This window comes from Dromiciops gliroides, chromosome 5 (genome assembly GCF_019393635.1).
Source record: "Dromiciops gliroides isolate mDroGli1 chromosome 5, mDroGli1.pri, whole genome shotgun sequence".
Taxonomy (NCBI): Eukaryota; Metazoa; Chordata; class Mammalia; order Microbiotheria; family Microbiotheriidae; genus Dromiciops; species Dromiciops gliroides.
In genome coordinates, this window is record NC_057865.1 from 43,332,996 (window position 1) to 43,405,084 (window position 72,089).

The following is a 72,089-nucleotide window of genomic DNA, read 5'->3' on the forward strand; positions in this document are numbered from 1 at the left end:
AAAAGTGGCATGACTTTTGGAGCAGAGTTCTGCATGGCCTGGAGGATCATGGCTTCTAGCTCACCTAGTCTAACCCCTTCACTTTATTTTGCCTTCCCCCCATAGTAACCCCTTCATTTTAGGGGCTACCTTCCTTGAGGTGGAGATGAAGAAGAGGAAGAGATGAAGTAGCTTATCCCAAGTCACATGTGGCAGAGGCAGGCTGTGCCCTGGGCCATGCTGTCTACTTTCGTTAGGGGACAGTCTGGTCCTCCATGGATGCTTACAGTATTGTGTCATCTGTCGGCGAATCAAGAGGAAGTGGGGAGGAGGAAGAAGCGAGAAGATTGGGATGGGGGTGGGGGAAGGGAGCATCTGAACAACAAAAAAGCCTTCTATTTTCCTCCCAGGTAATTACTTTTTGCTTTATGACACTGCTAAAATTGGCCCATTAAAATCCTTTCAGGAACAAAGGTTGCTATGTTACTAGGAGGTGGAGGCTGCTCCTGAAAGTGGATATGGCAAGAGTCTCTGTAGGTCCCAGGTACTCAAGACCAGAGCCTGGCTTGCCAACCTTTGTTTCTTTGAAACCCTATCTATAACTCCCTTTGGCCAGGACAGCGTAGATAGTCAGCGCTGGGGTTCAGATGTGACTTGGTTGGCTGGTCCCAGGCTCAGGAGCCCCATTTGGTGATCAAGGAATATGACTTGTGTTTGGAGAAGTAGCCAGAGAGACCCTTCAGCCTTGGCTCCTGTGCCCCCCCCCTCCCCCGGACTCTCCCTCCAGCCAGCAAAGGAATGGGGGGGGGCGGGGAACAAAGCACCAGCCAAGTTGCTCATTTCACTCCCAACTCAACTCACTCTCCATCTCCTACCAGCTGCTTTTACCCTGCATCCTCTCTCCTTCCCTTTGTTTTGTCTTCCCTTATTAGAATGTAAGTAAGATCCTTTGGAGGTGGGACTAATCTTGTTTTGTAATTTTTTATCCCAAGCACTTAGCACAGTCCCTGTTTCTTAGAAAGCACTTAATAAATGCTATCTACCTATCTATCTATCTATCTATCTATCTATCTATCTATCTATCTATCTATCTATCTATCTATCTATCTATCCATCCATCATCTATCCATTTATCTGTCATGTATCTACCTATCCATCTGTCCATCTATCATCTATCGACCTATCCATCTATTCATCCATCTGTCTGTCACCTGTCTATTAATCTATCATCTATCTACTTATCTGTCCATCTAACTATCCATCTATCTATATGTCCATCTATCCAAGGCCATCCAGCTCAACCCCCTTACTTTATAGATGTGGAAACTGAGGACTAAAGAGGATTGTAGATTTGCAGATGGAGATGATCTCTGAGGCCAGCTAGGCCAATCCTCTCCTTTTATTGGAAACTGAGGTCTCACAGATACTAAGCAAGCATGCAAGATCCTTGGAGGCAAGAACTGTCTCCCTTTTATGCTTGATCTCCAGCGTCAAGCGCTGTGCTCGGCACATAGTAAGGTGCTTAATAAGCTTGATGAGCAATTTATCATTTCATTGACTATGTCCCATTGGCTAGTGCTGATGAGGGGGTGGGATAGCCCTAATGCTGAGCTATGGGATGGGATGGCCACACTGCAGGTAGTTCAGACCTTTTGAGACAGAGCCTGTCTTAGCTGCCCGTCAATGTCTTTCCCATCAAACTCCTTCTCTGTTATCTTCTTCCCCAGACGAATTGGCTGCTGCCAGTTCTGGGCATAAAGAAAGGACTTAGAGGGAAGCATTTAGCAGCCTGACAGGTAAGCACACAACTTTTGATTGGCCAGCTCTACTTGGCTAGGATTCACTCCTCAAAGGCCTGGCAATTAAATTCTGGAAGTGGCAGATGGGTCCACACCAAGAGATACTGGCAAGGGGAGCCACACCCCACTGCCCACTTAATCCATGGCACATATGCATCACTGACCTGAACCTAGGCCAGCCATGGACTCTTCTCATTGGAGCAGGTCTGCTCAATCAGATCAGTGGATCAAGCAGGCAGCCCTTGATTTCCAAAGCAGATGAAGATAGTGGGCAGCATTAATTAATTACCACTGGACCATTTCCTCTGTCCTGTCTACCATCCCAGGAAGCAGGGAGGCGGTTATAGCACCTTTTCCTATAGATGTAGAAGAAGGAATGGGCAGGGGTGGGGGTGGGGGTGTGGAAATCGAGGCCCAGAGAAGCAAGCCGAGTTCCCCAAGGTTTCAGGCTGCGTCAGAGGTAGACCTAAGAATAGCAGCTGGAGTGATCAGACCATTTGTCCTTTTGTCAGAAGGGAGAGGACCACATGTGACAAGATCGGTCTCATAGCAACTGACCACACGCTGTGGTCTGGGATTCTTTTTTTTGATTCCAGCTACAGATATGTTTATTATTTTTTCTAACATTCTTCTGTCATTTCATATTGTTTCCCCCTTTTCTGATCCTCACCCAAAGATAATGACGATGGTGATGAAATGGTGCCCTTTGAATCCAGGGGAAGCAAAACCACATTCAGTCCTCCAAAGGTTACAATGGAGGGACAAACACAGTGCTTCAAAGAACCACTCGTTGAATAATATTTTTCAAGGGCTAGGGCTATTTTTTGTTTTTGTTTCCCCAGGGCTCACCCCCTAGCCCTTGGCACAGGGGAGGCTTGGTCGATGCTTGTTGAACTGTCAAACTGAAGTCTTAGCTCTGCCCTTCATTGGAGTTCAAATCTGGCAACACAGACTAGCTGTGTGACCCTGGGTAAGTCACTTAAGCCTATGTCTGCTTTGATTTCCTCAACTATAAAATGGGGATAATGATAGCACCTACCACACAGGGCTGTTGTGAGCACCAAAGGAAGTAATATTTGTAAAGTGTTTAGCACAGTGGCTAGTATGTAGAAGGTGCTTAATAAATACTTTCTTCCTCCTTAAGCTACAAGGTGGAGATAAAAAGATAATTACTAATAATCAGCATTTATATAGCACGCCCTCTGTGCCAAGCACTGTGCTAAGAATTTTACAAGTATCTTATTTGAGTCTCATAGCCCCCCTAAGAGGTGAGTGCTATAATTTTACAGTTGAGGGAACTGAGGGAACTAAGGTAAATGGTGGTTAAGTGACATGCACCCAGGGCCATGCCTCTAATAAATATCAGAGGCTGCATTTGAACTCAGGTTTCTCCTGACTCCAGGCCCATTGCTCTATCCATTGGGCCACCCAGCTGCCTCAGGCAGATAAAGGCAGATATAGTGTCCCTGACTCATATCCTAATTGGGGAGACAAACAAGTAGATACCCACAGGCTTTATATAAAGTCATCTCAGAGCCAGGGCACTGGCAGGGAGTAGGGAGAAAGATTAGGGGAAGGAGAGACTGGGAAATGCCTTATCAGATTAGCTAATGCACTTCAGAAAAGGCAGAGCAGAGAGCTCTGGTAAGTTCTGATGAGGGTGAGGGACAAAAGAATGGTTGTGATCTTGGCAATCGCTGACAGCTGAAGTGAGGAACTGGTTTTTGAGCAGAGGGAAGGGCACAAAGTCAATCAGGTCTGGGGAGTGGGGCGGGTGGGGAGGTGACATAGCTGTTGAAAGGGGTACACAGAGTGTGGCAGAGACAAACTTCATCATTTTGCCACAATTCCTAGAGGCAACTCGCTAGGCAAGGAGTCAAGAATAACTCAGTTCAGAGGCAGCTAGGTGGTGCAGTGGATAGAGCACCGGCCCTGGATTCAGGAGGACATGAGTTCAAATCAGGCCTCAGAGACTTAACAATTACTAGCTGTATGACTCCAGGCAAGTCACTTAACCCTCATTGCCCTGCCAAAAAAAAAAAAAAAAAAGAATAACTCAGTTCAAATCTGGCCTCAGGCACTTCCTAGCTGTGTGACCCTGGGCAAGTCATTTAACCCCAGTTTGCCTCAGTTTCCTCATCTGTAAAATGGAATTATACTAGCACCTACCTTGCAGGGGTCTTGGGAAGATCAAATGAGATAATATGTGTAAAGTGCTTGGCACAGTGCCTAGCCCATCATCAATGTTGGCTGTTTTTTTCTATTCATCTGTAAAATGAGGAAGTTGAGTGAGATGATTTCGATGATTTCGATGATTTCTTTTGACTCTCAGTCTATGATTCTGGGTATTGGAAGGCAAGCCAGCATCATAGCATCTCAGGACTGAAAGGGACCTTAGAACTCATGTATCGCAGCCCTCTCCATACAGAGAAGCAAACTGAGAGCCGGGGAATGGACAATGACTTGCCTAATGTCATACCTCCAGTCAGTGTTCAAGACAACACTAAAGAAGAGCCAGGTCTATGATCTCACGGTCTAGTTCTTCCACCCTCCTTTTCAGTTCCCAAGTATCCCTGGTTCATAAGGTCATCAGTCCTTAAGAGGTCACCCAGCCCAAACCCTCATTTTAGAGAGAAGGAAATGGAGTCTCATAGATGTGAAGTGCTTTGTCCTGGGTCACACTGGAAATAAATGGCGGAGACTGGGTTTTAATTCGGGCCCTTTGCCGCTTAAGCTCAATCAATGCTCTTTCCATCATTCCTCATTAGCCCAGTCTCCAGGCAGGAAGGAGCAAGCCTTGAAACACCCACCCAGTTGAGAAGCTCTCATGTCTTCAATGATTTGCCAGAGGGGAAGATTCTACAATCTTCCCTCTGCTGCCAGGAAACTCTTTCTCAGACCCAGTCTCTGAGCCAAGCTGCTTTTTCAGACTTCCTGTCTTCTGGGGAGATGGAGGACATCTGCTGCTGTACTTCCATACTAATGACCCTTCAGACACTCGAAAGCCAGCGTGATGCTCTCTCCTCTCCTCACCCTCGCTGCTGAGAGCCCCTGTGGCTCATGGTGTGGGAAGAGAACTCTAGATGTCTGTTGAGTTGGCTTGGTGGAGGCGGCCTTGGTTCCACTTAGAAATCTCCCGGCCTTGAGAAACTCAAGCTGCAAAAATACAAGGGAACCTCCTAGAGGCAAATGGAACCCAAACACACCAAGCCCAGTGAGCCTGTTTGCCTTTCTACCACACCAGCCCACAGTGGAACAAATCTGTCACAGTTTTTTTTAAAGCAAGAGATGTGCAATGTCACCACCAAGAGATACACTATTCAGTTGAACACTATATATACTCTTTGCAGTGAATTAATTTTAAAATAGTTAAAATAGGTGGCGCAGTAGATAGAGCACTGGCCCTGGATTCAGGATGACCTGAGTTCAAATCCAGCCTCAGACACTTGACACTTAATAGCTGTGTGACCCTGGGCAAGTCACTTAACCCCAATTGCTCTGCAAAAAAAAAAAAAAAAAAAAAAAAAAAGGTTAAAAGGAAAGTTTTAAAAACCTGGCTTTCTGGAAACCCTCCAAGAATGAAGGATGGTAATCACAAGAAGTCTTCTGAGTTTGGCGGGGCAGGGGGTACAAATCTTTGGGATTTGCTGTTTTCAGTCCAGTTGTCCTACTGGGGGCATGGGTCCTTGGGAAGTCTCTTGTCCAACTGCCCCTGGTCAGCAGTATGGTTGAGATGTCTTAGGATTAATTTTATAAACAGAAAATAAAATCATCACAGGACAGCAGACTGCACCTAGTTTCCTGTATCTGTCATGATTTATTTTAACCTCTTCATACTAAGGTTGCCTATAATTTTGACACATGAAAGCCCAGTCAATGATAAGGAGACAGAATAAAGTCATTTCATTTAGCATAGTGCCTGGTGTAGAATAAGTGCTTAACAAATCTCTGCTTATCTCTTTTATTTACTTTGTCTATCCATCTATCCATCTATCTACCCACCTATCCATCTATCCATCCATCCATCCATCCATCCATCCATCCATCCATCCATCCATCCATCCATCCATCCATCCATCTATCCAAATAATATCTAACACTTATATAGTGCTTACTATATGACAGGCATTGTGCTAAATGCTTTACAAACATTACTTCATTTGATCCTCACAACAGCTGTAGGATGTAGGTCTATCATTCCCATTTTACAGATGAGGAAAATGAGGTAGACCAAGGTTAAGTGACTTGCCCAGGGTCACACAGCTAAAGTTAGATTTAAAATCTGGTCTTGACTCCAGGCCTGGTACCCTGTCCACTGTGCCATGAAGCTGCTTCTCTCTCTCTCTCTTGTCCGTCTGTCCATCTATCTGTCAACCAACAGGAAGGTTAGAAAAGGGGCAGTTATCTGCATCTGGGGAAGGAAGCATCCATAGAGATGAAATCACCAATATTTCAAAGTATCAAAAGTAGGTGTGTATGTTTTGACTGAAGAGGTAATTTGAACTAATGTCTATACACAGGGAACAACTATTAGCTAGTTCATTAATTTTGTCTCTTGTTTTTCTAAACTGAAATCTCCTACTGCCATTTATTAAGAGACAGGGTGTTTTAATTTCATAAACAGGTGTGGACTGCTTGCTCTAGTAGGTTCTAGAAAGAATCTACCATCTGTCATGATTTCTGTGAATGACAGTTCTCCTGGCATGGCGCAGAAAGGCCTTATTTGCATCAGGAAGGTCGCTGCCTTTCCTAAAGGACAACCCGGGTCCTTCCCAATGTGTAACCTCCCAGGATCCTTGAACCCGTCTGGGTTCACCATATATTCAGCGACTGCTTGTGAGCCCCGGCTCGTCACCCTGTCAATCCCACTCAGACCAGCCAGGAGGAATCATAATAATATAAAAGGTCATTTACTTGAGACATAAAGGCAAGATGAAGAGCAAGAATCAGCAGTAATGCTCACCGGCCATTTTCTACAGCTCCCTTTCCCACACCTGCACTCGCTCCCCCATTTCTCATCACCCTAGCGCAGCACGGCCCTGGGAGTAATAACTTGACCATCTGAGCACTTCAGAAGCCTTAGGGTCGAAGTCTGAAAGGCATTTCGTGTGTAGCCCTGACATCCGGCCAACTGGGTTTCTCTGGATGGGAATCACAGCTGGGAGAAAGACTGCATCCCAAAGCTGCGGCTTTCTGGTGCCCAAATGGTGCCAACCAAAAAATTCAAAAGGCCCAACTGCCCCAGGGTCCTCAAGGCAGACACCGACATGAAAACTAGGAAGAAAAGTGCCAGGGATAAGTGCCAGGAGTCAGAAGCACCTCAGGCCAGAGGCTTCTTGAATCTATTTCTTCTCTTTCTTCTTGCCTCGCTCCTCTGATTCCTTCCATCTTCCCCTCTGTTCAGAAGTCCCTTGTTTCAGCTATATCGGCGTGGGAGCTTTGTACTGCTCATCCATGATCCTTCTGCATGCCTCCTTGGCGGATGCCTTTGGCTGAACATAGCGTTCTGAGAGATGTTGTCCCAAAGAGGACATGGGGCTAAGCCTGTCAAGGACCATGGACTTACTGAGGAATGACTGTGAGGAAGACTTCAAGTTTAATTATCAAGTGATATCAAATTGCTTGCTGGCCTCAGGAAGGGGGAGGGAAGGGAGGGTGGCAGAAAAATCTGGGACTCAAAAAATATCTTCACATGTAATTGAGAAAAATTAAAAAGAAAAAAGAAATAATAATAATAATAATAACAACAATAATAATCAAGAGTGACCCAGTTGAAGGCAAGCCTAGCTTAAAGTAACAAGGACTCAGCCCATCTGAAAAAGTCCGAACTGGGCTTTGCAGTTTCAGCAACAGCAGAGGCTCATGTAGAGAGATGTTCCGCTGTGGGATACTCTCCACTCAGGGCAGCTAGTCAGCGCAGTAGATAGAGCGCCAGTCTTGGAGTTAGGAAGACTCCTCTTCTCAGATTAAATTCCACCTCAGACACTTACCAGCTGCATGACCCTGGGCAAGTCACTTACCCCTGTTTGCCTCAGTTTCCTCATCTGTAAAATGGGTTGGAGAAGAACATGGCAAACCACTTCAGTGGACCCAAATGGGGGTCGGACATGACTGGAAAACGCCTGAATAACTATCCACTCACACTGAATCAGGGCAAATGAGAGAACCTCCGTGTGGTAGGGAGAGGCAAAGGCAAGGAAAACCAAGGCTCAGGTGAGGACCTGCTAGCGAGGCTGAGAGAACCCTTGGAGTCCAAACACTGAGCACAAGTCCTAGCTTAGACACTGAAATTCTGTGGGATCCTGGATGTGTCCTTTCCTCACCACAGAACACTTTGTATGTAACTTAGAGGCATTTTATTTTGTGGTTTTTTTTTTTTTTTTTTTTTGGCGGGGCAATGAGGGTTAAGTGACTTGCCCAGGGTCACTCAGCTAGTAAGTGTCAAGTGTCAGAGGTTGGATTTGAACTCAGGTCCTCCTGAATCTAAGGCCAGTGCTTTATCTACTATGCCACCTAGCTGCCCCGCTCTTAGAGGCATTTTAGTGAAGTAGAAAGCTCCACTCCTTCAGCTCTGTACTCTGGGATGAGGCAGCTGGGTTGTGCAGCTGGTGGAACAGGCCTGGAGTCCGAAAGACCTGAGTTTAAATCCTGCCTCAGATATTTCCTAGTTGTGTGCTGGGCAAGTCATCTAACCTGCCTCCATTTCCTCAACTGTAAAATGGTGATGATAATAATAGCACCTACCTCACAGTTTTGTTGTAAGGATCAAATGAGATAATCTTTGTAAAGTGCTTTAGCACAATACCCACCACATAGTTGGCCTTAATAAACCAATAAATGGGGCAGCTAGGTGACGCAGTGGATAGAACACCGGCCCTGGAGTCAGGAGGACCTGAGTTCAAATCCAGCCTCAGACACTTGACACTTACTAGCTGTGTGACCCTGGGCAAGTCACTTAACCCCAATTGCCTCACTAAAAAAACAAACAAACAAAATAAACCAATAAATGCTTGTTCTCTTCCCTTCCCCAAAATGAGGTCCAAGCCCTCTGAGCCTCGGGTCTTTTGTCTGAAAAATGGGTGTTGTGAGGAAAGTCCTTTGTAAACCAGCCAGAGACGCGGGAAAGTGGAAAGATCTCTGCCTTTGGAATGAAAGGAGGACCAAGGTGTGAAACTGGACTACACTTGCTGTGTGTGATGGTGGCAGACTATGTAAGCTAGCCAGGCCTCTGGTTTCTCATTTGTAAAGTCAGGGGAGTGGGTGACATGGCCTCTGAGATTCCTCCCAGTTTTAAATCTATGACCCTCTAAGTAAATAATGTCAGTTATTGGGTTTGAAAAAGCAAAGGAGAGAGTTAAAAAGATCCTGAGGGTCAAACCTGGTCTTTTAGGCTCATAGATAGGCCTTTCTCTAGTTCACTTCTAGCTGCCCTTCCCTCCTGCCTACTTCTCGCATCCCTTCTTCCAGAACTCATCTCTAGAGGCGGCTTGCCTGGAAACTTTTCTCCCAGAAGGATGGGTTCTTCTGGAGCTCACCCCTCCACCTGGGCAGAAGGAAGTCCACTCTGCTCCGAATCCCTTCCTCCTCCTCTGTTCCACTTTTCAGTGCCTTGGGCTGGATGGAAGATCCTAGACAGTGATTTAATAATAATAACAGCTAGCACTCATGTAGTACTTTGAGTTTTGCAAACATTAACTTATTTGATCCTCATCAATACCACCTTGAGAGGTAGGTGCTATCTTCTTCTTCTTTTTTTGCAGGGCAATGAGGGTTAAGTGACTTGCCCAGGGTCGCACAGCTAGTAAGTGTCAAGTGTCTGAGGCCAAATTTGAACTCAGGTCCTTCTGAATCCAGGGCCGGTGTTTTATCCATTGTACCACCTAGCTGCCCCTACTATCTTCTTTTTATAGATACAGAAACTAAGGCAGACGGAGGTTAAGTGACTTGTCCAAGGTCACACAGTTGTGTGAGGCTGAATTTGAAGCTCAACACTTTGGTCATTGCACTACCTAGTATAATCCCCTCATTTTATATATGAAGGAAATGAAGCCCAGAGGAGCAAAGAACTTGGCCCCAAGGTCACATAGCAATGAAACACCTGCTGACCTAATCATGTTAGTACCAAGAGAGGGTCCAAGGAAGTTATGGTCAGGACCTTGTGTTCCACTGATACCTTTAACACAATCTTCCCACTTGACTTCAAGAAACAGTTTAGGTTAAATGTTGACCTTAGTGGCCATTGAAAGCAGAGATTCTTAACCTGGGGGGTCCATATGACCTTGTTTAAAAAAGTTGCATAACTATTTCGAAAGGATCCTTTCCCTTTATAATCCTCTGCCATTTATTTTATGCATTTAAAAACATCATTCTGGGAAGAGGTCTATAGCTTCACGCACACAATGGAAGGTTAGGAAGCCCTCATCTAAAGTTAATAAACACCCCACAGCTGTGCTAAAGGCAAAATTGAGCCATCTTCCTTTGCCATGGGGAAAAGGGGAAACAGTACATATCTAAGCTATTCAATCCAATCTCCACTGTCCCTTAATGTTATAGAATAGTATAGGGATTGGACTACAATGATCTCCTTGGTATAGGTTCTGGGGGTCACTCTTCCAAGCCCCATCTACACTGCCAGGTTGCATACCCAGAATATTAGCTGGCTATTTCTTCCCTCAGCCTTACGGAGGTAATTCTGGGCTGTTGGAAAACTTTCTAATGCTTTTGCTCATGAGCCCCCACCAGTGCATCCTCCACTATCAGCTATCCAGCCAGACTATAGCTTTTAGAAGAAGTCATTTAATAAGGCAGTATAGAAAGACGTGTTGGTCCCTCCGAAAGTCAGGGCATGCTCTCCCACAAGTACATATGGTGTCCAGGGGAAAGTGTGGCAGAGAAGGTAACTACAAGCTAGTTTCTCGGTATCTCTCTCTCCTTCATGGGGACCCCAGGAAGTTCCCTTTAGGGATATTATCATTGTCTTCTGGGTTTCTTGTAGAGTCTTGGAGCTATCTTTCCTAAAGGTGCCTGATTTGTCTTCAATGCTGCCATGACTGTTGTGGGGACATTCTTTGTTTTTGTTTTGTTTTGTTGTCGTGGGCACATTCTTACAATCACTGATGGGAATTCCCAAGTCTTCAGACCACTGGAAGTTTGCAAGGTCTTTCTCTGGTCAGTGGAGCAGGTGGGAGAAGAAGGGGCTCTCTTCTCCCAGAGCAATCTGTCATGTTGTGACTCTGAAAGGCAGTATGGTAGAAAGAATGCTGGATTTAGAATCAGGAAACCCCTGCTATTTACTCCCTGTGTGACCTTTCTCAAGTCAATTCATCTTATTGGGCATCAGTTTCCTCATTTGAAAAAATAAGAGAGTCCCTCCCAATTTTAAGTCCTTGAGCCTATAAACCTGATGCTTACCCAACGGGCAATGAAGTGGCAGGGGGTGCCTGGAGGGTATGAACTGGTTGAAACACAACAGAGTGACAGAATTAGTAGGGAGAAGCATACATAGAAATGTAGGCATCAAATAAATGTAAGATGAAATCAGATGGGCTGACCACATAGGGAGAGTGAGGGATAACCAATGGACAGCCTTCATGAATCATGGGTATCCTCAAAATGTCAAGAGAACTGCAAGAGGGGCTGTAGCACTTGTGGATGGACCCTCTGGGGTGAACCTCTGGGAGGATATGGACAGACACATACAGAGAAAAAGCAGGCAGGATGGATGGGCTGTGACTTTCATCAGGAGAAGGAGCAGCCTCATGGCTGATTTTCCAGATCCACTGGCTAATCAGAAGACTAGGGAAATGTATCTCATAGTTAGCATTTCACCCAGAAAAGTCACTCCCAGGTCTGTGACAGTAATTCCTCAGCAGGCTGAGGGCGGTGTGGGTGTGTGTGTGGGGAGACAAGAGGAGTTCCTCTTGATTTTCTGTGCTCTTCTTCCCCGATGCCCACCTAGACCCTCACCCCCACACTCCTGCACTTCTTGTGATTTGCTTTCCTACACAACTGTCCTGGAGGCCCCGCCTGGACCCCCAATGGAGCTCCTCGGGCACTGGATCCCTGGCATTTTTCTTATCACTCCGTTCCCATCATTCCGCCTTGGTATAACAGGCCACTCATCGGCCTCCTGTTTTGTCATCCGCTGAGGAAACACAGTTATCAAACGTCCCACAAGACGGAGGCCCCAGCTGTACACAACCAGCCTTCCCTGCCATTAGAATAAGACAGAATTAACCTCACAAAAGACCCCACACAACCTTTATGAATCAATCAAAACCAGGGCACACACACACGGAGACAGTATTGGTTTTCCTCTGATTCCCCCACCCCCTCGGAATTACACTGCGGCTCCACCGGGCATCGCCTCCCTCAAGTTGCTTAGAAACTGCTGCCCGTCAGCACGCTCCTCCAGCCGCTGCAGTTCACCATGTGCAGGCAGGGTGATAAGCTCAATTTATATGTTTTTTAAATACAGAAAATGCAATTAAAGAAAATGTGTGTGATGTCTGCAAACCCAGGCTGGCACTAAACAGCCAGTTTGAATATGCCTAGAGGTGGATAGGGCATGGGGATCCTCAGAGAGAAAATAACAGAGAGGGTCCTCTTTCCCAAGGCCAAAGGCCAACAAGGCGGTCGGTCACTTGGAGCAGAGACACTTGACAACAGATGAAAGCGGTTTTAAACTCCATCTTGACAAACATTTATGCCCTAAGACCTACAGGAAGTGGGTAAAGCGAGCAGGAATGTTCTAATTTACTCCTAGGATTATAGATTTATATCTGGACGGGACCTCAGAGGCTATCTAGTCTAACCCACTTATTTTACAGATGAAGAAACTGAGGTCCAGAGAGGTTAGAATTCCTAAAATTTAAATGAATGGATGGCATTTATTCATGTGACAAGTATCTCTCTCTCTCTCTCTCTCTTTTTTTTGTGGGGCAATGGGGGTTAAGTGACTTGCCCAGGGTCACACAGCTAGTCAGTGTCAAGTGTCTGAGGCCGGATTTGAACTCAGGTACTCCTGACTCCAGGGCTGGTGCTCTATCCACTGCGCCACCTAGCTGCCCACTGACAAGTATCTCTTGAAGACCTACTACGTAGTTTGGGAAGGAGCAGGGTATGGTAAAAAGGGTGAAGGATTTGGAACCAGATTTTGTGGTTTCAAAGAAGCAAAAGATAGTCCCTGCCCTCACAGAGTTCACAATCCACTGGCACCAAGAAATACAAGATAGGAGTAGAGATTCAGATATGGAAAGGACCTTAGAAGATATACAGAGCAACCTCCTCATTTTATAGATGACAAAGCTGAGACTCAGAAAATTAAAGTGACTTGTCCAAGGTGATACCGAGAATAAGTAGCAAAGCTGAGATTGGAACTCAGGTCTCTTGACTCCCAAATCCAATGCTCCTCCATTGTAACTTTGTGCTTTTTTATGGCCCTATCTTTCCAGAATTTCAGAGGGAGAAAAGATCTTAGAGACAGTGTAGTTGGTAGGGGAAAGGATGCTATTTTTATATATATATAACCTGGATTTGAATCCTTGCTTTGTCATTTATTCCATTGTGACCTTGGGCAAGACTTAATCTCTGGGCCTCATCAATGCAGCAAGGAGGCTGGATTCAATGATCTTGGATGTCCCTTCTGGCTCTTTATCTGTCCTCTGTGGGGACTAATTTTTAATTGGGGGGTGCTAGCTAAGCGGCTGCTGAGGCATAAAAACCTCAAATAACAATTAATTCTTTACACCTCTAAGTCCCTACTAACAGAATTTTTTGGGGGGTGGGGTAATGAAGGTTAAGTGACTTGCCCAGGGTCACACAGTTTAGTAAGTGTCAAGTGTCTGGGTCTGGATTTGAACTCAGGTCCTCCTGAATCCAGGGCCAGTGCTTTATCCACTGTACCACCTAGCTGCACCCCCTACTAACAGAATTGATGAGACCACATGCGTGCATACCACACACACACTCACACACACACACACACACACACACACTCTCATATATATTCACAAGGCAGTATGGCGTTAGTTGCCAACATTGTATTATTATACAGCCTAATTCCGGAGAGGAAGACCCTGGACAGATTGTTTGACCTCCCTGGGCATGTTTCCTCACCTGTAAATGGTGGAAGTAACACCTGTGGAACCTACCTCACAGACCTGGCTTGTTGCAAGGCTAAAACGTGACCATGTAATTGGCCATCCTGACCTTGATGAGCTCTCTAAATACCAGCAATTCATATCGTTATTACTGGTCTTTGGCTGCCATTGCTAAGTGTTGCTCTCTGGGCTGTTTAGAATTTAGCAAGAGTCATTGTTTTGTATTTTTTATCTATTCATCTGTTGCATCCAATGAGATGATGTGAAGCACTTTATTCATGTTTCCAAGTATTCATTAATTAATTTCATGCCCCCACTTGTGAGTGGGCACTAACTTTGTTCTCATGCACCCCTGGCTCCTTCCCTTGTCTTTCTCCTTTTCTTTTGATTTCTTCTCTTCCTCCTCCCTTGTTTATTGTCATTCAGTTGTTCAGTCATGCCTGACTCTTCATGACCCTATGGACCATACTGTCCGTGGGGTTTTCTTGGCAAAGATACTAGAGTGGTTTGCCATTTCCTTCTCCCCTCGTCCCTTTACTTGTCTCTTTACAGCCCGAATTGGCTGAGAGGTGGGAGGCTTGTTGGGGGTTGGATAGAGAATCATTTCAGTTCCTATCTCCAGTCACGGAGATTAAAAAAACAACAACAAGCAACCAAGAGGAAAGAGGCTGAAATGACAACAGGAGGAGCATGGGGTAGGTACCAGGAAGAACAAGCAGGATCTATTAAACACTGGAATAGGTTACCAAGGCAACATAGAGACTCTCTTCCCCCGGAGGTCTTTTAAAATAGGTCACATCTTTACTTCTCTGGGATGGTTCAGGAGTCGTGCCTAGAGACAAATGAATTCACTAGATGACCTCTTCAGGCCCCGTGTTTTTCAGAAAAGAAAACCTTTCACAGTATGGGAGGCCAAATTTTGGCAAATCATGGTCTGCCGGTTGTGGCAAAGAGGGAGACGTTTTTAAAAGGGCCATGGCTCTTGGCTCAGTTGTGGTGTTCATCCAGCATGAGCCTGGACATGATGTCTTCTTGACCTTTTAAGGACATAAAGAGATACCATGGTGGGTTGTGCCCATGGTCGGTGCAGCCCAGGGTCCTGTTACCAACAGGGACATCAGAAGACATGTGAGAGGGGCAGAATAAACAGTCACACGCATGCCAAAATATTCATAGCAGCAGGTTTTGTGGTAGCCCCAGATGGAAACCAAAGCGGGTGCCCCTTGCTTCAGGAATGGCAGGATGAATTGTGACATGTGAATGTAATGAGATATTGTCATGTGTAAGAAATAGTGAATATAAAAAATTCAGAGACTCTATTAATCTTTTAAGAAGTCTTTATTAAGCATCTGCTAGGTGTGAGGCACTGGGGATACATCTCCAAAAGCGAGACACCCTTTTCTCTAACAGACCTTCTATTCTGTGAAATGAGAGAAACGCAGGAAGACTTGTAAGAACTGGTGCAGAATCAACAAGCATTTAGTAAGTCCCTGACACATTCCAGGCACTGTGTTAAATTGTAGGGATACAAAGAAAAATAAAAACCAGACCCTGTTCTCAAGAAGAATGGCCAAAATAATGGGAATGAAAACAACGTGAAGAGATGCCATAGTTCAGATTTAATAATTCAACAACCATTCTTGGCCAGATGAAACATGCTTCTTGCCTTCATCTGCATAGGGAGATGGTAGACAATGGGTGAAGAATATTGCACAGTGTACAATCTTTCACTCTGATAACTTTGCTCTATGGTTGTTTTTTCCCCCCTGGGAGAGGTAGCATGATACTATGGAACCCTGGCTATAGATTCAGAAGACCCGGGTTCAAGTCTTACCTTTCATGCTTATTACTCTCCTGATTTGGGGCCTCAGTTTTCTCATCTGTAAAAGGCTGGATTAGGTGATCTCAGATTATTTCTATATCTATGATCTATTGTAACAAAGGAGAGTTTTGGGTTTAGGTGCTACTGGAAATATAGTTAATAATATAAAATATATTAAATATAATATATTTAATACCTAATGAATAATCACATATTAATGTCATAGTGGTAAAAAAATTAATCCATAAACCATTTTTTAAAAGGCAAAGTAAATGGCACAAGAGGAAAAATATGAGCTCATGATGTCAAATCTCAGACATCCCTAGATTGCTTTATTATTCTCTTAGGGAGCAAAGCTCCAAAAATGCATTTAAACTTTTCTTAAACTTACATATTCAGGCTCTACACCTCTTGGGGCTAATGAACTCTAGAAACTTACTAACTTTTGCATGAAATTAGGCTTCCTTATATTTGTCCTGAAAGTACCTTCTTTGAAAATGACATCCTTTTCCCTTCTCCCTCTATTTGATGGAATAGCTCAGATCAGCTATTTCTGGTTCTTGAACAAAGCTATTTCATTTCAAAATTACCCCCAATTTTCTTCCCTTACTGAGCCTTTTTACTCTCTCTCCCTGGCTCGTGGCTCTGGGTAGGCTTCCTGCAATTGGCATCATAATTCTGCCTCCTTCTCATCTCAGATTATTGAATGGCACAAGGCACGAGGGCCTTGCTGCTCTCCAAGTATTGCTCTCCCAAGTCCCTCCTTGAAGCCTCTCCCTGTGGTTATGAGCTTGGATCTGAAGTCGGAGAGACCCTGGCCTCCCCCTGCCCCATCAATTGGAGATAAAAGGAATCTGTAAACTCTGGAGAGCAGTAGAGATAAGCTCATGAGCAAAGACTGGGAAATCTTTACAATCAATAAGTATGAGATATTTGCAGGGAGGTGTCAGTTCTAATCGATGGAGTTTGGGTGGGGACAGGGGCAACTCTGGGACAGGATGTTACAGAGAGGGCCGGAGATGGAGTTTGAAGCTTGTCTGTGTTCCTTATTGCCTGTGTGACCTTGGGCAAGTCACTTCATCTTCATTTCCTCTCCTGGCTCTGCTTCTGACCCTCTGCCTCATCTGCCTTCTCACCCTGAAGCATTCCTTTGTCCTTTTGACCTTCTCCCATTGGCGAGTTCCTCCTTGGGCTCCCATTTTGGGGAGGGGCTCAGGCTGGCCTTTCATTCTCCTCTCTCAGCTCTATATGATCCTGCATGTTACCACCATCCAGGTGTCTGGATGGCATAAATGACTCAGCACAAGCAAGGGGCATGTAGGTATCACATCTACATGCATGTACACGCCACACACACAATTATGCATGTACACACATAGGTATAAATGCGCACACATGCATATATGTATAGACAATCTATACATTTAAAACACATATGTGTATATGTATAATAAACACATGTATGTGTTATACAAACATGTACATATATGCACATATACACACTTACATATATACATACACACACACTTTAAAGAGCTTTACTTATCTGCCAAGGTTACAGTTGTGGAACCCAGGGCAAGGATCCATGACTCAAGATGAGACCTAGTCATCATAATGGTTAATAGACTGCAAGGCTCCCCCAGCCCCTATCTCTTCTTCCACACGGAGACTCCTTCTTGGACCCAATCTCACAGCATCAAGATCCAAGGGAGAGCCTTGCCTGGTCAGAGGATCCATGACCCCTCACCCTGTGATTGCTTGTATTCCCAAATGCTGGATACAGAGTCTGCTTGGGCACAATGCAAGCCTGGGTCTATGAGACTTGATGTAAAATCCAGGGCACCTTGGGGCAAGATAAAAGTAGCCGTGTGACTCCTATTTCTAGAGCTTTTTGAAGGACCACAGGGTGCTTGCTAGGCTCACCATAACCCATCAAAGAAGGTGCTGCCAGAATTGGGTTCATTTCGGATAAGAGGAAATAGGCCCAGAGGGGAGGAATCATTTGCTGAAGGTCATGCAGCTAGTGCCAGAGCTGTAATCGGAACCCAGGACTCCTGAATCGAAGGCCATTGTTCTTCTGCTATTCCATGTTGCAGGAATTTTATTTCATGACTAGTGAAGGCAATCAGCCAGAACCGATCTGTGAGGCAGATAGAACACCAGATTTAGAGTCAGAGTATCTAGGTTCAAATTCCAGCTCTGTACATGCGGACAACTCACCTTAGGGAGGAGCTTGGAAGTTCTGATGTCCGAGGAGATGGGTTCCCTCTGATGCCTGTGATCTGTATGATCTTCATCAACTTAGGATGAAAAAGGGGCAGCTAGGTGGCGCAGTGGTTAAAGCACTGGCCCTGGATTCAGGAGTACCTGAGTTCAAATCTAGCCTTAGACACTTGACACTTACTAGCTGTGTGACCCTGGGCAAGTCACTTAACCCCCATTGCCTGCCAAAAAAACAAAACAAAACAAAAAACCCAAAAAACCTTAGGATGAAAAAGCATTGGAAAGGACCCTCAGAGACTCATCCTCTCATTTTACAGATGAGGAAAATGAGACACAGAGAGGCTAAATCAACTTACCTAAGATCACACAGGTATTTAATAGCAAAATCAAGATTTGAACTCAGCTCATTTAGATCCAGACATAGTCCTTTTTCTACTTACAGATCATTGTGCGTGTTCATCCTTCATTCTCGAAGAAGACTAATGATAGTGAATTGCATTTAAGTGAGGCAGAGCTGTGAAAAGTCGTCAGTCTCACTCTCTCCTCCATTGTCATCAGAGTTCACTGGCAAGACAAGAGTCAAGACGACTGGGGATGGTCCAGGATGGAACAGGTAACTGTGGCTTTTAAAATTAAGGTCATTCCAAGGTCTCAGTTTGTCTGAGGCAACACCCATTCAATGACTAAGGGCCAGGTAAGAATTGAGACAAAAGGGGCAGCTAGGTGGCGCAGTGGATAAAGCACCGGCCCTGGATTCAGGAGTTCCTGAGTTCAAATCAGGCCTCAGACACTTGACACTTACTAGCTGTGTGACCCTGGGCAAGTCACTTAACCCCACTGCCCCGTAAAAAAAAAAAAAAAAAAAAAGAATTGAGACAAAAGATGGCAGATGCAGCAATGGTACATAATGTCCCTGTGCCTCAGTTTCCTCACCTGTAAAACAAGGGGGCTGAAGTTGATGGAAGATCTCTACGGTCCTTCCAGCTCTGGAGCCATGATCCATGATTAGCCCAGCTGGGCACTCTGGCTGATTGCCACCTCTCACCAAGGCCCCAAGGTGTGAGTGAACTGCAGGGTTTTCAGGCCATCCTCTTGACAGCCAGAAGAAGGTTGTATAATAATGGCCTCTGGGCCAATGGGACAACTTGCAGTTTGCAACCTCAAAGGCTCAATAAGTTCTGCTAATTTTTGTGACATCCTCACCATGCGGGCATCGTTCTCCTCATCCTGAAGAGGAAAAAACCACCTTATTAAGTTAAATGATTTCCCATAAGCCACCAACAAACCCCTATGACTGTCCTTTTGTTTCCTGTTCTGACCGCTAATCAATATCCCCTTTTTACATAATAGCGGCACGGCAATATTGGGTTGCTGTAAATCAAGGTTTTTGTGGCAGGTATCTCACAGTTTGGCCTAGGGTAGAATGAGAGTCAGAATTCAGATCCAAAACGTTCCTTTGAAAATAACTCCACTGTGGTAGAATGGTCAGGTGGCACCTATGCTGTTTTTCCAGATCATAGATTTAGACATAATACTAATACTAATACTAATACTAATACTAATAATAATAATAATAATAATAATAACTACATTTACAGTGCACTCTGAGATCTGTAATGCATATTTACACATTCTTTCTCATTTGCTACTCACAACAGTACCCTGTGAGGTGGGTGCTATTAATATCACCACTTTAAAGATGGGGAAACTGAGGCTCACAGATATCATGATAAGCTCAAAGTCACATGTCTCTCTGAGGCAGGATTTAAAGTCAGGTCTTCCCAACTCCAGGTCCAACATTCTATCATGCTTCTTGGATGCCAATTGTCTAACTTTCTTGACCAATTCAGACTGATGACCCTGATAAAAATAGGCTCCCAAGATTCTTGTAAACATCTATTAATTGTCTACTAGAGGCAAAGGAAAGATAAAAAAACAATTATCGACTGATCTGGCCTGTCTACACTGGCCAAACTGTGTAGACAGAATTTCAGATTTCTATTTGGGAGGAAGTAACCATTTTCAGGGGACCCATACTACTTAAAGCCAGAGGACCTCTGTAAACTGTCTGACTATTATAACTGCTGAGAGTCCCCATGGTTTAGAGGGCAGCATGTCGGACCTTGAGCTAAGGAAAATTTCAGTTCAAACTCTATTATCTGACACTTATTAGCTGAGTGACCAGAGGCAAGTCACTTAACCTTGGGAGCTCAATTTCCTAAGAGAACCATAGGATCTTAGAGTCAGACGCCCTCAGTGGTCAGCTAGGCCAACCCATACCTGAAAGAAGCTGCCATCATGAACACACCTTACAAGTGGTCACCCAACCTCTGCTCAGAGCCCTTCAGGGAGGGTCTCCTGCCTCCTTACTCAGTCCATTCTGCTTTGGATTAGCTGAGTTAGGAAATAATTTTTTTTCTGTATTCAAGCTCCAACTCATAGTTTATAGGATTTGGAAGGGGAATGGGCACTTAGAGATCACTGAGTCCAACCACTTTATTTTACAGAAAGAGAAACGCAGAACTGACTTGCCTCAAGATCACTGGGGCAGTAAGCAGGCAGAGTGCAATTCAGCTGCAGGATTCCGACTCCAAACTCAAGGCTCCTTCCAAGACACCATGATAGATATCAAGTAGGATTGCTGTTAGAGACACTGTGGTGTGTGCAGGGGGAAAAGAGCTGGCCTTGCAACCTGGAAGACGTGAGTTCAAGTCCTGCTCCTCACATATACTAGCTGTTTGATCCTGGGGATGTCATGGACTCTCAATGCCCTGGGCACCTTTCCAAGACTTTAATTTAGAGAGAAGGTGTTGACCCGCATCGGTAGGAGTTCCATATATCACTGAAATCATTGGCTTAGCCTCTATTCCAATGATGAACATTATGTTCTCTCACTCACAGATCTTATTCTGAATCTCCCATGAGAAAATGGATATAAAGTCACTATACAGATGTCAGTGTTCACCCTTGAGGAAGAATCATCTCAGAGTCCTTACCTAGCTCTGCCTTGATGATGCTTGGTCATTTTGATGGCTTTTTAAAACATATAAGAAACCATTTAAGTTTGGCTGCTGTTGGTAAGTCACATTGGGCAGCTAGGTGGTGCAGTGGATGGAGCCCCAGGCCTGGAGTCAGGAAGACTCATCTTCCTGAGTTCCAATCTGGCCTCAGACACTTACTAGCAGTGTGACCCTGGCCAAGTCACTTAACCCTGTTTGTCTCATTTTCCTCATCTGTAAAATGAGCTAGAGAAGGAAATGGCAAACCACTCTAGTATCTCTACCAAGAAAACCACGAATGGGGTCATGAAGAGTTGGAAATGATTAAAAAAACAACCAAACAAGTACCATTATCACTTGTCTTCAGGGTTATTACATGCCAGACCTTACTAAGGTAATCTAGGGTTTACCCAGGTTGGGCATTTTCTTTTTGTTTTTGTTTTTTGTTTTTTTTTTAATGTATGAGGTATTTTATTTTTTCCGTTACATGTAAAGATAGTTCTCAACTTTTGTTTATACATGCTTTACAATTTCAGATTTTTCTCCCTCCCTCCCCTCCCTCCCCCCTCCCCTAGACAGCAGGTAATCTGATATAGGTTATATCTATATATCTCTATACATATACATATAGATAGATATATATACACACACATATATATATATACACATAATAACATTAATCCTATTTCTGCATTAATCCTGTTACAAGAGAAAGAATCAGAGCAGTGATGCAAAACCTCAAAATAGAAAAAAAAAAAAACAACAGCACCCAAAACAAAAGAAATAATATGGTTCAATCAGCATCTATACTCCACAGTTCTTTCTTTCTTTTTTTTTCTTGGATTTGGAGATCCTCTTCTATCATGAGTTCCCTGGAACTCTTCTGTACCATTGCATTGGTGAGAAGAATATAGTCCATCACAGTAGGTCAACACTCAATGTTGATGATACTGTGTATAATGTTCTTCTGGTTCTGCTCATCTCACTCATCATCAGCTCGCGTAAGACCCTCCAGGTTTCTCTGAACTCTTCCTGCTCATCATTTCTCACAGCACAATAGTATTCCATTGTATTCATATACCACAACTTGTCCAGCCATTCCCCAATTGATGGGCACCCCCTCAACTTCCAATTCCTTGCTACCACGTAAAGAGCAGCTATAAATATTTTTGTACATGTGGGTCCCTTTCCCCCTTCCATGATTTCTTTGGGCAAAAGACCTAAAAGTGGGATTGCTGGGTCAAAGGGTATGCACAGCTTTATAGCCCTTTGGGCATAATTCCAAATTGCTCTCCAGAATGGTTGGATCAGCTCACAGCTCCACCCAGGTTGGACATTTTCATAAGACTCTCCACATTATTGAAGAGAAGGATTATTCATTGATCCTCTGTGCCTGAGTAAGGGGCAGAGTTGGTGAGCGCTTGGGAGAAGAGACTCTCCTTCTGGCTTTTAGAAGAGAATCTTTTCCAGAAGATTCTTCTTTCTGGCTTTCCAGAAAGGACACACATGGTACCGAGCTTTCTTCAGGGAGAGAAGACTTTGGGAAGAAGCCAGTATGTATGTAGAGGAATTGGCTCCTTGAACATGTCCCTCTTTCCAGTTGGTTACACTAGGGACTTTGGGGAACTTCTCCAAGAATTTGATTGGGTCCTCTCTCTCTTGGTTGAGATATCTCTTTCCCAGTGGGAGAATACATTTACTCTATGTATTTTCTGGTATATTCTAATCTGTATAATTTCCCTAATTTCTGTTTGCTCTTGACTTCAGCTCTTGGCTAAATAAATGAGCTATATTCACATTTTGATGTTTTGGGTTGGTCTTTGTATGACTACCATTTGGTGGGGCGTCCAACCTATAACTATAGCTTGGGGGATTCCTTCCTCTCCGAGGGACAATGACCAGAATAAAAAGCTTGGGACTAAAAATAATTACCCCTAGACTAGCAATATTTATGAGGGCAGATGGAGAGAATTCAGGCCTGGCATCCCCTCTCTGAGGAGAAAGGAGCAGGCTAGCCCAATCTCTCCATCTCCAAGGAGTCAAAGTCCCCTTTAGGGAGCAGTAGATAAGATTCCAGAGATGTCTATTTACTCCTCCCTGAAAGCTATATTTTGATAAACCAAGGTCCTCTGATTCTAGAAACAATGATTTGTTTTTACAACTAACCACCTCACTCACTGCCTCTTAATCCCAAAGCATTCAGGCTGTGGACACCTATGGACCTCCATGGCCAAGCTGACCCAGAACACTTAAGAGACATTTCCCAGCTTAGGCTGTTCTTTCCTGTTGTCACCATGATGATCATTGACTATGGGGATGTTTTAATGAAAATTTCATTTCCTGTTGACCCAAGAGTTTTAGAAATTAAAGATGCCTCTTTCCCCTGTTCTATTCCACCTTGAGAATAGGGTAGTCAACAGTTAAGGACAGCCTATTATCCCTTTAAGGAGCAAATCACATTGTTAAGAGAAAGAATAAAGTTCTCCTCAGGCATAGACTGACTTATCGCCTTCACTGCTCAAGTGTCCATTACTAAGGGAATGTTTAACACATACTCTCAGGAGCAGGTCTGTGACATTACATGGAACCACAGAGGATGTCTTTGGAGTTTCAGAACCACTGATGATTTGGGGCATTTTGACTTCACCCACGAGGATGTTTGGATTTGAAAAGACACTCTTGGAAATATAATAATGATGACTGACCAGATTCCCCCCTCCTGGGGAATACAAATATAGACCAAGTGATTTCAGGGAGGGATAGGAAGAGACTGCTAGCAACTATGGGGAATAAAACAAAGCGTCTTGTAGAAGAGAGGACTTGGGCTAAGCCTTGAAGGGAGCTAAGTTTCCAAGTCTGACAGGAGAAGGAAGAGCATTCTAGTGGCCTGCTTATAGGATAGTCTATCACCTGTAGGGAATAGGAAGAAGCCCAGTTTGACTGTAGACTAGAGCTTACTGCCTGAAGGGGAGCAATGTGAAACTAAGTCTAGAAAGATGTTTGTCAGTCCCTAAGGGTATCTCTAATTTTTTTCTTTTTTAAAAATTCTGAACTTAACAAACACCAAATAAAATGAGCGCTTCTCTATTCACAGTAGAAAAGTAAAAGAGAATTGTACATGAAACTGAGAATCCCTAAAATACCCTTAATTTTTCCCACCTGGGGAAGGTCAAATTTGGGCAAAGTCCCTTGGAAGAAGAGATGGGAGGCTTCAGAGGGTCACAGAAGCAGCCCATGACTACAGGTCCCATCCCCTTCCCCAAGTGTTATCTCAAGTCCCCAATTCTCTCTGGGAAAGGGGGAGTAATCAGTAGGAGGCAGGCAGACTGAGAAGTTTTTCCTGAATGAAAGATGATTTTAATTTGCACAATATGCACATTTATAATAATAATGGCTACATAAGACATTCAATAATAAGTCCCTAATGCTAACCTGGGGCAAAATATCTAATACAAATTAAATTGGCTCCGTTCCTGGGAATTTTACTATATTGCATTGCAGAGTTTTGGGTCCAAACTGTGCAGTGAATCATTGATTAATATTCTAATTAAAATCAGAATGGACCCTGGGAAATGGTTGGTTTTCCCCAATAATGAATAAATAAATGCTTTCCGATTAAAAGATGGGCCCCCAACTGAACATTTGCAATTGACGATCATCCGTCTTCCCTGGGAGCCATAGATTAGATTTTGGGAGGGGAAAAGGTTATGAGCGCCAAATGTCTGAAGGAATTCAAAATCATTTGTGGAATGCATCACTCACATCCTCTCAGGCAGGACTGATGCTATTGACTTCGCAGATTTGTAGATTAGAACTGAGCAGCTTCACCACTGGTGGACTGTGGGTTCAATTCCTCAACCTCCCAAGCCCCTTTCCCACATCCCTCTGTCAAGCGTGGGCTGCTTTATGATGTGTGTGAGGACAGGATTGGGCAGGCATTGGGTTCCTCCCAGTTTCTCTCAGCTTGCTTCCTCCTCTATAAGATGGAGATAATAATTCTCTGATCCGCTAGGGTCAGAAATGGCCTTCTTTTCCCCTCAGACCTCAGAGAGGTGTTTCTTATACCTCTCTGATATTTATTCTGTATTATTGGGTGTTATGTATTTGTGTATATAAGTCACCTTGCAAGTGTATGTACTTGGGTATTGCAAGTCACCTTGCAAGATGCAACAGTTACAGCAATGGATGGTTGGAAAAAACCTCTGGAGACTGTACAGTCCTCTAATATATAAATATTAGCTGTTATTATTATCTGAAGTGAACTGATTATATAGCTCACAAGCTTAAGCAATCTTGTAGAGCACACAGATCTAGATGCAATTATAACCATTCATTTCCCAGGGACATGTGAAGGAATGGATGCATTGCCTTTAGTTTGCTTGTGGAGAGGTGGGTGCAGCACCCCTTAGAAGCCAGCCATGGGGCATGAAGACTTTCTGTAGGGATGAGTAAGCCTGAGATGGTGGGAAACTATCCAGGGCCTGACATACCCAACTCTCTGAAGTGTTGGCATCAGTGCTTGGCAGGCCACTGGGGCAACAGAGCTCTAGTGAGTGGCAAACCCTCATCAACACTGCTGATGACCAGGGAAAGGTAAACAGAAACCTCTGGGAAGGAATTTAGGTTCCCCTCCCTCTAACCATTGGGTCAATATACTGGAAAGCAAACAAAGTACAAAAAAACTGGGCAGGAATTTAAAGGGCTGAAGAATCAGAGCTAAAAGGGACTTGAAGGGATCAGCTGATCCAACTCTTTCAATTTACAAGCTGGGAAACTGAGGCAGAGAGAGATTAGGTCCTATAGGATTACAGGATCATAGATTTAGGATTGAAAAGGGGCTTAGTGGCCATTTGGTCTAATCCATTTGTTTTACAGCTGAGGAAATAGAGTCCCAGGGAGAAAAAAAAAGAACAGACATTTATTAAACATCAACTATGTACCAGGCATTGTGCTGAGTACTTCACAAATGCACCTCACTCAATCTTTACAACAATCCTGGGACAGAGGGACTTTTATTATTCCCACTTTGCAGTCAAGGATACTGAGGCAAAAAGAAGCTGTGACTTGTCCAGGGTCACACAGCTAGTAAGTGTCAAATGTTTGAGGCTGGATATGAACTCAGGTCCTCCTGAATCCAGGGCCGGCGTCTTATCCACTGTGACACCCGGCTGCCCCATTAAAACCATTTCAAACGCATCCAGGTTATTGCAGGCTTCCCTCCCTTGGTATTTAGAATCATCCAGGATGTAAAATGGAATGAAGAGGAGGCCCTGAATGCCAACACAGAGAGATGAAGGAGCCAGGGGCAAGTTGTGAGATCAGAAATATATTGGGTTGGAAACTCCAAACACAATTCAGGTTTTTATCCCTGGTAGCAAATCTTTAGGAGGCACTAAGTGCCACTTTGCAGACTTGTAAAATTGGGCCTCGGATGAACGTCCTGTTGTTTATGACCTCCCCACTCCAGGACCCCATCCTTGCCTCTTCTAGCCAGTGGCCCTAGCAATTGTGGAGGTTTCACACTCCCAGCGTGGGAGCAGGGCCCCACTCTTCCAATGTAGGGGGGAGGGGGCTCTGTGCTCAGCAGGCTGGCTGGTGAATTTCCACTCGTCACATCAAGAGCCCCTTTGGCTGTGATTCTGGCAGAATTCCCGAGAAGCAGGTTTTCTGTTTTCAGCCTGGATCAGCATCGCTGCCCCCGTTCTCGTGGTTCATGCAGTTCTAGGTTCATTTGGAAGCCACAGCAAGAAAAGCAAAAAGGAGATGAACTGAGAAAAAAAGGTTGGAGCCAGAATGTGGAGGGCTTTAAATGACAAACAGAAGAGTTTTATTTTATGAGCCCAAGAAGACTGCAGAAGACAGCATATGGTTGTGAAATGGTCCCAGAGTAAACTGGAGTCTATGAGGTGGTAAATGCTATTACTGGGTTGGTATCCGATAGAAAAGCTGGACTTGGTACACAAGATGTGTCTCTGTGTGAGAGACAGTATTGCAGAGTGGATAGAGGGCTGCCCTTGGGAATCAGAAAGACCTGGATTCAAATCCCACCACTATTCCTTAGCAGTTACATGGCATTGGGCAAATCAGGGTGTCTCGCAGCCTCGGGCAGCTCTCTTCCTCTACTGCCTTAAGAGAGAGGCACGGCATCAAAGGGCCAACCACAAAGGTAAGCAAGAACTAGGGGATCAATAGGAATTAATGGGGTATAGAGGAAGGGGTAGGACAAAGGAACCGACACAAAACCCCAGCAATAAAAGCATAATCTTGATACTAAAGAAACTTTCCAATCCAAGAAATATCACAGACACTCGTCCTCTAGGGAACAACTTCCCGGAAAGTGCAATCCTGAAAAAGCACTTAAAAGACTGGAATTTAACAATATTTCGAAGGACCAAGTGGCATCAATTGATGGTGCATTTTTAAAAAATCTGTAAAACAAAGAAAATCAAGATAGTGGAATGAAAATTTTTATTTCAAAGAAAAATCAAAGCATCTGCTTGTCATTTGCATTTCAAGTGGGTTTTTTTGTTTGCACAGATAGGAGAAAGAAAATATTTATTATCAAATATATCTCCTTGTCAATAAATACACCAAGTCCTTTTAGTATTAGGTTCCTAATACACGTCAGGCATTGTGCTAGGTCCTGGGGATAAACATACAAAAGGGAGACGGCCCCTGTCCTCAAGGAGTTTATAGTCTAATGGGAAGAAACAGATAATATTCCTCTTCTCCCTCTTCTTACAATCATGATGCATTGAGCTATTAATTTGGAAGATGGAGAAGAGCAGATGTTTGCTGACTTACATGATTATGCCCTTAGCTGTTTCCATGGTGCTCTCCAAAAGGCCATGGTTGGGGTGGCACTGGAGAAGGGAGGCTTAGGGGAACTGCTATGTAAAAAGTGAACACAGGGCACACTGTTGTTATTTGTTGTTCTATCACCGGGACATCTCTATTGGTCTCCACATCTGCATGTCTGCCATCAATTAATGTTCATTAAGATGACCCTGGGGCTCTGCAAGATTCAGACCCAACAAAGGAAGCTTCAGTTCTTCTCATTGTAGTTTTAATGTTTGGTGCATTCTAATTCTAAGTGCATTCTTAGAAATGTACTCAACCAAGTATAATTTACTAACCCCAGTCCTTAGTAGGGGGGTTACTTTACTACTGAGTGTCATGCGATCATAGATCTAGAGATGGAAGAGGTCTTAGAGGCCACCTATTCCAACTTCTTCATCTTACAGTTGAGGAAACTGAGGCCCCAGGAATTGACACAACTTGCCCAGTGCTTCACAGGTAGACGGAGGCAAAGCAGCAATTCAAAGGCAGGTTCTTTGACTTTAAATCCAGCCGACTCTCTACTGTGCGTCACTGCCTCCATGTGTCTTCTGTCAGGAGAATAGAACCATACTGGGCTTGGGGGGGGGGGTCAGCCATTCAGGATATGAGGAAGAGTTCCCATCAGCTCCTTTCTTCCTGCAGGACTAGCTGTGAAAGTAGACTTGTCATAGATCCACCAGGGGGCCAAACAGTTTCTGGGGTACAAATGTTATGGTAGCAGCAAGCAGATGTGGTGACAGTGAAAGGAGTAGATGGGACAGCTACTGGTGCAAAGGTCCCAAAGGGTGTGCTGCCAGTTTCCATTGGTATGCCAAGAAGTTATGAGCTCTGCCCAGCCACTTAAAGGTTAGTGGCTCACCTAGAGAATTTTAAAGTGCTACTTACTCCCATCTCCAGCCTCACTATGCTCTTCCTTTCCTTTCCATTTTGCTTCCTGGACCCAAGACTTCAACAAAACCAGGTACGGTTCCATCTTCCCTGTCAAGACAGTCACAGTGGCAGCTCTTTCTTCAGTCCTAGAGAAGTCAAGAAAGAAGAGGAGGGTGTGAATGGGATGGGAAAGGAAGGAGAAGAGCCTGGGCAATTCATCTGGAGGCTGACTGTCCAGGAACCTTCCTCTGTTGCCAACTTTTGGTGCACTAAGATGCCTCAAAGAACAGAATACTGTGCCAGGAGCAAAAAAAAATGTTGTAGAGCCAATGGGGCAGTGGAAAGAGCACTGGACTTTGTGATCCAAGAACCTGCATTTGAATCTCAGCTCTCTTTTTTGTTACTTCTATGGTCTCATGTTCCTCAACTTTTTTGCCGAAGAGAAAAATCACAACTCTGCATCCTGAATGGCAAAGGCAACATTCTCTGCCAAAGACACTCTTTTGTTTGTTTGTTTTGTTTTTTAGTGAGGCAATTGGGGTTAAGTGACTTGCCCAGGGTCACACAGCTAGTAAGTGTTAAGTGTCTGAGGCCGGATTTGAACTCAGGTACTCCTGACTCCAGAGCCAGTGCTCTATCGACTGCGCCACCTAGCTGCCCCCCTAGCTGCCCCCAAAGACACTCTTAGGGAATTCAGGGTTTGCCACCTTAAGATAAATTACCTGGATAATTTAGAAGCCTCAAACCTTACCTTGGAGGGGAAAAGATCAAGGAGGGATGGGACTGTGCAGGTCGGGTGAAGCGACATTGATCACATTTTGACAGATAGCTCAGTCCTTCTAATGACCCAGCTTGGACTCCAACGGTGAAGAGAGCAGTATTAGTTATGGAGTCAGAAAGACCAATGTTCAAATATCTCCTCAAGGGGGCAGCTAGGTGGCACAGTGGACAAAGCACCAGCCTTGGATTCAGGAGGACCTGAGTTCAAATCCGGCCTCAGACACTTGACACTTACTAGCTGTGTGACCTTGGGCAAGTCACTTAACCCTCATTGCCCCGCAAAAACAACAACAAAAACAAATATCTCCTCAAACATTAGCTGTGTGACCATAAGCAAGTCACTTTATTTCTGTGGGCCTTGGTGTCCTCAGCTGTAAGATGGCGGGGGGGGGGGGGAGGGGGGTATAAATTAGGCCCCTTCTAGCTCTGATTTGTAACTTTAGTGGAGTGGGAATTCCCTCCACCAAATCAAGTCACCTGTAACTCAGGTGGTAGGGTAGCTAGGTGGTACAGTAGATAAAGTTTGAAATCAGGAGGACTCATCTTCATGAGTTCAAATCCCACCTTAGACACTTACCACTGTGTGACCCTGGGCAAGTCACTTAACTATGCTTGCCTCGGTTCCTCATCTGTAAAAATAAGCTGGTTCTGCTTATTTCACTCTGTTCATTTCATACAAAATCTTTCCAGGTTTTTCTGAGACAGTCTTTACCATTTCTTATAGGACAATAGTATTTCATCATAACTCCCATTTCATGTAATCATTTAACATCAATTAACTTCTATGAAGGGACATTTACTTTGAAGATACAGCAAGAACTGAACAGAGAGTGGGTTCAGACTTGGCACAGGTTCTACATGGCACAGTCCCAAAGTCACCTCCAGATGTGGTATGATTGCTAGATGAGCCTGGGCTGGATCCTAAAGGTCACTCCTTGCTCCTTGGGGCATTGATGCTGCATTGGCTGCAAAACCTGGCATGGACTTGGTCCCCTGATGGCTCAGCTCTCCTGACCTTTTGAAATTCATAAGATCTGAGCATCCAGATTAATCTCTCACCTGAAATTTAAAAATTCTGTGGCAGGCAAAAAAACCGAAGCCCATTTTCATGGGGCCACATGGTCTTGGAAAGAGGAAAGAGGACCAAAGACTTCTCTCCTTATACTTTTGCCTCTTTTTAAAATAATAAACCTTTTATTTAAAGTTTTGAGTTCCAAATTCCATCCCTCCTTCCCTCCTTCCCTCCCTCCTCTCCCCACTTCCTGAGGCGTTAAGCAATCAGATATAGGTTATATTTGTTACTTTTGCCTCTTAATAATCCTTTAGTAAAGGTGTCAGATAGATACACCAAGATGAAACAGCTGACTAGAACAGCCAAGTCTCTGGTCACTCGTACCTTTCTGAAGTCACCCAGACAATCGAAAAGGTTTCTCCTAACCATGTGTTTAGTAAACTGGAACCAGTTATAGAATGTGTGTCTATATGTGCTCACGTCCCACAAGTGCTTAGCTCAGTTCCTGGCACACAGTAGGCATTTAATAAAGGCCTGTTTCCTTCCCTTCCCCTTTAAGTCTCTCCAAGGTTCATCCATTACTCATCTCCCATGTGGGGAATATGCATCAACTGAAGTTTTACTGATGTTTTGTTTTTACATTATAAACATTTACAGATTACACCAACTCCATGAGAGGTCTCTTGTAGCAAAGGTAAAACAATTAAGCAAAGCTAACAACAGTGACCTCATCTGAAAGTACATGCCACATAACCACATCTGTAGCATTACCCCACCTCTTTAAAAAGAAATTTAATTAACAGAATCTATTTTCTTTCTCCTTCCCACCTCCCACACTTTGAAAAAAAAAATACACATCAGCCAAGTACCTTGATGCAGTCTGCAGGTGTGCCAATCCCCATTACACCCAGAAAGTGCTTCATGCTTTTTTTGCTGTTAAGCAGAGGTAACAGACTAGGCTCAAAGAATATATTTCCTTGGATTTGTGGAAAGATGGTGGCATGGCAGGAGCTAGAAGAGAAACAGCCCTAAGAGCCTCTATCCAGCCCAGGACCACACAATAAGAACACCAGAATTCTGCAGATGTTCAGAGTGTAGACAAGCCTGGGCAGCCAGGAGTCAAAGGATTGATGTAGACTAGGAGACAACGTCTCTAGTTCAGTGATGGAGATGGCCACCTTTGGGAACTGGATCAAGAAGTGTAGGAAATCTAGATCCCAAAGAAGGGATGATTCAGGGGCAAGGGAGGGAGAAGGGGAGTTTCTCTCTTCATCTGTAGGAGATGAATCCAACTGGGTGCATGGAGACACATTGAGGATGTGGAGAAGCCGTCACCCCAGAAAGGTGGCAGCTTCAGCTGTGGCCATCCCTCCTGGTAACTCAAGGAAAGAGAAGACCCTGACCGGCCAGCTGAGTGCCCCATCAAGGAGGGAGCCCTGGCCAAGCAGCAGAGGAATACACAAAGGAAGAAAGGACTTCCAGCGTCTTTCTGTCACACTGGTTCCCTACAAGGGTGCCTCACTTTCCTTGTAATCCAAGTCATCATTCTTGGTGCCATCCTGCACTCCTTACCATCACCCCAACACAGCCAACCTGTTAACAAATCCCTTACACTGCTGCTGTATTCACATCTCTCATACTGTTTCTTTCTCAGTTCATAAAGGTACAACTCTTATTCAGGCCCTCATCATCTCACTCCTGGACTGCTACAATAAGCCTCTGATCTCCCTGCCTTATGTCTCCAATCCATTTTCCACTCAGCTACCAAAGGGATTTTTCTTTTTTTTTTTTTTAATTATTTTTTCCAATCTTAAAGTACTTTATTATTTTCCAGTTACAAGTATTCAACATTTGTTTTCATAAGATGTTGAGTTCCAAATTTTTCTCCCTCCCTCTCTTCCCTCTCTCCTCCCCAAGATAGAAAGCAATCTGATATAGGCTATATACATACAATCACACAAAGGGATTTTTCTTAAGACTGGACCTGACTGTATCGCTCCTCCCTGCCTCCCTGTTCTGCTCAATGAGCTCCAGCAACTCCTTATTAACTTCAGGATCAAATATAAATTTCTCTGTTTGACATTTAAAACTCTCTATAATTTAGCCACTGCCTACCTTTTCGGTCTTATTAAGTCCTCCACCTTGTTCAATGCTTGGCACAAGAAGGTGCCTTGGAAATGTTAGTGGTGATGATGATGAAGATGAAGCGAGACAACGTTGATAAAGAACATTTAGCACAGTGCCTGGCACACATTAAGTACTATGTAAATAATATCTATTACTGTTGTTGATGTAGAGTTGTTTCAGTCGTGTCTGATTCTCCATGATCCCCGTCTGCGGTTTTCTTGGCAAAGATACTGGAATGGTTTGGCATTTCCTCCTCCAGCTCATTTTACAGATACGGAAATGGAGGCAGACCGGGTTAAATGACTTGCCCAGGTTCACACGGTCAGTAAGTGTCTCAGGCTAGATTTGAACTCAGGAAGATGAGTCTTCCTGACTCCAGGTCCAGAGTTCTATCCACTGCAACATGTAGCAGCCTCATGTCTGTCATATATTAAGTGCTTAGCAAATGCTTATTGATTAGCTGAATGGAAATGAGCAATGATGGGACAAGTGGGTGAAGATTCTTTTTTTTTTTTTTTTTCCTGGTGAGGCAGTTGGGGTTAAGTGACTTGCCTAGGGTCCCTCAGCTAGTAAGTGTCAAGTGTCTGAGGTCGGATTTGAACTCAGGTCCTCCTGACTCCAGGGCCAGTGCTCTATCCACTGCACCACCTAGCTGCCCCCAGGTAAAGATTCTTTATACTGTCTCATACAAGTTTTCCTAAAGTCAATACCACGAGATAGTGACCCAGAAAACTAATGCAATTCTTTTTGGGGAGACCAGATTTGCAGCCTTAGAGAGTTGTTGCCTGTTAAGAGATCTATCTGCTTAGGGTTGCCCAGTCACTCTGAGGTAGAGGTAGGATTTGAACCCAGCTCTTTCACTTCAAGGTTTGCTCTATATCCACTACTCCCCACTGCCTCTTGAACAAGCTTAGGATGCATGAATAGAAGCAAAGGGGCTCAAAGAAGAGAGGGAGCTGTTCCTACTGTGCTACTCACCTTGGCCCAGGTCTATGTAGCCTAAACTCCTCTGAGCATGCTCTGTTTTAACATGGGCCTTTGAGCATGCCCAGTTTTGCTAATGTGGAACCCACTGCCTTCTCTACCATGGGAATGAGGGGAGACTCCTTTGGCTCTCAAGGCTGGCCCCATGTTAAAACTGGGCATGCTTAGAGCAGCCCAGTCTACATGATCTAGAGTGTTGAGGTTAGAAATGGGGGTCCCATTGACCAGCTGTACCACATCTGATGGGAGAAGGGGGCCCAGGATGGTAGGAGGAGTAGAAACAAGGCTACTTGGCCCCTAAAAGGAGCATCAGGACTAATGAGTGGCAGTGGGGGGGGTGGGAGAAGAAGGGGCACTCGGGCCTGACTCTTGCTTTATCATATATATTGGAGCCGTCTAAATGCCCTGCCTTAGGGGGAGAGGGACATTTGGTTCTTTGTCACTGGGGAGCCTCAAAAGGAGACGAGTAACTGCTTTTCCTGTTTCAGGTGGGGTTCGGACCAGATGACCTCTAAGGATCTTTCCCTCCTGGAGATTCTATGAATTACATTTATGCTGGTGGCCATAAGAATTGTATTTCAGCGGTCAGCTGCATCCTTTACATGATGTACTGCACCATACAATGGTCCTGGCTGATTAGAGGGTCACTAATGGCTCTTGAACTAGTACCATAAATTCTTCCCTTCATAACAACAGCCCGGCTGTCCAGGGGAAAAGGCCCTGAATGACTTTGGCGCGGTGCAAACCCCTAGACAGGAACAAAACAGGCCCAGAAGAGCTCGCTTGCTATTCTCCTCACCCTTTCAAAAGGACAGTCCTCATCTAATTGGTCGTCCCCTTTCTTCAGGGCCTTTCTCAGGGGAAGGTGTCGCTTTCAACTTCATAAAGAAACGATCAGCCTCTGATTAGATTAGGTGAAGGCTTTATTAGCATTTCCCATGTGCCAGGCCCTCAGATACAAACCAAAGCAAAGACCTCCGCCTGCCCTCAAGGAATTGACCATCTACAGAGCTGAAAATTGAGGTGAGGCAGGGGAGGTTCTCAAGGAGGAGGAAGGTGTAAGAACCCAGAGTGTCACAGAGTTGGGTTAGAAGTGAGCATGGTGGGGCAGCTAGGTGGTGCAGTGGATAGAGCACTGGTCCTGGATTCAGGAGGACCTGAGTTCAAATCCGGCCTCAGACACTTGCCACTTATTAGCTGTTTGACCTGGGTAAGTCACTTAACCCTCATTGCCCTGCCCCCCCCCCCAAAAAAAGTGAGCCTGGCTGGCTTGGGCACTTCCTTAAATGGTGGGAACTCATTTATTGGAGGCAGCTAGGTGGTGTGAGTCTCTTTCTGAGTTCAAATCTGCCCTCAGATACTTATTAGCTGTGTGACTGTGGGCAAGTCACTTCACTCTGTTTGCCTCAGTTTCCTCTTCTGTAAAATGAGCTGGAGAAGGAAAGGACAAACTGCTCCAGTTTCTCTGCCAAGAAAACCCCAAATGGGATGATGGAGAGTCAGGCATGACTGGAAAGGGATTTAACAACTTCAGTTGGAAGTTTAGGGGCGAACACATCTCCATTTGTGAGAAGGTAGCTAGGGAAGACATGGGAGAGTCTGGGGAGTCTTATCCATCAACCAAGCTTTTATTTAGCACCTGTTTGTCAGGCCTTGGGAATACCAAAGACAAAAATGAAACCATCCCTGTCCCCAAGGAGTTTACCTACTGTTCATTTCTTTGTTTTCCTCGGGACTCCGACGACTTCTCTCCCAAAGAGAGGATGCTCTCCCATGCTTCTCCCAGTTTCCAAGGAAGAGGTTTCTCTTCTGTAGACTAACCTGTCTACCTGTATTTTGGGTCCCATCCTCATCAACCTCTTCCAGCACCACACTCTTTCCGAGTCTCTCTAGCAGCTCACAGCTCTCCTCAATAGCCTTGTTCTCCTGTGCACCTTCAGACAAATGCAGACCCTTCCACTCCCGCTGGCTACACCTCCTGCATGGTAGCACCACCATGCGGGCTGGCTCACTCCTCAGCAGGAGGCTGCTGTATCTCGCCATCAAACCATCCTCCGTGCTCAGCACCAAGCCCTGTGAAGGAGCTAGAGCAGCAACGGAACCTGGCACACTCATCTCCACAACCATTCAAGGGTGCATTCCCATGGGAACGGCTGCCCCAGCCCTAGCACTCCCACAGGGCCCATAATTCATTCTTGGCAACGCTGCTTGCTCTGCTTGTCCATGGCTTCCTCCAGGTTAACCAGAAAGAATCCTGAAAATGCTAGAAACAGTGTGTTGGTTCTATAAACACCCTCAGCCAGCCCTCTCCCCACCTTCCTCTCCTTTCTCTACTTCCCACAAGAAAACACTGGCCCAGGGGCAGCTTGGAGAAAAGAAAATCAAACCACCTGCTCAAACAGGAAGTGCCATCTGGTTAGAAGTCAGGAAATAACAAACCAGAGGAGAAACATTCTGGGAGCCACCTGGGCACTCTGGTTAGCGCCAGGCCGGAGCGACAAGGACCGCGGTCCTCCTCAGCAGGGACGAAGCTCATCTTTGCCCCCTTTTCTGCAGAGGTCATTCCTTGGGAATCCAGTATGTGCTGGGTCATGATCAACTGAGACTCATAACTTCCTCCTTTTCAGAAACCAGAGCTGCGAGTTGCATTTCAAGCTATGCCTGGCATAGCTGAGTCTGTCTTCCATTGGGAGGATGGGGAGGGTCATCATTTTTATTCTTCCTGCCCTTCCTGTTTTTGCTATGAGTGATCACGGACATCTCCATCCCATGGTGAGGGAGGGAAACCAAAGATCAAGCCCAACTTGGTCAGCTCCCAGGGGAAAGGATTGTTCAGGGCGTCACCCAGTGGAATCCAAACTGACCCAGGGGACATTGACTTGGGTACCTCCAGACCTCTACCCCTCCTCTCTTTTCAGGGGTCCCCTTTCTCTCATATGCTCTCTTCTTCCTGAACCCTCTCTAATAAAACCTACTTTAGGTCCTTCATCCTTATGAAAGGGCACATAATTATTAATTGCTTAAATCATTATACCTCCTGGGGAAGGAGGGACACCTGAGGCTTATTTACATGCAAACTTCTCTTTTCTCAATTTTATGCACATGCTTCAGGATTCAATGTACCTCGCAGTGGCATCTTTTTCCATCTGAAGAACCTCACACAATCGTAGCTTTAGAATGGAAAAGGACCAGAGAGGCCATCTAGTTCAACCCATTTCACAGATAAGGAAACTGAGGCAAGAGAGGTTGTGACTTGCCCTTAGTCATATAGGTAGTAAGTAGCGGAGCCAGGAGGGAGCAGGGAAAAAGGTACTGGGCTTAGGAGCACGATGACGGTGGAGTCGAATCCAAGGGGAAAATGTTTGGTCTGGGAGCCGAGTTTTAATGGAAGCTTTGGAAGGAGGTTTTTTTTTGGGGGGGTGGGGAGGGGGGCAATGAGGGTTAAGTGACTTGCTCAGGGTCACACAGCTAGTAAGTGTCAAGTGTCTCAGATTGGATTTGAACTCAGGTCCTCCTGAGTCCAGCCCTGGTACTTTATCCACTGTGCCACCTAGCTGCCCCCTGGAAGGAGTTTTTATACTCTGCCCTCCAGTCCTCCAATCAGAGGGGCAGAGGCTCTTGAGGGCCTGATGTGGCATGAGCACCAAAGCTGACTAATCTCCAGGACGATGAGTTTCTTGACAAATGGCTTTTTTTCATGGCACCATGATCATGGTAGGGTTGAGAACAAGATGTGCAGCTGAGAGAAGCTATAGGTAGCTATGAAGAATCCTGGACCCAAACTTAAAAGAGACCTGGATTAAAGCCTCAGTTTTTTCATCTGCAAACTGGGGCCAGGAATACCAACCACATGTCTCTTTGGGGAGAAGACCTTTGTAAATGTTAAACCGCCGTAATAAAGACGAGCTAGTGTTATACCCCCTGGATAAGGATGTTTGTTTCCCTGGACGGCCAGTCACAACCTGCAGACCACTGCTCCGGTCAGCCCATCACTTCGGAGAGTTTGGCAAGGATTAGACCCATGCCTCACTCTGAAGGGGTCGTTTCTCAGCAGGGTCAGCTCCTTGTAGGAGGTGTATGGGGCGGCCTGTCAGGAGCTGAAATGAAAGCCCAAGGCCCTCCCTGCCCCTTCCTCTCCAACCTCCCAGCAGTCATGTTTTTGAGCACTCCCAAATTGCCAGAACATTTACAATAGAAGTGAACACACAAAAGACACTGTCCCTGCCCTCGGGCAATTCCCAGCACTCTGCAGGATTATTGCTAAATCGGGGCCAATCTGGTTTCTCCCAAGCAGCAAGAATTTCCCCATGGGAAGATAGAAATGTGGAACTTTGCCTATAGAGCAACTTGTTCCCAATGACACTCCCTGTTCCACAGAAGGAGACCTAGCTGGGACTGGGCCTGGGGCTAATTCAGTTGCATCTACTGGACTCTGTTCTCTGAACTGGTCCAACACCAGCCCCACCACTCCCATAACCAAGAGGCAGGAATATTCCACTTCTCTGGCTATGGAATTGGGGATTCTAAACCCAACTGTTAGGTAGGTGGAGTTTGTCTGTGACTCCCCCTTTTCAGACTCCACATTCCAGTGTGAACCCCTTTCTTGCTTCCCTTAAGATCCCAGTGCCCACTGCCCTCTAGTCTCTCCTCTTCATCTTTGAGTTAATGAGCATTTAAATTCCTTTTATGTGCCGTACACTGTGCTAAATGCCGGTGATACAAAGATAGGCAAGAACACAGTCATGGCCCTCAATAGTTGAGGATACAAACAAATGACTATGGCCATGGAAGCTAGGAGGTGCAGGGAAGACATTCCAGGCTTGGGGACAACTAGTGAAAAGGTGAGAGATAGAGTGTTGAGTGGGAGTTGAAGCAAGAAGGCCAATGTTGCTGGACTGTAAAAATGGAGGAAGGGAGTAAAATGTAATTAGACAGGAAAAGGTAAAGGAGTTAAAAGCCAAACACAATTTGATATTTGATCTGGAAGGTAAGAGGGAGTCACAGGAGGTTAGTGAGCTGGGGATGGCTTAAAGCAGTGGTGTTAAACTCAAATGGGATAGTTAGGAGACACTATGGTGCATAGCTTGCCAGACCTCATCTTCCTGAGTTCAAATCTGACCTCAGACACTTACTTGCTGTATGACTCTAGGCAAGTTACTTACCTCTGTTTGCCTCAGTTTCCTCATCTGTAAAATGAGCTGGAGAAGGAAATGGAAAAACCACTCCAGTATCTCTGCCAAGAAACCCCAGATTGGGTCATGAAGAGTCAGACCCAACTGAAAACAAGTAAACAATAAATTCAAATAGAAATAGGGGTCACTAATAAATACCTACATAAGGATCCCAGCAGTCACATGACTTAGAAAACCACATGTTAACATTCTATTCTATTGTATTTTTATCTATTTTGTTAAATATTTCTCATTTACATTTTAATCTGGTTAGTCCCCTCAGGAACATACTGCATGTTTCATACCCCTTTCAAGATTTTTTTGTATTTTAACATGGGCCGAAGTTATTAACCAATCAATAAACCAGCATTTATTAAGCACCTGCTATTTGCCAAACACTATGCTAAGCATTGGAGATACAAGGACAAAACTGAAAACTGTGTCTGCTGAAAGGGACAAGAGCTTCCAATCCAGCTGTGTGAGATGACAAGCACAAGCAAATATATTACAAAAAAACCAAACAAACAAACGACCCAGACCTGATACAAGGTGAGTGTCAGAGTGAGAAGGGAGCTTGCTTGGAGGTGAGTTACTCTAACCCACACCTGAATGAAGTCCCCAGGCCATTTGGCTTTTCCTTCACAGCCTCCCCAGGAAGCTCACCCCACTTTGGGATAGCTGTTATTGTTAAGGGAGTTTTACTTCAATTTGCTTCTTTGGAAGCTTCACACATTGTTCCTGCTTCTTATCCCCCAGGGCCCAACAAATAAATGCTTCATCACTGACCAGCTGCCATTTTCTTCCTTTTTGAGATAAGTTGGGTCACAGGTATGCGGCCTCCTCCCCCCTCTCAAATGTCCCCTCTTCATATGCCTGAAGAAAGCTCCCTTCTGAGCCCTCCCCTCTTTCCACACTCTCTCAGCTTAGTGATCTCATTCATTAACAATCCGGGGCTGGGATAAAGTGATGACCTTGGTTGTTTGATGTCTGACCAAGCTCTAGTGTTCCACCGCATCTGTTTCAGCCTCCTTTATTGCCATTGGGACAAATTGTTCTCATTGGCCATTCCACCAGGGGAAGTCTTCACATGCCTGGGGTAGACATCCCCCTGACGCCCCGATGGGCTTGAGTTCTGTTGGTTACCCTTGACCGGGTTTAGCCCATCTGCTAAGATGGAGAGAAGAGAGGGAAGAAGGGGGGGAGAAGAGGGGGAGGGGGAGGGGAACGAGAGAGAGAGAGAGAGAGAGAGAGAGAGAGAGAGAGAGAGAGAGAGAGAGAGAGAGAGAGAGAGAGAGAGAGAGGGAGGGAGGACCTAGAATTTTACCAATATACAGAACTCCTGGATAAGGAAACTACCAATACAAGATGACACTTTAACTGCAATTTACAATTATCTGGAGTAGTGAAAAAGGTGGCTTGATGTGACTTGGGTCACATAGCCAGTATGGGGCACAGGTGGAACTTGAACCCAGGTTTCCCCAATACCCAGACCAGCTTTTATTTATTTATTTATTTATTATTTATTTATTTTATTTTATTTATTTATTATGCCACATTGTTTCTTGGTGCATAGTAGGTGTTTAATAAATGTTTGTTGGTTGGGGAGCCGCTAGGTGGCACTGTGGACAAAGCGCTAACCCTAGACTCCGGAGGACCTGAGTTCAAATCCAGCCTCAGACACTTGACACTCACTAGCTGTGTGACCCTGGGCAAGTCACTTAACCCTCATTGCCCCGGAAAACAAACAAACAAACAAACAAAATAAATGTTTATTGGTTGAATGACTAATTGATTAAACATAGCCATACCATCTTTGGTTGCCTTCCTCTGGTCAGTATGGCATAATGGATAGCCATAGGATCTGGGCTCATATTTGGCCCCCAAAACTTACTAGTTGTGTGACCCTGGGCAAGTCACTTTACTTGTCTGCCCCAGTTTCCTCATGTATAAAACGAAGGCATCAGACTCAGTAGCTTCTACGGTCCCTTTCAGCTCTCAGTCTATGATCCTTTTCTGTGTGAATGTTGTTTCTTCCAGTAGAATGCAGACTCTTAGTGGCTGGGCTTGTTTTGTTTTTTGTCTTTCTCCATCAATTTGCACAGAGAAAGGGCCAGAGACAAGCTGGACGGTCGAATTGAAGGCCCAGCTCTGTGTAACCTTAGGTATGACTTGATCTTTCTAGCCTCAGTTTCCCGGCTTACTGATGCCTTTCCTAAAATGTACTCTGGGAACCAAACTTGATACTTCAAAGGCAGTCTGACCTGGGCAGAGGACTGGGGGGGATTATCCATGACTTCCTTATCCCTTAAAGTCGTGCTTCTCTTAGGACTGCCCAAGATCACAGCCCCCTTTTCAGCCACCCCCTCCGGCCTCTTCTTTCCTCTCCAAAATGCTTACTGGGGCTAAGGGCCTTTTTTCTTCCAGAACTTGCTTCAGTTACTAAATACAGAGATGACAGCCGTGGGACAATAGCAGAATTGCCTGGCCTTGGTACGCTCTCCCTATCCCTTTAAGAGTGCCCTTTTCCAAGTTATTTTAATCCCTCCACTGGAGCCTCAAGGCTACTGTCTCCATGCTGTATTGATTTCGGGTTTCAGGGTTAATGAAGATTTTCCAGTCCACTTCAGAAACAGCCTGGCTGCAATAGGAAGATGGCTGCCTTGGGCTTCACTCGGCCTCCCCTTAAAAAAAGGGCAGAAATACAAGTTCAACCTTACAATCAGAGTTCCTTCTAAGCTGCTTACATACTCGGAGACTAACTTACATCCAGAAGTTGCTTCTCAGCTCGGTGTCAGTTCCACAATGGTTTATAAATCTTCCAACTTCTTAAAATGAAAGGGAACCCAGGCACTTCCCTCAAAAAACATGGTGTCACCGTGCTGAAAAATGCTGTCAATTCGATTCAATTAATAACAGCTTCCAGTGATTCACTGGTTCATAATTTGGGGCTGGAAAGGACCTCTGAGGTCATCTAGACCAACCTTTTCATTTTACAAATGAGGAAACTGAGACCAGAAGGATCAAGTCATACCTAAGGTTGCACAGTGACCTCACAGAGTTCAAGAGCCAGAGCTGGGCCTTCAGTTTGACTGTTCAGCTTGTATCTGTCCCCTTCTCCGTGTGAATTGATAGAGATAGAAAGACAGAAAACAAAACAAGCCCAGCCACCAAGAGTCCACCTTCTACTGGGGGGAAAAGCACCCACACAGAAAAGGCCGCAGTGAGGTAACTGGAGAAGGGAGAAAACACTAACAGTCGGGGACACAGGGGGATGCCCAGATGTCTTTGCTGAACGCACGTCCTACCCTGTGTCCTGACGGAGAAGTTCGCATTTACCTGCAAAACAAGCATACCAGTCCGAAGAAACTGAGCAGTACCTGTAGGTGGGACTTTGGGGGTCACTGGGAAAATAATGTGCACACACAGCACCTTGACACTCATACCTCCTCCCTGTGAAATTCTCTTTGAGCCCCACTTTGATGAGATAAGGGGCCTGCTCAGGTTACACACGGATACCTTTGGGCCCCGAACAATGTTGTTGGCATCCCTGAGCACGAGAGTAGTCATAGCAACAAGCCTATTGGCATTTTTCAGGCCACCCGGCAGAGATCTGGGAGTGCCGCTGTCTCGTCCAACCAGGGACAGGTGACTGGCAAAGGTCAGAGCTTATGGCAGTCTTTGAATTGCCAAGAGGGGACAATGAGAGGCATGAGGTAGGGGGCTGCCAGAGGGGACAAGGGTCACTCTGTAGCAGGCCTGTTGTCCTTCACCATTAGTGGGGAGGGCACCGCCAAAGGTTTTTGTTTTGTTTTGGTGGAGGGGAAGTTTCCAGGAGCTGAAAACGGGGCTGGTCTGAATGAAAAGACAATGAACAGGGGCAGCTAGGTGGCGCAGTGGATAGAATACCGGCCCTGGAGTCAGGAGGACCTGAGTTCAAATCTGACCTCAGACACTTAACACTTACTGGCTGTGAGACCCTGGGCAAGTCACTTAACCCCAATTGCCTCACAAAAAGGAAAAAAAAAGTAAATATGTATAAAATGAAGCAACAGACCTAACTAAAAGACAATGAACAAAGATGGCAGACCGTAGGGATGGATGTCAAGGCCCCAGGGAAGGCAAAGTCCCAGGTATAATAAGAGGATACTGTGGTTGCCATACAAGGACACTTACCGAGACAGCAGCCTCCTTGCTATCCCTTCCACAGGCCACTCCCCAACCTTCAACTCCATGCCTCTGCCGGGGGGCTTCCTCTTGCCTAGAACATTCTTCTTTCTCTGTTCTGCCTATTGCCTGCCCCAAAGCCTTAGTTTAAGCCCCACCTTCTGTAAGAGGCTCTTCTAGGTCTTCCCCACTCCCCAAATCACTTCACTGGTGTCTCTGCTCTTCAAATTACCTAAGAGTTACACTGTATACATTATGTACAAACAGAATCGTTTTCGTGTCGTCTTTCCAATTAGAATGTAAGCTCCTCGAAGGCAAGGAGTGTTTTTTGCCTTCCTTCACACCCCCGGTGGTTCAGCATAATGCTTGGCATGGAGTTTCCTCATCTATAAAATGAGGTTAATAAGACTACCTAACTCCCAGGATTGTTTTGAAGATAAAATGAGATGATGTGGGTAAAATGCTTTGAAAACTTTCAAGTCTACATAGTTACTACTATGACTACTCCTATTGTAAGTGCTTAATAAATGCTTGTTGACCAACCAGGAGAGAATCTATAGACAGCAAGCCAGAAGTCTAAGGGTCTATCCCTGTCTCAGATCTTCAGGGGAAGGGAAAGCTAAACTCACAACTGTGCAGTCTTGGGTGTCTATTGTGGTCGTCCTAAGGTGAGAGACCAGCAGCTGACAGTCCCCCAGCCCTGAACATGTCTTGTGCAGAATAAGAATTATCTGGGAGAAGTTGACAGAGTCAAACTACCAAAGGTCTCCTGTTCTAGAATATAAACAGTTCTAGGTTAAGACCTAGAACTCCATGAAAGCAAGGATAATGTTACAGGATCAAATATCTAGAATTGTAAAGGACTCCAGAGGCATTTAGTCCAAACTCCTTGTTTTACAGGTAAGGAAAGGGAGACTCAGACCAGTTGTAATTTGCCCAATCACAAAGGTATTAACCATTAGAGGTGGGATTTGAACCTGGGCCATCGGACCCTAGATTCAGTACCTCTTTCATTAAATTATATCCATATCTATAGAGCTATAGTTATATGTATATCTATACATGTGTGTATGTGTGTATGTACATGTTTGTACATATATATTCATTATATAGCTATTTGCCAATTCAAGTCCAACCCGGCTTCCCACTTTGCCCATATTTGCCCACATTTTCCCACATCGCTGAGAAGTGAGGTAAATGCTGGATAGGTGCTTAATTTAGGCTGCTTGGTACCACAGGCTGATTAATGAACATTGACTAGATGCCTCTTATGTGACAAGACACACTTTCAGCTAATCTTTAGGAAATGCCCTCATGGTGCTATTCATATTTCTATTCTAGTGATTCGTATGCAGGGGGGAAGAGCAAGAGCAGAGGAGGCTGGATTGCCTTTGGGAAATTGCAAATTTCTTTAAAGGGCCCCAAACTTCTCCATCAAGCAAAGGCCCATCTTTTAAATAACCCAGACATTGAGGGAGGTGCTTTAGAATTCTGAGTGGATTCCCTTTTGTGAATTTACAGGAGGCCATAGACAAGAATTGCCCAAGTAGCGTGGGTGTAGATGGATCGCGATATACTTCACTAGGGGGAATCTGCAGATCACAGAGATCCATGGGAATATATGAATACTGATTGGTAAGAGACAGGAACTCTTTAATCTCTGAACAATTGAAACAGAGGATCACTCAAAAGGGCAACATGGTGGACATGAACAGGGTGTACACAGATCATTGGACAAGGGATGTTTAAGATGCCATCAAAGAAAATAGATCAAAAATATCAAAAAAGAAATTAGATCAAAAATATGGGCTGGTCCTATGGCAGGAGTCAGAAAGAACTGATAGAGAATCCACATGCTCTGCTGGTATCCTCATGATGTCAAGGGAAATCAAAGAGTATCTTCCATCATGTAGCTTGAACCTTCTGGGTCCAACTCAGAGAAGGGAGAATATGGGTGGAAATATCACAGGATGGCTGGATGAGCATAGGGGTATGATCCCCACAAAATATTCATGTGGATGAAATTAATAGCAATTATTCAATTAAAAATATTTTTGTAGACCTGCTATGTGCTATGTATGGTGATAAATTCTGGGATTACACATAGAAGTCCATCCATTGAAGAAATAGATTAGTGTGAATGCCTTATCTTTTCTGGGGGGGGGTGTGAGGCAATGGGGGTAAAGTGACTTGCCCAGGGTCACACAGCTAGTAAGTGTCAAGGGTATGAGGCTGGATTTGAGGTCCTCCTGAATCCAGGGCCAGTGCTGCCTTATCTTTTTAAGTAAGCAGGTAGCTTAGTGGATAGAGAGGTCTAGAGTCAGGAAGTTGTTGCTGTTGTTCAGTTGATCAGTTGATAAGTTTTCTTGGCAAAGAGACTGGAGTGGTTTGCCATTTCCTTCCCTGGAGGATTAAGCTAGTAAATGTGTGTGTGTGTGTGTGTGTATATAGGTATGTATATATATGTATATGTATAATATACATGTATATATAGCATATATTTACATATAAGTAGTAAATATCTGAGGTTAAATTTGAATTCAGATCTTTGCAACTCCAGGTCCAGAGCTCTATCCACTGAGCCACCTAGCTACCTCCACAACCAGAAAGACCTGAGTTCAAATGTGGCCTCAGACACTAACTAGCTGTGTTACCTCTAGGTAAGTCACTGAACCTCTCTGGTTCAGTTTCCTCAAGTATAAAATGGGGATAACAATAACCTTCTTCTACAGGTGGTAGTGAGGATTAAATGAGATATTTGAAAAGCACTTAGTGCCATGCCTGACACTTAGTAGGTACTTAATCAATCAAGCTTGTTTCCTTCCATTCTTCCTTCCTCCTGGACTACAGGTAGCTTGAGGGTACGAACAGCATCCTAGCCATTGATCAGGCTTAGCACATAAAAGGTATTCAATAAATGTTTCCCAAGATCTGAGAATCTAAAGAGACCTTAAAGATTAATTAGTCCAACCTGTACCTGAATAAGAATTCTCCCTGCACATCATACCCCCAAAGTGTCTGTATAATCCTCTCTTGAAGACCTCCACACTATTGTAGGAAGCCCACTTTGGAATGGCAAGAACTACTAGGAAGCTTTTGTTGACTCAAACTGAATATCAGGCAGGCCCTGTCATTGAGGTACCCTTCAAATACAGCCCTTCATTTTCAATTTCCCCCAGATGTGTTTCTTATCTTGTTACACTGCCCCGGAGTCATAGGTAGGGCCAGAATCCCGAGTTGGATTCTGCGCTACCCTGGGGGTGCAGACAATTATCTTAAGGAGGTGTAGTGCAGTTTTCACAACAAGATGAATTTGGGTTTTCTTTAATTGAAAAAGCAACGAATAGATTGCAGGGGGGAAAGGAGGGGCAAAGAAAATAAACAGTGATGGGGGTCCGAACTCCCTGTTTTCCGTATCTATTGCTTGAAGGCAGAGTATGGATCAGATGATTTTTTGTGATCTCTTTCAGCCCTATGATTCTTTGATTTCCTGATTCTATGTTCAGGAGAGAAAAGAAAAAGGCGGGGGGGGGGGTGCGAAGAAACTCTTGACCTCCTCCAAAGGTTTTTGAAGTCAGAGCTCCAACCAGGCACCATGAAATAGCAATCTGGTCAGTTGTGTGTCTGTGCCCCTCCCCCATGGGACCAAAACGAGCCCCTCCTTGGATATTCAGCTGCAACTCTCCAAATGCAGCCCAGCCCCACCATGGTATTTTAAACGGAGAGAGGTTGTGTGTGGAATAAATTAGGAGGGAGTGGAAATTAAACACCACAAGAAAGAATTGTTTTAGTGGCTCTTCAAAGGTCAGCCTTGCATGTCTTCAAGCATTGTGAGGGTGTTTCTCCGAAATTGCCCATGTTAAATAAAATTACTCCCTGTTGCTCTGAACTCCAGCTAAATCCACATTTCCAGGGCACAATTAAAGCAGCCTTACGTTGGCTGCCGATGCTAGGGACTGGAAAATTGCTTTCCCAGATCCACCTCCTCCTTTCCCATGGGTAGGAAAAGGAGACTGAGAGGACAAAGAAGAATGATGTGGGCACTGAGGGCAAACGAGGTAGGAGGTGAGAACAATGACAGTAGAAGATGCAGCCTGGCCCCCCGGGGGACTGAAGGCGAGAGAAAATCCAGGCACCCACTCTTTTGGATGATGGAGGGCCAAATGTGCCTTTTCATTTGGGCATCTGAAGGGCTTGTCGCCGAGGCTGCCTCGTGAAATCCTAAGGACGCTATGTCAGAGGGCCTCCGGCCAGACATTCAGCGTTCTTTCCACACTGCACCTTGGCTCTGTCAGCTTCTACCCTGAGTCAGTATCGGTGAATGTTAATGAGGCGATGGGACAGACAGGAAGTCCAGCCAGACCTAAGCTGCCGCAGTCAGGGAACGACATTCAGTGGGGAAAAATCTGACGGATGGTTTTCCAGGTGAATAGCAGGAAAAGGCATTCCACTGGGTCCTGGTTTTCCCATCCATAAAATGAAAGGCTCATGGGTTTTTTCCAGTGTCTGTTGAGTTCAGAAAATGATAAATAAAACAGAGGGGCTGGATCTCTTGACCTCTGAAGTTTTCTTTTAACTCTGAATCTGTGATCTGATGAGCTTCCCTTTTCACTTTGTCTTCAGCAAGTTTTGTGGCTTTGGGGGGAGGGGATGAGTTTTAAGGAAAATGCGTCTTTCGAAATCAACTTAGTAATCTTTTATACCTATATATTATACCTATATATATATATATATATATATATATATATATATACACACACACACTCTACTCTAGCTGACTAAGGGAACCTGAGTGATTAGCTGGACACTGTTTTTCGCAAGAGAAAATTCTTTCCTCTCTTTTGATCTTCCAAAGGGGTCATTGGTTCAGAGCTGGAAGGGCCATCTAGTTCAAAGCTGACCCAGAAAATTAAGTGACTTCCTCAAGGTCGCTCGGATAGGCCTTTGAATGTAGGTCCTTAAAGTCCGAATCTAGCATTTCTGCCATTATGCCTACACAGGCACATTCTAGATCAAGGCTCTTTATGCATTTGGGGTGGGTTATGGACCCCCACCCCCAGTGGCAGTCTGGCAAAACCTAAGAACAACATGGTGTTGGGGGTTTTTCAGTTGTAATTGAGAGAAAGGCTAGAAGTTACTAAAAGTGATGTGACTGTTTTCCTCAACCTAAGTTCACAGACTCCCTGGAAACTGTGGAGCCCAGGTTAGATATTCACATAATCAGCTAGTGAACTTTTCTCTTTCTCTCTCTCTCTCTCTCTCTCTCTCTCTCTCTCTCTCTCTCTCTCTCTCTCTGTCTGTCTGTCTCTCTCTCTCTCTGTCTCCTACTCTTAACTTTCTATCAAAGCCTCTTATTCTATCCTTTTTGCTATTCCATCTTGAGTAAAGACACAGAGCTATTTGTACCCTTTTAGCCATCTCATTCTCTAGCTTCTTTCTTCCTCTTTTTCCCCCTAGCCACGAGAAAGGAAGAAGTGGGAGGTTATGGCATGATTTGTGGGTTGCATCTAAATTTGATGCATCATCTCGATAGTGGTAGAGATGGCCATAGGTTCTCAAAGACTATGCTAACTGAATACAAGTTCTACCACACTGGAAAGGCCTCAAGTCCAGTCTCGGTGGTGTGGGCTTGGGTAAATATAGAGAGGCTCATTAGACAGTAGGCTGGCCACATGGTGACCGACTCATTGGCTATACCAATCCATGAAACAAATAAAAGTCCAAAATGTTGTCTGTTCCTGTGTATCACACTGTTCCGCTGTGATGATGACAGAGTGGTGGGGAAGGAATCGGACAATGGGAATAATCACACAGTTCTTAAACCACTTCTAAAACAATGCCTTAATTGTCAGTCTTCTAAATTTGAGATCCTTGGCCAGTGACCAATGAGTGGACATATTAACTGAAGGAATTAAATTATATCAATCTTGACATTCTCACTGTAACAAAAACAGGAGAAGGAAGTTATAGCTAAATTGAAAGATGGCTCAAAGGTTTTCCTTAGAATAATAAAGGAGTTGGAAGATTTTATTTCATTGTCCATCCAAAGGCAACAAGAAACATTGCTTCATGGGACATCTATTCATCTCAGGTTACTGTGCTTATGATAGGTATTACTAAATAGACCACCATGAAAACAACTGCAGTTTATATGCCAACATCTGTTTCAGAGGTAAAAGAGGTAGAGAAATTCTATGAAGACCTTGATAAAACTTTTCAAATGAAATCAATGTGCTTTGATATTCAGTAACTACAATGCAAAGGTGCAAATTGGCAAGGTTGATGGAAAAATGGTGTATAGTATGGTTCAGGAAAAAGAAACGTGTGAGGTCAAAGACATATACACTACACAAAGCCTCGTGTTTATGCATTGTAAATACCTTCTTCAAGAAAATAATCATATGACCCTAGATATGGAGAGCACTGAATAACTGCAAAAAATGGAAATGTTTATTAACACATAGGTTATAAAATTCCTTGTATTGTTCATTTCTGAATCAGTTGTCAGTGTAGTTAGGCTAGTGACTTCTTTTGAGGAAAAATCAAAATTAAATAAAGCCAGATGAATAAAAATGATATGATTAGAAACTGTAGCCTGATCTAATTAAACAAGTTTTATTGTTTAGTCATTTTCAGTCGTGTCTGACTCTTCATGACCCTATTTGGGGTTTTCTTGGCAAAGATACTGGAGTGGTTTGCCATTTTCTTCTCCAGCTCATTTTACAGATGAGGAAACTGAGGCAAACAGGGTGAAGTGATTTGTCCAGGGTTACATGGCTAGTAAGCGTCCTGATGATTATATCAATCCAAAAGTGGAATGAGTTCCCTTAGGAGGTAGATGGCTCTTGGTTATTAGAGGTCTTCAATCAGTGGGTGTGCTGGTAAATGGAAACTGAAGTAAACAGGGTTAAGTGACTTGCTCAGGGACATACCACTACTAAGTGTCTAAGGCCAGATTTGAAATCAGGAAGGTGAGTCTTCCTGACTCCAGGTCCAACACTTGAGCCACTGAGCTACCTAGCTGCCCCAATTAAACAAGTTATTAACACTCCTAAAAAGGGGGGGGGATGGATAGAACAAAAGGGCACCAATACCAATTATACCAATTTAATACATTTAATTGTTGTAAATCGATCACCATAGTGAAGAGACCAAAAGAGCCTAAAAGCCACAAACTTGACTTGCTTGTTAAGTGGAACAATATGGTGGCCAAGGGGAATACTTCTCTGAAATCTAAACTCATTTGTAAAATCTTACAGAATATTATAAGCACTATCATCATGTGAGGCGATGAAAAGCAGCAAAGTAAAGAATCTGAAAGAAGTTGGGTGTGAGAACCAACTAAGTCGCATTATCCCAAGGAAATTTCATGATCAAACTGCAAGTATGACAAGCAGATATAAGATGCATAAATAACTGCAAATATTTCTGTAGCATGAGAAAGAGAGAGAGAGAGTGAAGTGGATAGAGAGCTTCAAGATCATGAATACTTGTGTTCAAGCTCTGCCTATGACCTATACTAAGTGACCCTGGACAAGTCATTTAACCTCAATGCCCCAGACAACTTTTTAAAAAAAATAAGACCTTAAAATTTTTTCTTTGAAGGTTTCCCTTGACCACTATTGATTAAGAAAACAGGAGAAAGTTGATAACTGCAACAAGCTAACACTAAGTGGTGTTAATTTTCCAGAAGTGTATTTTGCAAGATGTTTGAAATATATTGCTCTCTGTCTCTAGTGGTTATACTAATAAGAATTAATGATGGGGGCAGCTAGGTGGCGCAGTGGATAGAGGACTGGCCCTGGATTCAGGAGGACCTGAGTTCAAATCCGACCTCAGACACTTAACACTTACTAGCTGTGTGACCCTGGGCAAGTCACTTAACCCCAATTGCCTCACCAAAAAAAAAAAAAAGAATTAATTATGGAAGATTTTAGTCTATGGGTTGCTTTCCTCCACATTAAAGAAATAAGCTCTTCAGTTTTCTCACAGAATTTTTTTTACAATCCTTATAGTATTCTTCAGCTAGGTGAGCCTGAAGTGGGTGCTCAGATAAAGGGTTTTTCACCAGTGCTAGGAAAGACTGGAAGACTTTCTCAGTTTTAGTTGCTGTCTTCTACTTTCCAGCACTAATTACTGGCACTAATTACCCTTTCCTGTCAAGGCTAGGGTGGTGAATCTTTTTTTTTTTTTTAAATGTGATTTTAGGTGATCTGAATGGAAGCTTTGCTGGGAAGCTTATTTCCATTTTGAAGGTTCTCTTGTCATGTGGAAGTCTGTCAGGACAAGCCCTGACAGGCCAATAAATTAGTATTATCAACATGGATGTTAAAGAAGTTTTTCATTCCACATTTGCAGATTTCTTCAAGCTCCTTTGTCAGCCTCCTGCTGGCGGCCATCTTGAGCATGATGCTGCTGCTTTCCTCAATGGATTCCGCAGGCAACTCTTTAAGATGGCAGGTTGCACAAAATCTGTCTATATGTGGAAGGATCTTTCCATCCCATTGATGTCAGAGGTCTAAATAGAGGAAGTGGAATTGAAACTGAAGGAAACAAAGAGGGTAGAAGCAACTAGGTCAAGTTTATACAGAGGAGGTCCACGTGGAAGGAGACAAAATTACGAGGGCACTGAAGGAATAATTCTCAAGGAAGAAGAAACCACCACAGGGGTGGGAAACCTCAGATTTCTATTACTACCTCCCTGCAAAGGAAACTGAGAGAGCACCAATAGCTATTGACCCATTTGCCAACATTTCTATCTAAATGAATGTTCTATAATAATGCCTACAGAAACACTGAGGATATCCTGGGGAAGGCTGTTTGAAGGGAATAGGCGGGCTTTCTCAAGTGTTACTCCACAGTAGACATCTTTAATATCATGCAATGGATTGAAAGGTGAAGAGAAGACAAGATGCTACCCAAGGTCAAATGGGGAGCTCATGGTAAATGTGAATGGTCTAGAACATGTTACAAACAAGGTCTTTTAAAAGAAGAAAGGGTTGAAAGGATGTCATTTTTTTTAGACGTTCAAGGACTTGAAGGCCTGGGAACATGTTGAGAGAACAGGAGGATAGACAGGCATCCTTCATACCCTTGTTAGAGCTGCAATGACCTCAGAGGTCATTTAGTTCGATATCCATCTTTTACAGCAGAGGAAAACAAGGCTAGAAAATTGGAATGATTCATTCCAGGTCTCTGAGGCAGAAAATAGTAGAACCAAGGTTCAAATCCAGGTCTTCTGACCACAAATCCAGATCACCAACTATGGATTCCACAGGGGCATCCATGATTTCTAAGCCCTTCCTCAGAGAAGGGAGTGCCGTATTGCAGATAGAGTGCCCTATGCAGAACCAGAGGACTGGAGTTGAAATCCTAAGTGACAGTGGGAGTTCTTGTGGGGGATGGATGGGTTGGACTCAACGGTGGTTGAGATCCTTTCGAATTCTAAAAACTATGTCATTTTTCAACTCTATGATCTAAATAGTATTGTGGTAAGAGCCTAGAATCCCATCTGTCAGAGGGGATTTGAGAACTCCCAGTGAGGAAACCCCTTCACGTAGGCAGAGCTGAGCATGTGGGGCTCACTAGCTCTAGGATCCTGTGTGATCCTGTGTGATGTGCTGTATCAAGGATCGTCAAGGAAGGGGAGGGCCCAGGTGCCAAGTGGAATGCTGCATCACACAGAGCTAACGGAACCCAGTCCTCTGTCCCCACCTCTCAGGGAACTCCCAATATTGTCTCTCAAGTCAATGGGACTCCATGAATGACCTATCCATGCAGGATGACCTTTTTTTCCCCTCAGCTGAGTGTGGTTTTTAATGTGAAGGGAGTATGAATGGCCTTTCTTCCCCTGGTGGCACGATGGGCATTCCTCACTAATGTTGGTCATCTTCCCAGACCCAGGGCTTTGGATACAACAGCCATTTCCCCCTACTCATGGTTTGGTTACCCCAACAATAGAGAATAATCAACTGACTAAGGTTGAGTCTTCACCATTGAATGCAACAGAGGGTTAATGCAATGACTTCCATTATCCATATGCCACCATACTTTGGCCTTAGTTAAGTGCCTATGACGTGAAAGCTCCAGGCATACAAAAGCAAAGAAAAAATAATGCTTGCCCTCGGGGAGCCTTCATTCTCTTGCTGTGGTACAACATGTACAATGATGATGATGACAATGGCTACCATCTATATACTGCTTCAAGGTTGGTGAGGTACTTTAAATATGTGAGAAGGGGGCTTGATGGTGCCTTAGTGCTGGACCTGGAGTCAGGAAGACCTGAGTTCAAATCCAGCCTCTGACACTTACTAACTCTGGGCAAGTAACTTTACCTCTGTCTCAAATTTCTATCTATAAAATGGGGATCAATAACAGAACCTACTTCCCAGGGTTGTTGTGAGATAGGTGCTGTTATTTATCCCTACTTTATGGATGACCGAACTGAGGCTATGAGAGGTTAAATGACTTGCTTAGGGTCAAACAGATAGGATGTGTCTGAACCAAGATTCAAACTTCAGTTTTCCTTACTCCCAAGTCCATGGCACTAACCACCATGTCACCCAGTTGCCTCAGTATACTGCCTTGAGCACAAATAAGTAAAGGCTGGGTACTGAAATTTGAGGAAAGAGAGAACACTTAGCATCTAGGGGCACAAGAAAATGCTTCTAGAAGGAGGCAACACCTGATATGAATCCTGTAGAAGACTCAGGAACCTAATTAATTCACTGAAATTCAATAATGTATCCCAAGAGGAAAGAGTGTATTACAGAAAAGGTATGGGGATTGGAGACAGAATGCCACATTCAGGGAAGAGCTAGTAGGTCAATTTTGCTGGAATATAAGGAGCATGAAAAGAAATAATCTGAAATAGGGCAGGAGAGATGGGCTGGGGCTATATTGTAGAGAGATATAATTGCTAAGATGAGGACTTTGCAATTTTATCCTAAAGGTAATAGGAAGCCACAAAAGATTTTTGATTGAGGGAGTGACAGAATCACACCTGTACTTTATGGAATTTTTTCAGCAGCCAAGTGGAGGATGTATAAGGGACAGATGAGACTATAAGGAAGGAGATCAATTAGGAAGTTATAGTAATAGTTCAGGTAAGGGGTGATAAGGGTCTGAACTATGTCAATAGCCATATGAGTGGGAAGAAGAGGAAAATTTCCAGAGATGGAAATTTAAGACCAACAAAATTTGTTGGATATGGAGGTAAAAGAGAGTAAAGAATGGAGGATGACTCTGAAGGTACAACCCTGGGTGACTGGAAGGAGGGTAATTTCCTCAATGGAAACAAGGAAATTTGGAAGGCAGGCTTAAAAGGGGAATTAAGGCCTGACTTTTAGGAAACTAAGCTAGTTTTGCTATTAGGCAATAGACATACCATTCATGAAGAGGACCCCACTGAAGGCTCCCTAGTTCTGCAGGACCCATCAGATCTTGGTTCATGGTCATCTCCAATTTATGAAGAGGCCTTGGAGAAGGATTTGAGTGGAGTAACTAACTCACTGTTGGAAAGTGGAATGGCCTTAGACCAAAAGATACCTGGGTTCAAATTCTGCCTGTGTGACCATGAACAGGTCACTCACTTAAGCCTGTAAGTCCTCACCACCATCAGAGAAGTGAGAGTGCTACAGGAATTTAGAGGTCTGGGTAATCACTTCCTAGTGGGCTTAGCAAAGGCTTTGTGATGGTCACCATTTGAGTTTCCTAGTCAAGAATGAGTAGGAATCCCAAATGTTGGGTTGGGAGTGCATTAAAGGCAAGGGGGTGGGCATACTGCATGAACAAAGACAAAGAAGTGGGACACCTCGGGGCAAACCGGGGTAGAACAGCAAGTTTGTCTGGAGTATAGGGAAAAGAAGGGAAATATTCCCTTCCTGGTGTAGACTGTAATCTGTCCATACCTGTTAGCCTTCAAATCCTTGACGGGACTGGATGTACCAAAGGCCTTCCTCCAGGTGTCTCTTGATATTTTGGGGGTACCAACAGAGCTCATAGGTTTGTTATCTCCTACTCTCACAATGTGACATAGCTCTGGAAAAAAGAAGTTTGAGGACAAATCTTAAAGGTCCTCCCTTGAGTGCCAGAAAATGGGCTTTGGACTTTAATAACTATTCAAGGGACACAGGAAGTTGGGGTCTTTTTTTGCAAGGGGCTTGGAGAGGTAGGAGGGAAGAATGGCACGTTTTAGGAAAGTTAATGTGGGAGGAGTGTAAGAAATAAACAAGTGTGTGATGATCAGCTGTGATATACTTAGCTCTTCTTAGCAATACAATGATCCAAGACAATTCTAAAGGACTCTTGATGGAAAATGCTCTCCACATCCAGAAAAAGAACTGTGAAATCTGAATGCAGATGGAACCATACTATTTTCACCTGTTAAATTTTTTTTCTTTCTTAGATTTTGTCCTTTTTGTTCTGATTCTTCTTTCACAACATGACTAATGTGGAAATACGTTTCATGTAATTGTACCTATATAACATATCAGATTGCTTGTCGTCTTGGGGAAGGGAGGAGAGAAGGGAGGAAGAAAATTTCGAACTCAAAATCTTATGAAAAAGAATGTTGAAAACATGTAACTGGAAAAATACAATTAAGAAAAAAAAGACCAAACAAAGAAATAAACAAGTGGAAAAGTCTAGACTAAACAATAGTCTATATTTTCCATCTCCATTCTTTTGATAGCAAAGGGAAGGAAGAGTACTTTGAGGGAGTTAAGCATTCTATGCTTTTCTTTTCTTTCTTTTCCTTTTTAAATTTATTTTTTCTTTTTTAATGCTTTTCTTTTCAGTTGGGAGAGGGTCTGAGCATATTTGTAGGGAGAGGCAAAGGTAAGAATTTGATTTTGCACTGGAGCAGGGAGGGACAGTGGATGAAGCAATAACAACCTCCAGGATGTGGGAGAGTATATGAGAGAATGGGTTAGCCTCTGGCAAGGAAGAGGGACATTTCTTCTACAAGTGGGGAAGGGAAGGATGCATGAAGTCCTACCATCATTTGGAACCACTAGCTACAAATCTCGGGAGCACAGCCGCTTAGTCCAAGCTGATATTAATCAGCTGAAAGATGTTCCAAATGAGCATCCAGGATGTTGAAGGGTCTTGAGTTTATGCCACAGGAGAAGTTGATGAAATAACACAATGGGATGTTTAGCCAGAGAAGGACTAGAAAGGTCATGAAAGCAGACGCCAAGTCTTTGAGGAATGACAAGTGTTGGAGGGTAGGATCAATCCAATGATTAGAGCTACTGAAAATTAGAATGGGTTCCCTCGCCTGGCAATAGATTTGTCCTTACTGGAGACCTTCAAGGACAAGCAAGACAACATCTTATCTGGTGTGCTGAATTGGGGACTTTTTCTCAGACTGGACTGGATTGATTATTTAAGTCTGTTAGTCAACAAGCATTTATTAAGCACTTACTGTATGCCAGGCACTTTGGTAGATGCTGAGAATATAAAGAAAGTCAAGAAAAAAAATACCCCAAACTCTGTTCCTTTCTTTAAGATGCTCATATTCTAATGAGGGAGATGCCACACAATTAACTGTATAAGTACCACAGATATAGTGTAAATGGGAGGGACACTCCCAGGGAAGGCACTAGCAGCTGGGGGATTAGGAAAGGATGGGGATCTCCTACAGAAGGTGAGATTTTGGGGGCAGCTAGGTGGCGCAGTGGATAGAGAACCAGCCCTGGATTCAGGAGGACTTGAGTTCAAATCCAGCCTCAGACATTTGACACTTACTAGCTGTGTGACCCTGGACAAGTCACTTAATCCTCATTGCCCCCCCTCCCCAAAAGAGTTATTATTAGAAGGTGGGATTAGAAGGTGGAGTTTACTGAGGAAGGAGACACATGATCAGACTTGTGCTTTAGGAAAAAACCCTTTGGCAGCTGATTGGAGGCTGGATTGCTTGGGGAGAGACTTTGAGGCAGGAAGAACAATGAGGGGCTATTGTAAGAGTCCGGGTGAAAGACGATGGCCTATGTGAGAGAAGAGAAGGAGTCTTATGAGAGATGCTGCTTAATTCTGCAAATCTGTAATGTGGAATAAATAGTTCCAAGTGGTGATGAAGTCCAATTGGATATCACTGAACTGTGAAGTCCGGGGGTTGAAGAGGGGAATTAATGTGTCAGAAGGCACCCTCAACACCCCTATGGGGAAAGGATGGTTAGAAAAATGGGGGTTGTAGACTATCGACAGATTTTAAATGAAAGCCTGCTTCCATTACCCTTATTTTCTCCTCTGCTGCTTTGTAATCCTCCTTACTCAATTTAGAAGAAGCCCACATAAGCTCTGGGGAGGATTATCAATATTATATTTCAATAGCAGCCACATTTGATTATTTGGAGAAGCTTAGCAGGGCCTGTGAATCCTTCGGAAAGGGAAAACCAGAGACAGCGAATCATGAAACAAGAGTTCCTGCAGTGGATGAATTAAGGTGGCGTTTGTGCTTTAGAGGTTGTCCTACCGTTTTGTTTTCTGTACCCGATTCGAAGGGTCCAATCCGCTCTGCTGAACAAACATGTTTATGCAGGTTTGTGGGACACAAAATTAATTTAGAGATGCTAATCTGTAGAGAACTGGACCGACAGCTACACAAGTACAGTGTGTGGTATTTAATGGGAAAAAGAGGCCCAGACAGAACAGGCTGCCTTCCTTGGGGCCTCTCCTTCTTCTGAAGTGAGCTGAGTAAGGGAGGGCACTTATCCCCAGGGCTTTCTTGGGTGGCTAATTCTCTCCCTTGAACAATATCCACCACCAAATTATACAAAGGCAGAGCAAGCAGGCAAGCAGTTGGAAGGATATAAACAGAAGAGAAAAACAGAGATGTGGGGTCAGATGGAGGTTCTGATGAAATCTGCCAACCACCCTCATTACTAAATAGCAAAAATAATCATAACTGAAATTTATAGAGAACTCTGAAGTTTACAAAAAAATACTTTATACACAATATCCCCCTCCCCCCACAAGGCCATGAAATATCATAAACCCTATTTTATGAAGGAGATAGAGATCTTAAATGAACAATCGGGGCTATGGTTACTTCAGTATAGCTGGTGTTTGAAGGTGGGATCTCAACACAGGTCTTCATGCCTGAATCTCAAATCTTGCCTTTAGGTCATTTTGCCTCTACTAGATTTCATAATTCCCTACTTTATTTTTTTTTTTGGGGGGGCAGTTTGGGTCCCTTCTACATCATTGTATAATACCCTCTTCCTTTTTGGTCTCCTAAGGTAGAAAGACCAACTCTAGCATTAGGAGATTTTGGTGACAGAGAATTCTTTGGAAATATATTACCAGGAATCTATGAAAAGCCATAACCAAGAATTCTTATTTATATGGACGACCTCTCCTAGGGGCAGTGAACCTGTGGTTTCATCTATATAAAGAACTCCCAGTGAGATAAATCCTTCCACTCTTGAAGATCACCAACTCATTGTACCCTAGAATCTTAGAGTTGCTTGGGAGTTGGGGGGGGAGGTTGAGGAGGGGCCACTGAGGGATTTGCCCAAGATAACAGCAGGACCCCATTCTTCAGAATATTTAATGGGGTAAGGTTTGATTATTCTGTAAGCTTTCTTACATGATTTGGAAGGCATATATATCTTCCTTTCAACATTAAAGCACAGGATTTTGACCTTTTTTGTGTCTTAGACCTCTTTTGATGGTCCGGTGAAGCTTATGGACCCCTTCTGAGAATGAGATGTAGGTAATGGACAGGTAGGTGAAGCACCAGATAGACAGCTGGTCCTGGAGTTAGCAACTCTTTCTGAGTTCAAACCTGACTTTAGACACTAGCTGTGTGACCCTGGGCAAGTCACTTAACTATGTTTGCCTCAGTTTCCTCACCTGTAAAATGAACTGGAGGACATGGTAAACCACTCCAGTATATTTGCCAAGAGAATCCCAAATGGGGTCACAAAGAATCATACATGACTGAACAAGACTACATATATATGTGTGTATGAACATATATATACATATACACATATACATATATATATATAATACATAATATTATATTTATTCTTATAGTGCTTTTGAACTTATCTTTGCCATGTATAGTGGGCCATAAGCAAAATTTGGGCAAAGACCTTCCCATTCTCAGTGTTTTCTCATTGGCCTGGCCCTTTCCACCCCTACTTTCAGGTGATAGCATTTTTTCCCAGGTCTCCCCTTCTCTTTAAGATGAAAGATCTGTGCCTTGGGCTAATCCTCCTTGGCTTTTCTAGTCCATCAATATTTTGGTCCATTTTCCCATCCCTGCTAACTGACCTGATGGTTTAAGTTAAAATGTTAATGGCCCAAAGGGCTCAGTGTGTTATACCCACAAGTGCTGAGGTTTTGTGGAGACACAATGTCTCAAGCCTAAGTAAGGGATCACTGTTGAATATCACAAAGCCAGGCAGTTCATTGGAGAGAGGGGAAGAAACTAGGTCTACTAAGCTATAATTCTATGGCATAATGGTGTGATGATCCAATCACACTGTGTACACTGTGTCACCAGACACCTCCAACACAAAAGAGCTGGGCCTGGGGGGCAGCGAGGTGGCACAGTGGATAAAGCACTAGCCATGGATTCAGGAGGACCTGAGTTCAAATCTGGCCTCAGACACTTGACACTTACTAGCTGTGTGACTCTGGGGAAGTCACTTAACCCTCATTGCCCTGCAGAAACACACACAAACAAACAAACAAAAAACCAAAGAGCTGGGCCTGAAGTCAAGAAGACTAGTTCAAACCCCACACCTCAGACACTTATTAGTTGTGTGTCCCTCAGTTTCCTCATCTGTAAAAAGGGAATGATAATGGGACCTACCTCCCAGGATTGTTGCGAGGATCAAAAAAGATACTATTTGTAAAATGCCTGCCACAGAGTGGGTGCTATAAAATGCTCTCTTTTTATTATTACTTTAGAGTCATCACACTTCCTTTGTTTGACATTCGTCTCTCACGTCCCCTCCAGTGGAATTGGGAGACCTAGGTTTGGTCTCAGCTTTTCCACTAACTAGTTGTGCAAACTTGGGCAAATCACTAAGTTTCTGGGGTGTCCTTTTCTCAACTCTAAATGTTGGAGTTGAATGAGATTAATTCTAGAGATTTTTTGACCTGTAGGATCTATTGTTTGGTCAATTAAGCCTAAAATGACCATTTTTTTTCCTATCTTGTTATACTTATGTCATGTATATATACACACATAGACACAAATATATACATATGCACACTATATGAATCAGCTGTGACCTTGTGACTGTATTTTATCCACATAATAATCATTTCCATAGAAATCTCACAGCCTTGCTTTCTAGGTGGTTTTTTTTTTATTGTTGTTTTTGTTTTTTTTTTATTGTTGTTTTTGTTTTTTCTGCCATAAATATTTTAGTGCCTATGAGGCCTTTCTTGTTCATTTTGAATCTTGGGAGGCTCCATTGGATCTTTTTTCATTTCTTTTTTTTTGGTGGGGCAATGGGGTTAAGTGACTTGTCCAGGGTCACACAGCTAGTAAGTGTCAAGTGTCTGAGGCCGGATTTGAACTCAGGTCCTCCTGAATCCAGAGCCGTGCTCTATCCACTGCGCCACCTAGCTGCTCCCATCTTTTTTCATTTCTAACATCTGAATCATTCTTTGTTTTGTCTCATCTGTGTCTGAAAGAGCCAAAGTAATAAGCTTAATACATGAACAAAACTCTATTATTGGCATTTGTTGTCTTCTCCCAATCCCATCTGCCACTTCCCACTAGCTCTACTGCTTTTTACCTTTTTTTTTTTTTTAATTTTAAAAAAAATTTTTTTTTTTGTGGGGCAATGAGGGTTAAGTGACTTGCCCAAGGTCACACAGCTAGTAAGTGTCAAGTGTCTGAGACTGGATTTGAACTCAGGTCCTCCTGAATCCAAGGCCAGGGCTTTATCCACTGCGCCACCTAGCTGCCCCCTTTACCTTTCTTTACCTTCATTGAACCCTACAATTGTATAATTTCTGGGTGGGAGGGGAACTCAGAAGCCATCTAATTCCAAATGTTCCCATAAAGTCATTCCTGACAAGTAATTTGATTAAAGACAGTGGTGTGCTGGAGCCAGCTCAATTGAGCTGGTTGTTAAATTTTTCATCATGAACATTTCTCCTTCAGAAGTCGCAAAGACTACAAATAATAATTTATTGTTCTGTTGGTTGTCTAGACTTAAGAAAGTGATGGAGAACTTTTTAATAAGGCAGATTCAACTTAAAAGGGTGTCATGCATACACATCCCACACCCAGTTAGTTGTTAAACATTTACCAGCACACCCACTGATTGAAGACCTCTAATAACCAAGAGCCAACCACCTCCTAAGGCAACTCATTCTACTTTTGGATTGATATGATCATCGGGATGCTTCCTAGCCACGTGACCCTGGAAAAGTCACGTCACCCTGTTTGCCTCAGTTTCCTCGTCTGTAAAATGAGGTTGAGACAGACATGGCAAACCACTCCAGTATTTTTGACAAGAAAACCCCAAATGAGGTCACAAAGGGTCAGACACAACTGAAACGACTTAACAACAACAAAACCATCAGAAAGTTTTTTTCCTTACTTTAGGAAATGTGTCTCGCTGGCATTTCTATTTCTCCTCCTCCTTCTGCCCTCTGGGGCTGAGCTGAAGTGTCATTTCTTTTCCAGGTGACAACCCTTCAAATATTCAATCAATCAACCACCAATAAACATTTATTATGCACCTACTATGTGCCAAGTGCAAGCGATATAAATACAAGGAATAAAACTATATCTTATGGTATGGTTTAGCTTAGGTTTTTGATGAGGGTTAACCTCTTTTCCAGGTTAAACATTCCCACTTTCTGCAGCTGATTCCCCAATGACGTGAATGAACTCACCCTTCACCACTTTGGTTAACCCTGTCAGGATGCTCTTCAGCTTATCAATGTCCTTTCGTAACACCACTCTTCTTTTTTAGCCCAATGCCCTTTCTGATTCCTTTCTTTCCCTCCTCCCCATCTCTTCCCCCTGGGCCCCTAACACGACTTCCCTCATCACAGCGCTATCCCTATACTGACACCGTGATGAGATGATGGCGTTCCTCCAGAAGGCTGTTTATTCCTCTAGCCCTAATTTACCCATGCCCTCCCCAGTTCCTTTAAAGGTAATAGCAGGATTTTACTGGAGTTCAGGTTTATTTATCAGAGGAACTGTTTCTTGAAAGCCAAGAAAGAAAGAGACTCCCATAGTGCACCTCCCTTCTTTTCAATGATTTATCTTCAAAAAAAGATAACAGGTCCAGTTCACTTGCAATGCATTATACAGAATGGCAGCTCTGCTAGAGTAAGGTCATCATTACCTTTGCAGGCCAATGAATTACACCGGCCCGAGTTGCAGGCTCTCCAGAATGGAAAAGAGCAAAACCAGGCATCTCCTATTTTATCCCTTATCTATTCTTTGTAAAAATCGAATGTTATCAAATGGACACAAAAGGGGGAGGTTCATGATGGGTTGAACCAGTGTTTCCCCACACGGGTATATTTCTCTTTGAGGTCCCATAGTTCAGAATTTGTGAGCCACTCGGTCTGGTCTGTGGGGAGGCAGCAGGAGCAAAGAATGAGAAGCCTTGAATTTACAATGGGACACAGGCGGAAGGTTACAAGCTGCAGTACTTGGTAACCACAAAAGGTTTTTATGGTCTGCTGATTGCTTGTTAATTAGTCTTAGCAGTCCAGAAGTAATTATCATGGAGGCTGCACTCTGGTTTAGCAAAGCAGACTAATTGTGCGCTTAACACATCATACCTGGCTGTTGCAATGCAGTGAAGTGGGATAACAAACACAAAGAAAATGAAAATCAGCAACACTCAGCCCTGCTAGGTTGGAATTCAACTGAATAAAAATTCAACAAAACTTTTTATTGCGGCCCTTTAAAAAGCAAGGCCTGGAAATACAGAAGATAAACAAAAACAGGATCTGCCTTCAAGGAGCTTATTCTGCCCTGGCCAGACCATATCTAACTGTGGTCAGTTCTGGGCACCATAGTTGAGGAAGGACACTTATCATTTGGACAGTAATAAGAACTAGCACTTACTACGGGTCAGGTTTACAAATAGTGCCTTATTTGATCCTCCAAACAATGGGAGGTAGGTGCTATTATTAACCCCATTTGATGGCTGAGGAAACTGAGGCATAGGGATGCTAAGTGACAGAGCCCAGGGTCACACTGCTATTAAGCATCTGAAGTGCTATTCAGGTCTTCCTTACTCCAGGGCCCCTCATCACATCATCCGCCAAAAATAAAAATAAAATAAAAATAAATAAACACACAAACAAATAAATAAAATAAGAGTGGATCGGATCGAGCTAGTGGGTTCCCCCTCACTCATCTAGTAAATAGTAAGGAGGGCTAGCCTTCAAGCTCCCTTCTGAAATTCAACTATAATGGAAGCATCTTAAGGGCAGGGGCTGTCTCTATGTCCGATCTGTATCCCCAGAATTTAGCTGTGACACTTGGTGAACACTTCAGTGCCCTTCCTGTCATTCATTCATTCCAACTCTAAAATCTTGGTTTTGGGGATTCTGACATTCTATTGGAAGGAGCTCACCATGTACACAGATTGGCTGATATAAGGTAATCTGAGAAGGAAAAAAAGTTTTAACAACTCAGGAAGATTGTTGTTGTTTGTCCTCGAAGAGGACCGTGACATTGGGGTGATGTCATGACTTTCATTGGATTGGATTCAAGTGAGGGAGGGTACTGCAAGGTCACCAACCTCACTCTCTCCTCCAGAGCCATCTAGGTCCAGTGGCAAGATATATATCAGGGCAAATGGAGATGGTTCCAGATGTTTGAAGCAATCAGAAGTAAGTGACTTGTCTAGGATCACACAGCTAGTACGTATCAAGTATCTGAGACCACATTTGAACTCAGGTCCTCCTGATTCCAGGGCCAGTGCTCTATTCACTGAGCCACCTAGCTGCCCTTACCAAGGAAGATAGGAAGCAAAAGGGTAGTTTTCTTTCTTAAATCATCAGCTCAAGTTAATGAGCAAACAATCTTCCCAGGGAAACTAATTGTAGCTTACTCTTCTAGAAGGCCATGACATAGTGGAAAGGTGTTCTCAATATGGAGAATGCAGGACTAGATGACAGAACAGCAAATAACCTAACAACGTTGAAAATAACAGGAGGCACCTACATAGAGCCTATACATTGTTGGTGCACTTGGCTCAGTTGTCAGTCAGTCAACAAGTACTATTAAGTGCTTACCGTTCAATGTTAAATGCAGGGGATACCAAAAAAAAAATGCAAAACCAGTCCTTGTGTGCCCTCAAAGAGCTTAGTTATTGTTAACCTGTACTGGGTAGATACTGGAGTCCTGGGCTGATTTGTCATAATGTAAGGCAGTAGGCTTCTCTGTTGAGATCAGATCTGATTAAGGGATGGGAGGAACATAGCAATACTTACTAAGCATGGGAGTGGGCAAGGTGCCACAGTCTCCTTTCCCTTCTCCCCAACTCTCTTATCATAACACTTCTATGAATCAATCCAACAAGCATATATTAAGCACCTACTGTATATCAGAAACGGCTAAAATTTTCTTTGCCTAACCATGTATGTCTAAAACCAGGTAGTACAATTACGATAAAATGCTCCAGAAGTCAATGTCACTCGCTCTGCTCTAAGCCTTATTTAACTTTGATACCAAGCCTTGTTCTCATAAGCTCAGTCTTTGCATTTGAATATTCTTGTAGCCTGACTGCCCAGCCACAACTTCAGTTAAGTTAGAGGGAGTTCTGTTTGTTTATGAGTTTTGTTTAAGCCCTAGTGGGTGGGGAAGAGAAATTTTAGAGAGCTTGGAAATACCAGTCAGAGTTCAGAAGGGAAGACAGGTTAAGCTGCTTCATTTGGGATTGAGTTACCTTACTTATTTCAAAGAGAAAGGTGATTAATACCCCAGCTCTGGATAAGGAAAGTAGATGAGGTAGAGCCTACCCCAGCTCAAAGAGATGGTTATCTTTCAGGTGACCTGGTTTATTCCCATTTAAGAGAGTGCACACCTGCAAGATAGGCTTTTGTGCAGTCAACTCTCAATGACCCATATGCCAATGATCCCTTTGGTGGGTGATTTGCATAAAGTTTTAATCCTTGGCCAACTCCCCCTCTACTTGCAGGCTACCTAAGCCTGGCTCAAAAACTTCATCTAGATGCAAACCCATGAAACAAAAGACTGAAATACAGTGGGAAATGCACCGGTTATGGAGTCAGGAGATCTAGCCTGGAATCTTGCCTCTGCCACTTCCTATGTGTGACCTTGGGCAAATAATTTTTCATTTCTCGGGCCTCAGTTTCCTCCCCCATAAAAGAAGGGGTCTGGATCTCTCCCAGCTCTAAATTTACAATCCTACCAACTCTGTCCTCACTCCCTTCAATGCACAAATAAGCATACTCCAACGTAAGTTTTGGCTTAAGTGAGGGCCTCTGTATTCAGTGAACTGTTTGAGTATCTTCCTATGGCATCTGTCAAGCCCAGGAAAGTAATAATTTGTGCTCATTGTTTATCTTTCTGCTTGATCTGAAGGCTGTTGAGGGGGTAGGGTTTGTCAAAATCCCTTTGATGTGCTAAGCCACCCCTAATAAGAACAATTTAATAAGCAAATAATTGATTGAGAAAGGAAGCTTTAGGACAGGCCTAATTTAATAATCTGCTGATTAGCGACTGCCACTAGCTGTACCACTGAAGTTATTTAATGGCCTGGCCCTATGCTACTAGCCTGGTTGGTTTAAAGAGCTGAACAAAAAAAAATTCCTCAGCGCCAACTTTTAGTTAACCAAGGTATCCCATTTGGTGTGTTATTTGGACACTTTTCTTCTCCTTTAAGGAGGAGAGGAGGCCAAACTGGAATTATCTATTTTGTGGGTGTATTAGCAGCTCTGACCAAAGGTTTATTGAGGGAGAAGACTGACATGTTGGGTATAATGGGAAATATTTAGAGATTTCATTTCTTTAGCCAACCCCAACAAGGGTCCAGCCAGTGGAGGGGAGGGCAGCTGTCTTAGAGGAGATGGGGCTCAATTGGTTTATGACTGGTCTCTTTGGAGTTTTATGATTTTTAAAATTATTTTTCTGGGAGAGGGAGGGAAGAGATGGGTACAAGAGGAAGCCAGGCACAGGGGAGGGGTAGAGAGGCTCTTGGACCAAGATTGTTTAGTAAGGATGGAGGTGAGGGTGTTGAAAGGGGTGCCAGCTCTTGAATGCTCTTCCCCCATTCTCTGCTCTCTCTCTGGAAAACAGATTCTGAGTAGCCTCCGTTTTAAAACAAAAACAAGAACAAACAAAAAGAACCTTATGGGAGATTATTTTTAGGCTGAAGGGAAAGTTTCTAAGAAAAGGTGGAAAAAAAAGGGAATATGAAAGGGATTGAGGCAGCAAGTGGAAACTAGACCCCAGGTTCCCTCCCAGGGCCACAGTTCACATTCCTTCTTGATCTTCCAGCCACCCCACTTCCCCACCCTTGATCCTTTGCCAAGTAGATTCATTCCTGTCTGGAAGCTGGCTGCTGTTCCATGGAGGCTGGCCACAGCCTGGCTTTGCTGTTCAGGAGCTGAACTGCCCCCTTTGAGTAGCCTGGGGGCCCCCGGGGGCTTCTTGTGGATAGAGCCCTGTTTGTCTCAGTTGTGTGTTGAACTTGGCAGGTATTGGAGGGGGTGGTGTATCTCATTCCAATCCAAACTACCACCTTTCAGAAAGAAATAGAGAGCTGGAGATAGCTCTGGTCCAGCAGCGGCCTGAAGAAAGGCTGTCCCCACAACCTCCCAACTGTGGGAGCCTCACCAGTGCAAACAAACACACATGGGGGTCCTGAACACAGCCAGAATTTATCTGTTAATAATCTTTTCTTTTTCTTTTTTTTAAGCCTGAGGTAATATTAGGAGGCATTTGGATTCTGGGCAGCAAGAATGAATAGGCCTATTGCAGGAGGTTCAATTAAAGTCAGTGGAAAATGGAACCAGCAGACAAAAAAGCATGTGTTGCTGCCCAGGCAGATGTGTGGCTGGGAACATACCTGAGTCGGCAGAGCCTTGAGATTTCTTTCCCTAGGGATGGGCTCTGTGACCAGGAAGTGCTTTGAGAGTCAATATTGACCTTTAGAATGTACTTGTTCTTGTCCCACCTTCCCTACCCTTTTTTCCCCCTCTCCACTCCCATGCCGCAGTAGAAACAAACTGAGCTCTAAAGATGAGGCCATGGGTGGAGGAGGCATTTGTGTGATGCACCCTTTCTCCTCCAGTCTAATCTCCCCTCATTTTAGAGATGACGAAGCTGAGGGCCAGAGAGTTTAAGAGATTTATCCAAGGTCACACAGGGAGTAGATGGGACTAGTTACAATGACCACCATTCAGAGAGCACTTTAAGACGTGCAAAAGGGCTTTACCTATGTTGTCTCAACAACCCTGTAAGGCCAGGAATTCCAGCTATTATATATCTATTTTACAGATGAGAAAATAGGCTCAGATGGCTTATCTGTCCACCAGCCAACAGCCAGGATGATATCAGAGGAGAGATTGCAAGCTGAGTCTCCCCCAAGTCCAGCGAGCTCTCCTTTATACACCACGGTCATATTGAACAGTTGTGTTGGTATTTCAGAAATCCTGAGTGTGGGCAAGTCACACCAGTCCTGTAGGTCTGGTTCCTCATCTATAAATTGAAAGGGTCTGAACTAGATTCAAATTCTAGGCCATGCACAAATCATTTAATATCTCTCTGGGCTTCAGTTCTCTCCTCTGTAAAATGGGGCTCCAGAGGTACTCTATGTGAAATACGTTGCCCACATTAAAGCACCAGATACATATGAGTGATCATCATTATCTCTACAGTCCCTTCCAGCTCAGACAAGCTATGAATTAATGTTTCTACCTAAGTTGCCTCTGACTCTACCCAGGTGAAGAGTGTGTGTGTGTGTGTGTGTGTGTGTGTGTGTGTGTGTGTGTGTGTGTGTGTGTGTGAAATCTCAAGACATGGAGATTTAATATTCATCGAGGGTTGGCAGCTGAAGGGCCTGGCCAGCTAAGCTGTGCTGGCTCTCTTTCCAGCTGGTCTCTGAAGGGCTGGAACCATGCCCATCTGTCCTGAGGCCACTAGAACACACTTCAAAAAGGCCAGACTGTTTTCCAGGCCCCAAACCCAGCTCACTGACACCAGCCATCCCTCTCCCCAGAGACTTGCCCGTCTGGCCAGAGAACTCAGCGATTACAGTCATTACCTTCTAACTATGGCCGTGGTCCTGAAACTCCTACACAGCCTGTGGTGGGGGGCAGACAAACCCACTCATGGGAGTGTCAGATTTCCCAGGGCACAGGCCTTTTTGAGTAAGGAAGAAAAGGGAGGAGAATGAGAGAAGAGAGTACTGAAAGAATGATGATAGACAGGAAGATAGGGTAAAGACAGAAGATAGGAAAAGGGGAGAGAGAGAAGGAAAAAAAATAGATAGAAAAGAGAAGACAAAAAGGAAGAAGACAGAAATAGAAGGCAAGACGAGGCTTGGTTTCTGCCGGCTTGGCCCGAACTGCAGGTCTTCTGGGAAATCCATTTGAGGTTTGACAGGGGTAGGTTGGGTGGGTCTGTGTACACTGGGGATTGTTGCAGACTTTGGAAGGCCAGCCACTGCAATGCCACATTAAATACCACGTTCCATCACCATGACTTTGGGGTCGTTCATTTCTGTCCACATTTTTCTTCTGGTCTCTCCTCTGTTTTCTTTCCCTTTTTTTCTGCTAACTTCTTTCCTTTGCTGTTTTCTTTATTTTTTTTTCAAAGGGGATCCCTCTCTTTTTGGGTGGTTATTTTTTATTCAGAGGGATCTCTCTCAATCTCCCCTATTCTTGAGCCAGGCCCATCTTCCCCTGATGGTGACCTCCTTTCTCCAACACAGCCTGAATCCTTTGGTGGCCTCTCTGTTGAATTCCATCTCCTTTCCGAGTTTCTTGGTCTTGTCTTATTGGCTGCCTCTCCTCTATAAGAGCACTGTCTGTGCCTATCAAAGGCCAGCTTGTCCCTCTTTACCTTTGTTGTGCCACCTAGCTGCTCCCCCTCTCCTCCCCCCACCCCCAACCTTCCCTTTTCCCTTTCCTTCCCTTTGACTTGGATTTCCCTACATTGTCCAGGTCTGAAGTACAAGAGCCACTAATGGGCCCATTCCATCCCCTACACTGACTGGGCAAGGGATCTTTGATACGCTTTGTTTGCTTCTTAGCTGGGCCAGTGTGCCCCTCCTTAGGGGACCTCATGGTCCCCCACTCCCAGGTGGTTCACCGTATTGGTGCCAGGCTTAATGTGGGCACCAATAGGCTTACCCGGCCATGGTTGCTCAAGCAATGTGCTTGCCCCCAGGAAAAGGGATTACAGATATTGACCTCAATGCCTGACTCTGTCAACTGTCTAAGATCATAAATTATAAACGAATTGCGACCAGCATCAGTTGAGGGAATTGGCACACGGGGGAAATCACAAATCCTCCCTTCTTGTGTGGATAGCTGACATTTACATAGTGTTCCACTTACTTTCTCTTGTTTAAGTTTCCTCTGTACCTAAATCCTTAGGAGAGAAGCCACAGCTGTGATGATTATTACCCTGATGTTATTTATCTTAGGATTTCTAAGCAGGAAGGAACCAGAAAGAGGTGAGGAACCTCAGCCTGACCAAGGCACAGTCCCATCTCCTAGGTGCCTATGACGGTGGCAGCGTGATGGGACCACAGCAAGTGTCCCCTCAGCATCCTCTCCTGAGGAGATGTTGGGCAGGAGTGCCAGCAGGATGCAATGCACAGGCCACTCTATTTAGAATCAGAACTGGATTGGAATCTCACCTTTGCCACTTAATAGTACCTTGGACAAGACACAAGGTCTATGAGCCTCAGCTAGACTATCGAAGGGTGAACAGATGACCGACGTTTCTTTTAGCCCCAGCTTCCCTCTCGCCGTGCCGTGCATGGGGTTTCCCCATCACTATCAGACCTATAGCCAAGGGCTTCTCCAGTCTCCCAGCCAGCCCTATTTCCTGGGGTCCCACGCACCCTGCTCAGATGCTGAAATAAATGGTTTGATGTGGGAAGGCAGCGGCTCTGGCAGGGCCTGTAGCTCTCCTAACTTGGTGCTTAGCATGGGGGAGTCAGATGGGCAAATAATAACATTCCTGGGCCTTCAGGCGGTTCATACCGAGACCAGCACGTTTATGGTGGCAAAGGTTGTAGTGAAATCCTGCAGCATTTTAAGGGGTATTTCCTAGAATGTTGCTGTGAAGGGATCATGACACTGGAGCATAACATTACAATAGCTTGTGATAAATCTTGTCATTCAGTAGAATTCACTGAAAACCCAGAAATTGTATTTTTATGCATGTGTACATGTAGAAATACAAATGTATATAGAGAGATATATTGTATGTATATACACACATACATACACAGAGGAGGGGGGATCTGTACTTGTGATTTCACTGGCATAGGCAACATCCATATGAAAGACTTCCCTCTACCAATACAAACTGGCACTGAGAGGCTCAGTTAACTTGTCCAGGGTCACACAAAAGCCAGGACTCGAACCCAGCTCTTGATAGCTTACAGACCAGTGCTCTGGCCATTATGATGTACAGTAACTGACATCTATATAGCATTCTGCTTTATACATATCTCGTTTGAGCTTCATAAGAACTCTTACTTTTCCCCATTTTAAGGATGAGGACACTGAGGCTGAGGGATTGTGACTTGCCCATGATTGCAGAGCTAGTAAACAACAGAAAAAGGATTTCTATCACTCCTACTGCATTGTACTTCTCCCACATATAGCTGTAAGTGTTCTTTTAGCTCATCAATTTAGGAGAGATACATATAAAATCTCTATCTCCTAAGTATCTCTCTTTCTCTCTCTCTCTCTCTTTTTTTTTTTTTAGTGAGGCAATTGGGGTTAAGTGACTTGCCCAGGGTCACACAGCTAGCAAGTGTTAAATGTCTGAGGCCGGATTTGAACTCAGGTACTCCTGAATCCAGGGTTGGTGCTCTATCCACTGCGCCACCTGGCCGCCCCTCTATATATTTTTACTATATAGATATATAGATATCACATACATATATGTGATTAAATAACATTTAGTAGTATATTTATGATACGTTATATAAATATGTATGTATATACACATGCTTTTTATATAATTTAATAATATTTACATAATATATGATTGCATATATTTCTACATAAATATATCTAAGTTTCTATCTATTTACCTCCTACGTCCATGAGCTAAAAGAAGACCTGAGTGTACCCACCTGTTGCTATCTATACAGATCCACAGTTGGTAATCTCTTGTGTTTGAAGATCACGGGATCTATGGATCACAGATTTAGAGCCGGAGGGGCCCTTAGAGGTCATCGAGGGCACAGATCCCTAATTTTACAAATGGAGAAACTGAAGCTTGAATTGGGAAATGACTTATCCAAGCTCACCCAGCTGGCAGAGCTGAGATTTGAACCTTCATCTTCAGACTCCCAATTCAATATTGTTCCTGGTATTGAATATATTATCCCTAGATGTGAAGGGGAAATGACCAACGTGAATCAAATAGCAAAGACCACTGGAATTGGACTCAGAGGAGGTAGATTCAAATCCTGGCTCTATTGGGGTCTTGGGCAAGCAGCTTATCTGGACTTCAGGCTCCTTACCTGTAAAATGAGAGGATTAGATTAGTTGGGGCAGTGAGGTAGTAACCGATAGAAAGCTGGGCCTGGAGTCAAGAAAGACTCCTCTTTCTGAGTTCAAATCTGGCCTTGGATAATTACTAGCTGGGTGAACCTGGGCAAGTCACTTCACCCTGTTTGCCTCAGTTTCCTCATCTGTCAAATGAGCTGGAGAAGGAAATGGCAAACTGCTTAGTTTCTTTTCCAAGAAAGCCCCAAATGGGGTCATGAAGAGTTGGATTTGACTGAAATAAATGAACACCAAAAAGATTAGCTGGCTTCTTGGGTCCCTTCTGGCTCCAGATCTCTATGTCTCAGTTCTTTCTATGCTTACAGTTAATATATTCTCTCAACCCCAATGTTGGAGCAGGTGACTTTTCTTTCTTTTTTTTTCTTTTTCAGGGCAATCGGGGTTAAGTGACTTGCCCAGGGTCACACAGCTAGTAAGTGTTAAGTGTCTGAGGTCGGATTTGAACTCAGGTCTTCCTGAATCCAGGCTGGTCCTCTAT

At 44.1% G+C, this 72,089-nt stretch overlaps 1 protein-coding gene across 1 annotated transcript; it reads right to left on the reverse strand.

Moving 5' to 3' along the window:
• Positions 1-28,643: 28,643 nt before the first annotated feature.
• Positions 28,644-42,939, reverse strand: LOC122728694. Its single transcript, XM_043967497.1, has 5 exons — positions 42,881-42,939; positions 42,224-42,356; positions 42,013-42,043; positions 35,246-35,620; positions 28,644-28,779 (listed from the first exon to the last, which is right to left on the reverse strand). The coding sequence occupies exons 1-5, from the start codon at positions 42,937-42,939 to the stop codon at positions 28,754-28,756; spliced, it is 624 nt and encodes a 207-aa protein (XP_043823432.1). The 3' UTR covers positions 28,644-28,753.
• Positions 42,940-72,089: the final 29,150 nt, after the last annotated feature.

Coding starts and splice junctions, on each gene's coding strand:
- LOC122728694 (XM_043967497.1), bottom strand. CDS start 42,939: ATGGAGTTGAAGGTTGGGGAGTGGCCTGTGGAAGGGATAGCAAGGAGG. Junction 42,044..42,223: donor ACATTGTTCGGGGCCCAAAG/GTATCCGTGTGT, acceptor CTTGTTTTGCAG/GTAAATGCGAACTTCTCCGT. Junction 35,621..42,012: donor CTTCTCCGTCAGGACACAGG/GTAGGACGTGCG, acceptor TTGCTGCTCTAG/CTCCTTCACAGGGCTTGGTG.